The 72,089-nt window shown below is 35.7% G+C and overlaps 2 protein-coding genes and 1 long non-coding RNA gene across 6 annotated transcripts; 1 reads left to right on the top strand and 2 right to left on the bottom strand.

Annotated features, from left to right (window-relative positions):
- Positions 1-40,222: 40,222 nt before the first annotated feature.
- Positions 40,223-49,980, bottom strand: LOC145167346 (protein CHROMATIN REMODELING 4-like). Of its 2 annotated transcripts, none has more exons than XM_079086524.1 (11): positions 49,220-49,980; positions 48,383-48,662; positions 47,915-48,016; positions 47,371-47,799; positions 44,670-47,162; positions 43,094-43,251; positions 42,895-43,003; positions 42,585-42,667; positions 42,248-42,431; positions 42,009-42,182; positions 40,223-41,870 (listed from the first exon to the last, which is right to left on the bottom strand). In XM_079086524.1, exons 2-11 carry the CDS (start codon positions 48,605-48,607, stop codon positions 40,518-40,520), a joined length of 5,310 nt encoding a protein of 1,769 aa, XP_078942650.1. In that variant the 5' UTR covers positions 48,608-48,662; positions 49,220-49,980; the 3' UTR covers positions 40,223-40,517. The 2 variants fall into 2 exon arrangements, with proteins under 2 accessions (XP_078942650.1, XP_078942651.1); XM_079086525.1 differs by lacking the exon at positions 49,220-49,980 and adding an exon at positions 48,940-49,107.
- Positions 49,981-51,354: 1,374 nt separating this feature from the next.
- LOC145167345 (potassium transporter 10-like) lies at positions 51,355-57,086 on the bottom strand. Of its 2 annotated transcripts, none has more exons than XM_079086522.1 (8): positions 56,355-57,086; positions 55,787-56,012; positions 54,491-54,736; positions 53,860-53,910; positions 53,495-53,755; positions 53,229-53,396; positions 52,802-53,056; positions 51,355-52,384 (listed from the first exon to the last, which is right to left on the bottom strand). In XM_079086522.1, exons 1-8 carry the CDS (start codon positions 56,466-56,468, stop codon positions 51,390-51,392), a joined length of 2,316 nt encoding a protein of 771 aa, XP_078942648.1. In that variant the 5' UTR covers positions 56,469-57,086; the 3' UTR covers positions 51,355-51,389. The 2 variants fall into 2 exon arrangements, with proteins under 2 accessions (XP_078942648.1, XP_078942649.1); XM_079086523.1 differs by lacking the exon at positions 56,355-57,086 and adding an exon at positions 55,081-55,155 and having other exon boundaries at positions 55,787-55,918.
- A 12,373-nt stretch (positions 57,087-69,459) lies between these two features.
- Positions 69,460-71,086, top strand: LOC145163038 (uncharacterized). Of its 2 annotated transcripts, XR_013739527.1 has the most exons (3): positions 69,460-69,935; positions 70,440-70,546; positions 70,853-71,086. It is a non-coding gene; the product is annotated as an uncharacterized LOC145163038 (long non-coding RNA). The 2 variants fall into 2 exon arrangements; XR_013739526.1 differs by lacking the exon at positions 70,853-71,086 and having other exon boundaries at positions 70,440-70,612.
- Positions 71,087-72,089: the final 1,003 nt, after the last annotated feature.

The raw sequence follows: 72,089 nt of genomic DNA, 5'->3' as shown, positions 1-72,089 counted from the left end.
AGAGAAACCTTATGACACTTAGATTTTATGGTGTATGTGTTCCTATCCATGTGAATTTGTCATAACCACAAGAGGAGGTTAGTGACAAATCCAAACTCATATGGACTGAACTTGTTCAATCCTAACTTCTTGCCACCTGGCAGCATAAGAGCCTACCATTGCTTCCAGGTTGTTATGCAAACAATTGAGAACTCATAGAACTCACAAGCATATTCAACTTTAACTGGAATGGGCATAGAAATAAGAAAATGTCAATACGATAGGTTACAAACCTCAAGTCGTGTGCTAGTGAAAAACAATAGGTTTTATTCTTGATTAGTTATTGAGACCCTTTTCAAGATCATTAAGACTCCCACTGACCTCTTGACATATAAGATTCTCTTGTCAATAACCATTCCTTGACAAAACAAATATTCAAGAGTTAGTGCGGATACTTATCAAGATGAACACTTCACACAATTGGTCTTAGTTGGTCTTTGTTTTATCCAAAACATCACAACTTACCAATTTCAAATGCACAAGAGTAAGAAAACATTTTACTCTACATTTGACAAGTGTTATAAACCTTCTTATCATTATGTCTCTCAAGGCTCGATCTTGGAGTGTTACTCTAAGACTCAATTTTGGAACGAAGTATGATTCATCTTTTGATTTAACCATTTCAACAATTCACGATTCCTCTTCTTAGTCAAACAAATGCACTAAGATGTCCGTAGAGGATCAATTGTGAAATGGTTTTTCCTAATCTTTAAGATGATCATAAACATGATACTGAAGTACTCTCCCATCTTTTCATATTGGAGAAACTTTTATCTTGCTGCCTAATTTGATTCTTCTCATTCGTCCTACCATACATTGAAACTTTTCCAATGTTTCAGAATTGTACTTAAACTTGTAAGCATAACCATATTTACTAAACTTTAGTAAATCATGACGAATAGCCTTATCGTTCTTTGTGGTGGACCTTATCAGCGCAAAACCAAGTGTACCCGATCTCCTAGTCCTTCACTTGACTCACATATACATGTGAACAAGGAATTAGTCTTAATTTCCCAAAGATGAAAATTCTCATTCATCATACAATACAAGTTGCATGATTCCAAGTTTCTATCCAACTGAAACATGGGTGATGAGAATCTTTCCCTATTTGGTGAATTACGACACTACCACAAATGCAAGAATCAAATCTATTTTCCAATATTGCCATCAATGGAATCATATAAACAACAATTTTTCACAAATGCCATTGTAAGGATACTTAAAATAAATAAAATCAAAAATTTTCTTTTATTTTAAAACTTGCGGAAAAAACTTATCCTTACAATGCAAATGCATATGAAAACTATGTTGTTATCTACTCCTAAGCAACCTATAATAACTCTTAAGCAACAGCTCAAAATTCTGATCATCGAACCATGTGATCGAAATCCATCTTCGCGATCAGAATCAACATATTCTTCCTTTAAGCTTCCTCTCTTTTCTTTGATTCTTAAAACATCAAAATGCGACCTAGTCACATCATGTAATAAGAATCTCCAAATAGGAACTTAATAGAGTTAGATAGTGGACTTTACCCGAGGTAGAGTCAAACCTTTTTGACTTTACCATCCTTATGATCTTTCAGGTAAATAGGGCAGCTTCGCAACCAATGCCCCTTCCTTTGGCAATAGAAACATATGGACTCTTTGGGAATGGTACACATGACTATCTCAGAATTATCCTTTCTCTTTACCATTTGGTCAACCGAGTTGACTATGGCTGATCCCTTTCCATTGGGAAGAGAAAGCTTTACTGGATTTCCAATGTTACCATTGTCAATGTCCATGGAAGTTTGGGAAGTCGATCTTCCAATCAAATTTGCTTTACCAGTGATCCAAATCATTGCCGATTCAGCAGCATCAAGCAAATAGGTAAGATCATTAAGGGTCATGTCATGATCTGTCATATAATAGTCCTAAAGGAACTCACTATGTGACTTAGAAAGTGATTTAAGAACCTAGTCAACAACCAACTTCCTAAAGACTTTGACACCCAACTCTCCTGGCTTGTCAATATGTGACTTCATCCCCAAGATGTGAGCACACATAGACTTTGTTGGCCAATAGGGCTTGAGTGACCTTGAACTATTCAAGAACTTGTGGGTTAAGGAGAATAACTGGAGGATGTGGAGGAATTGAAGTATGATTTCCATGATCCAACCACGGGACATCATCTTCATTAGGAAAGCTTGTTCCAAGGGATTTAGGATGATCATAGTTGTTTGAACCATACATCTAAAATGGGAGATATTCAAGTTAGTTGATTTAAGTCCTTAATATAACACCCAATATGAAATATTAAGGCTAGGACCCAACACAACATTTTATAACTTGGAAGAGGGATTCCGTAATCCAAGCTATAAAATATTTAAAGGTAGGCAAATCACGATTCACCAATTTTCACCATGAAAAACGAAATATTAGGTTTTAATTGGTTTGAAACTCCTAGATATTTTGAGATTCAATGAACTTTTCAATGACATGTTTAAATCTCAATTGTGCCCTCTCAAGTTTGTGACTGGGATGCCGAGGATCACAAACAAGATGTGAATAACCATGCAAATTAACTTGGCACCCTTAATATTTATCACCTAATCGATATGTCGGTTACCCACACGCGCTCCACCTATCTATGATAAACATTAAGTTACCCCTTGCCACTCTTACTAGTCCATGTTAGTGTGCCAGTTACCCACACATGCTCCACCAACGACTTGGTAAGGTACAAAGTGTAATTTCATGGGTTAGCACCAAATTCATATAAGTGTTTAGTTACTTAGTATTTATCATTATACTTTTAATGAAGGGAAAATTAATGTCCTGTCAAACCCGTTTGGCTAACGACCCTCCACCAGTCAAGGAAGCGGTGGATGAGAGTGGACACCCATTAAACTGTCATTTTATAGGCAGTAACCTTATACCCCCCTTATAGACCGGCTTCGTGAATGAGGCCTACTAACGGTAAGACTGGCTTTGTTCTTATACATATATATAACTATTAACTATTAATATTATAATAGTATATGGTTGAATTTTAACTTTTAATATTCTAAGGATTTACTTGGAATTAAAGTATTAATGGGGGAAACCTTACAAATTCCAAAACTTGAGGACAAGTTTTGAACAATTCAAAAACTTTTGGTTTCCATAACTTATGAGTTTAAAGTAGTTTTAATGAAAAAACTCTTCAAGTTCCATAACTTGAGGACAAGTTATGGAAGACTTTAAAACATTTAAAAAAATGAGACTCTTCATTTTCATAACTTATGGAAATCTTATGAGTTTTTAAAAATCATAAATGAGACTTTTCATATAACTTGAGGACAAGTTACAAAAACACGTTTTATAAACAACTTTTAGATCAGTTTGGATTGAAAACACATTATCACATACTTTTTCTATTAACCTAAATCAACTCACAAGAACAAGATAATTCAAATCATCAATCTTCAAGAAATTAGCATGAACATATAAACTAATACAAACCTTGAAATTATGACAATTATCTTTGAAATTGGATTAGCATGAACATTACCACTTCAAAAACAAGTTTATAAATTCAGAAACATCTTAGGGTAATGTTCCTAGTCCAATTACAGCCAAAAACTCGAAAAATGATGTCAGGGGGTCCAACTCGCCGAGTGTATGAACAAACTCGACGAGTTGGATGAGTTTGTACATGGAATCGTCGAGCCCTGTCCAGACAGCAAAAAACTTTGATTTTCAGCCTTTTACATCAAGTATAATTGAAAACAAGCCTTGGCTCTGATACCACTGATGGGTTGTAGTATACTACAACATCCTATGGTGCACATACAACCCTAAATACCTTGGATCTATGTTTTCGCTAATTATACATGCAAAGGAGTTTCCAAGGCATTAAACCTATAACTAGCATGCAATTTGACAAAAACAATACAAGATACTAGTTAGAGTAACATACCTTATATGTAGCTTGAAGTCTTGATGTATTTTGGCCTTAAGAGCTTAGCCACAATAGCGTGAAAGCCTCAAATGAAGTCACAACACATCATGGACAAAGGATGAAACTTGAGAGAGAACTCTTACACACCAAAACCGTCCATATCCTCCAAGAATACATTAGTGGTGATTTTGGTTATGAAGTAACATATTTATATGTGGAATTCCAAAGGTCATGGGTTAACCCAAACCCATACCCATGGGTTTATAATCCATGGTTCATGTGTCCCAACTCTTTATGTATCCATACATAAACTTGGTCCAACATGGATCATAAGCCCAACACATATAAATATAACTAATTACCATAATTAGTCCCCATAGATTTAATTAGTCTCTTTTGATCACAAAGATAATTCCAAATTAATTCTTGATCAATACTAATTAAAACATATGATTTCATATTAATATATTACAACTTATAATATATTAATAAATCATACATAACCTTCTCTCAAGAGTCTATCCTAACAAATTGTCCTGATGATATGCAACCCAAATGGACCATGCTACTCTCGGGTCGAGTACATACCAATAATAGTTATGGGCTTAGACATCTAATCCAACAGTGTCCCACTTGGACAAATCTAAAAATATTGTTGCGTATGACTCCAAGATCCCGACTAGCAATCGTAGCTCTTAAAAGCCGTTGTCGAACTCTGACCAAGTCAATGACATGTCCATTAGATAAGGGATCATATATTCCTCCATTCTAGATATCATATGGACTGGGACATGGATTATAATCATTCTATCTGTCCATTTGTTGTTTCCCGATTTCCGATTTATGCTGCTGAAGAACTCCTTATGATGTCAGCCATCTACCTCCTGAATATCATCATATTCACTTAGTAGTTGACTCCCATCATGAAGAGTTCCAAAAAGCACAAATCAAGCAACATCCGGGCATCGAATAATCTCCACCTGGTGGGTTTTAGTATACTACAACATCCTATGGTGCACATACAACCCTAAATACCTTGGATCTATGTTTTTGCTAATTATACATGCAAAGGAGTTTCCAAGGCATTAAACCTATAACTAGCATGCAATTTGACAAAAACAATACAAGATACTAATTAAAGTAACATACCTTTTATGTAGCTTGAAGTCTTGATGTATTTTGGCCTTAAGAGCTTAGCCCCAATAGTGTGGAAGCCTCAAATGAAGTCACGACACATCATGGACAAAGGATGAAACTTGAGATAGAACTCATACACACCAAAACCGTCCATATCCTCCAAGAATACATTAGTGGTGATTTTGGCTATGAAGTAACATATTTATATGTGGAATTCCAAAGGTCATGGGTTAACCCAAACCCATACCCATGGGTTTATGATCCATGGTTCATGTGTCCCAACTCTTTATGTATCCATACATAAACTTGGTCCAACATGGATTATAAGCCCAACACATATAAATATAACTAATTACCATAATTAGTCCCCGTAGATTTAATTAGTCTCTTTTCATCACAAAATTAATTCCAAATTAATTCTTGATCAATACTAATTAAAACATATGATTTCATATTAATATATTAGAAGTAATAATATATTAATAAATCATACATAACCATCTCTCAAGAGTCTATCCTAACAAGTTGTCCTGATCATATGCAACCCAAATGGACCATGCTACTCTCGAGTCGAGTACATACCATAATAGTTATGGGCTTAGACATCTAATCCAACACCACCAACACGTAAACCACTCTAGGTTACAAATCTATTTTCTCTACTTGCTCTCAAAAGGCATCACTAAACTCAGGCTACCTCACCTCCCATGGTATCTAATTAATCTTCTCAGCAGACTCCTCAATGCTCATCTAGGTATCTCTCCTAGATTATCTCTCGACTCAGAACTCCCTCTCTAAGTGATTCCTGCTAGATACTCTTACTCAGCACATACTCAAGGCACATAATAGATAACGAAAATCCCTAGGCTAAGGCATCACAAATCAGGCAACTCTAGCCCTAATATATGAAATACCTAGCCTATCTTCTAGTATGCATCACTATTGTCTCAATAATAACTCATAACACAAATAAATAAGTAAGGGTATTTTGGGAAATCACCGTTCAGGCTCTGGCTGATTGCACACACTGCTTCTTCTCGTTTTTCTCTTAGAACTCTTACTCGTTTAAGAAAATATTTTCTTTTGAAAACTTTTCTCAAATCCTTAGTTTGAGTTCAGACATACCCGAAGGTGCATCTAAATCCCACAAACCAAGGCTCTGATACTAACTTGTAACACCATAAAATTTAAAACCAATTTTTCATTTCAAAACACGAATAAACATATGTCACATTTCCTCAAAATCACTAGTAACAAATTGTCAACAAATTTTTATTTAAAATTGTTTATCACAAATCCAGGATCTTCCAAACATAACTCTTTCTCTCTTGTGTACAATCGAGTCGGCGCCTTTCCAATATCATGAAAGGTACCTGAAACACATATCACATAACACGGTAAGCACGAAGCTTAGTGAGTTCCCCAAAATACCACACACATCTCAGTAGCCTCTCATGGCTACACTCAGATAAGACCCTCCGGTCAATGTGTCTCAGTGGGACCCTCCGGTCCCATAACTCGGGTGGACCCTCCGGTCCTAACTCAGGAAGCTCATAATAATAATACCTAGCATAAATCACAAAGACATAATGCAGAATATCACAATACACAGATAAGCACATAAGACATCTCAGTTGCACAAAGATACCACACATGGTAAGTATAGTGCGAAGACTCACCTCGAATAACAAGTAATAATCTCGCACACGGAAATCTCGAACTGGCCTCCGCCTATCACATAGGGTAAATATCTCTAATTAATACTCTATTCATACACAATACCAAAAGGTTGCCCTCTCTTTCTCTTTCTAACTCTTGGATTTGGTAAAATACCATTTTACCCCTCCATGGTCTCCATTATTCATGCATGACCAAACCCTAAATTCAACAGAAGTCAAACTCGAGTCAACAGTCCATGTTTGACCTGACTCGCCGAGTGCATCTATATGACTAGTCGAGTCCCCTTGTTTCTTCTGTCATATCGCAAAAGTTCACCTTGACTCGTCGAGTTGTCTCGCCAACTCGCCGAGTCACCCTTGTCCAGACTCATCGGGGAAAGACCCCAGCCGACTCGTTGAGTCATCTCATAGACTCGGCGAGTCCCTTCAATCTGATTTCTCATTCAGACGATTCAAAGCAGCTCTACTGCTCCAAACACTAGATCTAGCATCCCAAGACTTCATTGTCACGTAAAGCTTCAATCTTTACGTTCATGCATGGTAGTTTTGCTCTAACATACCAAAACATGCTCTCACAATGTGTTAAGCACAAAATCCTTCATATGGGTGAATAAAGTTGGGACCTTTGGACTCTTGGGACCTCACAAGGTCCAAATCTTAGGGCTAAACCTCAAGACAACTCTATAAGCTCAAAATCCCAAATAAAGGTGGCATAAACCCTAAGCTTCCAAAATCAAGAGATCTAACCATAAGAATGATAAAGGTATGAACTTTTCACCTTTTACAGAAGCTCTTGGATGACAAGCAACAGATCTAACAGCCTCTTCTTGTTCCTTGCTTGAATTCCTTCTCTTCCCCTCCAAATATGCACCAAAATACTCAATATGAGCTCAACATTCCCTATTTTAACTCAAAAGGCGACTAGGGTTTCTCTAAGTGAAGTTGGGCAACTCATGAGCTGCAAATGAAGCTATAAGTTCCCTTATATAGGCCCCAAACCCGGGGATTTAGGGTTTCATTATACAGCACCTACTCGCCGAGTCGGCTATCCGACTGGTCGAGTCCGCTCATTAAACCCATGCAGTCAACTCGACTCTACTCGACGAGTTGGACTCACAACTCGTCGAGTCACTCATTAAACCCCAAAAATAAACACACCATTAATATACCTAGGAATCCGGATGTTACATCAGTATCCTCTGTCTGACCTGCTGAATCTGCTCAGTCATCTTGAGAACTATCTCAGTGCTACCCATCACTCTCTGCCATACCTCTCCCCAACATATGGGAGTCCGACACCTCCTCCCATAAAAGAGCTCAAAGGGAGGCATACCAATACTGGAATGATGGTTGTTGTTATAAGAAAACTCAGCCAAGGGCAAATAGGTGTCCCAACTTCCTCCGAAGTCCATAACACATGCACGCAGCATGTCCTCAACCGTCTGAATCGTCCGCTCACTCTGCCCGTCTGTCTGTGGGTGGTATGTGGTATTGAAGTGCAAACAGGTACCCAATTCCTCATGAATCTTCCAGAACCTGGAAGTAAAACGCACATCCCGATCTGACACTATCGATGTCGGCACTCCATGCCGAGCCACCACCTCTCTCACATAAATCTCAACCAATTTCTCTGCGGAAGAGCTCTCACTGATAGCAAGGAAATGAGCACTCTTCGTCAACCGATCCACAATCACCCATATCGCGTCGACACCTCGTGTGGTTCTCGGTAATTTAGTGATAAAATCCATGGAAATTTGTTCCCACTTCCACTGGGGAACCTCTAGAGGTTGTAACGGGCCATGTAGACGCTGGTGCTCCGCCTTAACCCGACGACAGATCAAGCACCTCTCAACTACCCATGTCACATCCCTCTTCATAAAGGGCCACCAGTAATTTCTCTTCAGATCCAGATACATCTTAGTGGCTCCTGTATGGATCGAGAATCTCAATCTATGTGCCTCCTCCATCAGTATACGCCGAGCTCCACCTGTATAGGGCACCCAAATCCGCCCACGGAAAGTCATAAGCCCTCGACTATCCGTCTTAAACTCAGAAACGTGTCCGATAACCCTCTCCCTCTTGAGGTTCTCTGGCCTCACAACCTCCACCTGAGCCTCTCGGATGGTATCTAGGACTGGACTCATCACCGTCATCCTCATACACACGTCTCGGATCGGTGAACTCTCTGCTCTACGGCTCAAGGCATTGGCTATCACATTATCCTTGTCTGGATGATATAAGATCTCGCAGTCATAGTCTTTCACTACATCCAACCACCTCCTCTGTCTCATATTCAGGTTGGGCTGAATTATCTTGTTCTTATGAGTTTAGTTAGTTCATGAATAAATTATTTGATAATTTTTGTTAGTTAAAAATATGATCTAATTGCCTTAATTAAATCCATAACTTGTTCTCAAGTTATGAAAAATGAAAAGGTTTTCTTTTAAAAGGTTATTAAAACTCATAGGTTATGGAAAATGAAAGGTCTCATTTTTAAGAGTCATTTTAAATGGTTTTAAAGTCTTCCATAACTTGTTCTCAAGTTATGGAACATGAAAAGTTTTTCATAAAAACCACATTAAACTCATAAGTTATGAAAACCAAAAGTTTTGACAAGTTTCAAAACTTTCCCTCAAGTTTTGGAATCTGTAAAGTCTCACTTTTGAATACTTTAATTCCAAACCCTAGAGTTTTAAAAGCTAAAATTCAACCCTTATACTATTATAATATTAAAAGTTTAATAATTATATATATATATATATATATATATATATATATATATATATATATATATATATATATATATATATAAGTAAAAGGTCAGTCTTACCGTTAGTAGGCCTCATTCACGAAGCCGGTCTATAAGGGGGGTATAAGGTTACTGCCTATAAATTGGCAGTTTAATGGGTGTCCACTCTCACCCACCGCTTCCTCAACTGATGGAATGTTGTTAGCCAAACGGGTAGGATAGGACATTAATTCTCATTAAAAGTATAATGAAAATACCAAGTAACTAAACACTTATAAATTCCCAGTCTTAGTTACTTAGGAAAAATGTGAATTTGGTGTTAATCCATGAAATTGCACTTTGCACCTTGTCAAGTCGTTAGTGGAGCGTGTGTGGTTAACTGACACACTAACTTGGACTAACACGGGTGGCAAAGGGTAGCTCGATGTTTTTCATAGATCAATGGAGCGTATGTGGTTAACCGACACATTGATTGGGTGATAAATGACATCGAGAGTACCAAGCTAATTTGCATGGTTATTCACACCTTGTTTGTGATCCTCGGTATCCCAGTCACAAAATTGAAGGGCATAATCGAGATTAAACATGCCATTGAAAAGTTCAATGAATCTCAAAAGAATCTAGGAATTTCAATTCATTTAAAACTTAATAATCAATTTCGTTTTTCATTGTGGAAATTGGTAAATCGTCATTTACCTACCTTCAAAAATTTTGCAATTGGATTACGGCATCCCTCTTCCGAATTGTAAAATATTGTGTTGGATGCTAGCCTTAATATTTCATTTGGGTGTTATATTATGGACTTAAATCAACTAAACTTGAATTTTTCCCTTGTAGATGTCTAGTTCAAACTACTATGGTCTTCCCGAATCCTTTCTTTATAAAGATGATATTCCACAAGACGATCGAGGTGAAAGATTAATCCCTTCTTCGTGTTATAGTGGAACTTCACTTCCTCCACCTCCTCCAATAATTCTCCCTGAACCACAAGTTCAAAGACTTGAAAAGTTTAAGGTCACTCAAGCCCTATTGGCAAGCAAACACAAAGATGGAAGTCTGTATGTGCCAACATCTTGGAGATGAAGTTACATATTGACAGGCTGGGAGAGTTGGGTGTCGAAGTCTCAAGGAAGTTGGTTGTTGACTGGGTTCTCCAATCACTTCCTGAGTCATATAGCGGGTTCATTAAGGACTACTATATGACAGACAACGACATTACCCTTATAGATCTTACCTATTTGCTTGTTGCTGCGGAATCAGCAAACTTCCATGGACATTTACAATGGTAATATTGGAAGTCCATCAAATCTTTCTCTTCCCATTGGAAAGGGATCGGCCATGGTCAAGTCATTTGACCAAATGGTAATGAGAAAGGCTAAGTCTGAGATAGTCTCGTGTACCATTCCCAAAGAGTCCATATGTTTCTATTACCAAGAGAAGGGGCATTAGTTGCGAAGCTGCCATTTCTACATGAAAGATTGCAAGGATGGTAAAGTCAAAAGGGTTTGACTCTTCTTCAGGTAAGTCCATTATCTAACTATATTAAGTTCCTATTTGGAGATTCTTAATACATGATGTAATGTAATTACATTTTGATGTTCTGTAGAATCAAAGAAAAGAAAGGAAGAGTAAGTTGATTCTGACTGTGAAGAGATGGATTACGATCTCATGGTTCGATGATCAGAATTTTGAGTTGCTGCTTAAGAGTTAGGATAGATTGATTAGGAATAGATAGCAACATAGTTTTCATATGTATTTGCATTGTAAGGACAAGTTTTCCGCACTTTTATAAATAAAGAAAAGTTTTTTTTATTTTATCTTATTTTAAGTTTCCTTACAATGGCATTGGTGAAAATTGTTGTTTATATGTTTCCACGGATAGCAATATTGGAAAATGGATTTGATTCTTTCGTTTGTGGTAGTGTCAAGATTTACCAAATAAGGAAAGATTCTCATCACCCAAGGTTTAGCTGGATAGAAACTTGGAATCATGCAACTTGTATTGTGTGATGAATGAGAAACTTCATCTTTGGGAAGTTAAGACTAATTCCATGTTCACATGTATATGTGAGTCAAATGAAGGACTAGGGGCTCAGGTACACTTGGTTGTGTGATGATCAAGTCCACCACAAAGAACAATAAGACTATTCGTTATGATTTACTAAAGTTTAGTAAATATGGTTATGCTTACAAGATTAAGTGTAATTCTGCATCATTGGAAAAGTTTCAATGTATGGAAGAACGAATAAGAAGAATCAAATTAGGCAGAAAGATAAGAGTTTCTCCAATCTGAGAAGAAGGGAGAGTACTTGAGTATCGTGTCTTATGATTATCTTAGTGATTATGAAACCATATCACAACTGATCCTCTAAGGACATCTTAGTGCATTTGGATGGCTAAGAAGAGGAATCGTGAATTGTTGAAATGGTTAAATCAAGAAGATGAATCATACTTCGTTCCAAAATCAGTTCTTAGAGTCATACTCCAAGATTGTAACTTGAGTGACATGGTCTTAAGAAATGTTTATAACACTCATCAAATGTAGAGTAAACTGTTTCTTACTCTTGTACATTTGAAAGTGGTAAGTTGTGATGTTTTGTATCAAACAAAGACCAACTAAGACCAATTGTGTGAAGTGTTTGTCTTGATAAGAAACCGCACTAACTCTTGAATATTTGTTGTCAAGTAATGTTCCTTGGAAAAGTGAATCTTATATGTCAAGAGGTCAGTGGGAGTCTTAAAGATCTTGAATAGCTTCAAGAACTAATCAAGAGTAAACCTATTGTTAATCACTAGCACACGACTTGAGGTTTGTAACCTATCGTGTTGACATGTTCTTGTTTCTGTGTCCATTCCAGTTAAACTTGACTATGAATGTGAGTTCTATGAATGCTCAATTGTTGTCATAACAACTTGGAAGAAATGGTAGGCCCTTGAGCTTCCAGGTGGAAAGAAATTAAGATTGAACAAGTTCAGTCCATATGAGTTTGGATTTATCACTAACCATGTCTTGTGATTATGGTCATGAAAAAATCACGTGGATAGGAGCACATACACCATAAAATCTAAGTGTCATAAGGTTTCTCTCCAATTAATGAAAACGATTGTGAGGAAACGCTTTCACTAAGTAGATTTTAAATAGTTAGCAATCGTGAAATTTGCATTCTCAAATTCGATTATGATTATGGCATCCCTCTTCATAGTTCGAATTGTGAGAAATGGAAAAAGGTCTAAACATTTGAAACTTATTGTTATAAGTTCTAAAATTGTTAAGACACACATGTGAGCTATCTAAGGAAAGGTGTATGATTTTGAGAAGCCTACATAAAGTCTTATCGAAGCATCTCGTATCAGAAATCTGAACTTTAGTAATGAAAGTCAATGAGTATTGATTTCTAGAAGTCCAGTTGATTTCTGGGTACATGTCACAGCTAGTGGGAACATAAGCGTTATGCTAATAAGAATGTAATTATTATGCTAGTGGTAGCACAATTATTATGCTAAGTGTTGCAAGTTAGCAATGTTAATTATAGAAAACAAAAGTTTCAATTGCAAAGTTGTTTTGCTATAATTAAGGGAGAGGAATTTAGACTTCATTTCAAATCTAAAAGATTAGATTGAGATTTTAATCAAATTTAGTCAAGGATATATATGAATGCTATGTTGGAATGGTTCAACATAAGGAAATTCTATATATATGGAAATGTTAATTGCTTTCTCAAATCCGATTATGATTAGGACATCCCTCTTCATAGTTCGAATTGTGAGAACATGGAAAATAGAAATATTATAGCAAAAGACTGATCAAGGATCATGTCTTTATGTAAGACATTATGATTCGTTTCCCATATGCTTCGGGTATAGGATCGATTGCATATGTTATAATATTCTCGTGTTCTAATTTTTCCAAATGCCTAGGGCATTAAGAGGGAAAAGGGAATAGAGCCAGATATGACTAAATTAGTTAAACAACTGTTAAGGACAATCCAAGGTTCGCCAAAGATTGATTATTTATGGACAGTTGGAGTATATTTTGAATTTTGGAAGGACCATGGAAATGTTTCCATAATCGGAAGTTATTCTTAAATCTGTGTAAGATTAGATTTGTGTGAGATTATGGAAATGTTTCCATAAGTGGAAGTTATTCTTAAATCTGTGTAAGATTAGAAAACTTAATGAAAAAGGATGTTCAAAGGAATGTACTTTGAATGTGAGACTTCATTTCCATGGAATTGCTCTCCATGGGAGTACTTTTTAATGTCTGTTGCCAAGTCTCTATGACTTTTGTGCATAGTCATTACAAGAGGATCATTGCATATAAGTTTAAAATCTAACAGATTATAACAAATGGCAAGAATTTGGTACTTTTACATTTACGATAAGGATTTGGAATTGTGAAATGAGTGTCATTGAAATGCTTTCAATAGATCATTTTCAGAAATAAAGGACCATAGACAAACATAGTGTGCATGCTTGGAGCATGTCATAACTATTGTTTTAATTCAAGTATTAAGTTGATTAATCGAAACATTATACAATGAATAATGTTTAATCAATATGGTGATTAAATAAAAGGTGTTTTATTTATATTCATAAGTTATGAGACCATATTAGATTCGATTATTCTTGTGTTTCACTATGCATGTTTTGACTTCCAGAATAACTAGGTTATTCAAACCATCTATAGTTGATCACACTTTGGAAGTAGGTATTGAGGCAAGACTATCATGAATCTGACTGTAGATTGTATAGGTGTTTTAGACATAGAACAAGTTTGTTGCAGTGTTCATGAGTAATCCTGGAATAAGATTTGAGTATTGGATTAAACCCACGCTCATCTGAATCACTTCATGTATTTTATCACGAGTGACTGTGAGACGATAATATCTTATATTCTTGAAACCATGACATGTGAGTTGTAGTTTACAAGTCGGTTGCACATGGACATATGTAAACGTACCAGTAACTTGGTGTTATAAAACATATTGTTGTGTGCGATTTGATGAGTAAGTACAAGAAAGCATTTGAGTCAAATTTTATCCATTCCTTTTACCCAATTTGAGATAAAAGCGATATTTGTGGGTCCCTCGACGATTTAGTGATGACAACCCTAAGCGCTTGGCCAAGCCTGGACTGATTTGATTTGTTCAATTAGTCGGTCGTCATAAATCGGAAATTGGGAAACAACAGATAGATAGAGAGAATGATTATAATCCATGTCTCAGTCCATATGATATCTTGTAGAATGGAGGAATATATGATCACTTATCTAATGGACGCGTCATTGACTAGGTCAGAGTTCGACAGCGGCTTTTAAGAGCTACGATTGCTAGTCGGGTTGTAGAGTCATATTTACAATAATACTTATTAGACTTATCCAAGTGGGAGACTGTTGGATTAGGTGTCTAAGCCCATAACTATAATTGGTATGTACTTGACCCGAGAGTAGCATGGTCCATTTGGGTTGCATATCACCAAGACAATTTGATAGGATGGAATTTTGAGAAGAGGTTATTTATGATTTATGAATATATTATAAGTTCTAATATATTAATATGAAATCATATGGTTTAATTAGTATTGATCAAGAATTAATTTGGAATTAATTTAGTGATCAAAAGAGACTAATTAAATTAATGGGGACTGATTGTGTAAATTTGTTATATATATGTTTTGGGCTTATGATACATGATGGACTAAGTTTATGGAAGAATCCATAAAGAGTTAGCCCACTTGAATCATGGATCATGGATAATAAGCCCAAGAGTATGGATTAGGGTTTACCCATGACTCTTGGATTCCTAACATATATAGAGAGAGCGCCCCATAGCTAAAATTGGGTACCTAATGTTCTAAGAGTTCATGGAGACGATTTCTAGTGCAAGAATACTCTCTCAAAAGTCATCCTTTGTCCAAGGTGTGTTGTGAACCATTTGAGGTGCAACATTTGGGTCACTAAGTTCTTAAAGGCCAAAACTACAAAGATCCAAAGCATTTAGGGTTGTATGTGCACCATAGGATGTTGTAGTATACTAAAACTCAACATATACAACACAGTATAAGCAAAACAAATCTCAAAATAACAGGAATAAGGAAATATGTAGCAGCCACGACATCAGGTGTTGCGTGGACCTCCTCCGCTGTTAGCTGAAAAGCTCTCCCACGAGCCTTCGGTTCCTCGACCTTCGCTATTCAACTATCAGTAGCTGTCCTTGAATGAGCTGAGGGCACTCGCCCTTCCAATGGCCGGTCTGGATGCAGTGAACGCAAACTGCAAACCCCTTGGGGAAATCCCTCGCCAGGTGCCCCTATTTTCCATATTTGTAGTAAATCCCTGCCCGACACGATCCGTCGTGATTCTTTCCACACTTGCCATAAGTGCGTCCCTTCTGGCCCCCAACCCTCATATCAGCGGGCTTTTCCTACTTCGTCGCTGGCTGCGACTGTACTGTTCTCCGGTCTCTCCCCTGGGACTCCCATTCCTCCTTAGCCTGTAACTCTAGCTCAATCTCCCTGTGCCTGGCATTGGTCTGAAGCTCAGCCAATTAACTGTACGACGAGTTCGCCACGAACTCTCGTATATCCCTCCTCAGTATGTTCAGATATCGGCTCACACATGCCTGGTCGGTAGACACGTACTCAGGGCAAAGCAGCGCCCTCTCATGGAACATCCTTGTGATCTCGGTCACAGTTTCCGTCTTCTGCTTGACAAACAGAAACTCCTGGGCCAACCGTTCCCTCTCCACCTGGGTAACATACTCATCTTGGAACAATTGTGTAAACCTCTTTCATGTCACTACAGCATGATCTGCAGGAGTAAAGTTGGCATTCACAAACTTCTACCAGTCCTTCACTCCCAAGCGAAGCTGGTTCAGTGAAAACAGAACTCTTAGGTGCTCAGGGCATGAACACGTGTAAAAACATCCCTCAATGTCGTAGATCCATCTCATAGCAGCAATCGGATCCTGTGTCCCATCAAACTCTGGTGGCTTCGTGTTGCTGAACACCCGAAACAACAACGAGTCACCCCCTGTGGTCTCGAAGCAGCTAGGGTTGCGGTTGCTACGGCAACAGCAGCCTCAGTAACAGCAACATACCGCTTATCGAAGGCCTCAATCAATGTGGTCTTAATAGACCCAAACATCTCTGGTATCGCCTCTCGGATAGCTGCGCCCACCTCGGCATGGATGATCCTACGGATCTCCTCATCACTGGTACCACTGGTGCCCTCGGGGTTGTGGCGTGTACCCAGCATAATGTCTCTGAAACACAACACGAAAATAATCAGAGACTCATTCGAGCATACTCGCACTCGATTTCCCTCCCCTACATGCTCCTTAGTATCCTAAGGATTCTTACTTGGGTTGCATACAGATCCGGTGATTTTAGTATTACGGGCCCAATACTACCTTCCACAACAACCTGCAGTCACCCCAAGTCCTCCTCCTAGGATCCCAATACACACATACTCTATCTCTCACAAATAACAAGATACTCTCTCAGTAGACCCCTCATATGCTCATCTAGGTATCTCTCCTATATTATTACTCGACTCAGAACTCTTTCTAAGTGATTCCTGCTAGATACTCCTACTCAACACATACTCAAAACAACAACAGATAGCAGCAACTCCTAGGCTAAGGCATCACAAACCAGCGAACACTAGCCCTAAATATGGAATACCTAGACTATCCTCTAGCATGCATCCCTAACATCTCATAAATATCTCATAACGCAAATAAGTAAGGGTATTTTGGGAAATCACCGTTTGGGCTCTGGCTGATTGTACACACTGCTCCAACTCGTTTTCTCTTAAAACTCTTGCTCGTTTTTAGAAAAATCGCTTCTTTTCAAAAAATTTCTCAAATCCTCAGTTTGAGTCGAGACACGCCCAAAGGTATATCTGAATCCCTCAAACCAAGGCTCTGATACCAACTTGTAACACCGTAAATTTTCAAACAAATTTTTCAGTTTTAAAACACATAATTCTCATTATCACATTCCAAAAACCACAAGTGTCAATTTTTCAAAACACAAATATCATAAATCGTTTGATAAAATCCAAGATCCACAAAACATAAACTCCATCTCAAGTGTGTGTACAATCAAGCCGGCGCCTTCCCGCGATCCTGAGAAGTACTTGAAATACATATCACATAACACGGTAAGCACGAAGCTTAGTGAGTTCCCCAAAATACCACACATATCTCATTAGCCTCTCATGTCTATATCTCAATTAAGACCCTCCGGTAAATGTGTCTCAGTAGGACCCTCCGGTCCCACAACTCGGGTGGACCCTCCGGTCCTAACTTAGTAAAGCTCAAAACAATACACAGCATAAATCACAAAGACATAATGCAGGATATCACAATACTCAATAATAACATACAAGGCCCTCCGGTCACAGAAATTACCACTCAAGGTAAGTATAGTGAGAAGACTCACCTCGTAAGTAAGGAAATGAATCTCGTACATGAATCACCGATCTAGCCTCCGCCTAACACATATGATAATTATCTCTAATTAACACTCCAATCATAACTCTAAATAAACTAAAGGCTATTCTCTCTCTCTCTCTCTCTAACTCTTGGAATGGTTAAAAGACCATTCTACCCCTCCATGGTCTCAATAGTCCCTGTCTTGACCAAACCCTAAAGTCAACGGAAGTCAACACTTGAGTCAACAGTCCATGTTGACCCGACTCGTCGAGTGCACCTATGTGACTCACCGAGTCCCTTGCTCCTTCATAAAAGTCGTGAAAACCAAACCTAACTCGTCGATTTGTCTCATCAACTCGCTGAGTTACTCATGTCCAGACTCATCGGGGAAAACCCTAGCCGACTCGTCGAGTCGGCTCATTGGCTCGGCGAGTCCATTCAGTCTATATTCTCATTCAGACATTTAAAGGCATATCTACAACTCCAAACTCTAGATCTAGCATCCCAAGGCTCGAATGTCACGTAAAGTTGCAAGCTTTACGTTCATGCATGGCATATTAGGCTCATAATGCCAATACAAGCTCCAATAATGGTTAGATGCACAAGAGCTTGCCTCTAGCTCAATAAAGCTCGGGTCTTTGGACTCACAAGGCCTCCTACAGTCCAGATCTGAGGTTCCAACCTCAAGCCATGCTAAAATGACTCAATGACACAAGATGGATGGGAGAAAACCCTAGAAACTCCCTAAACCAAGATTTCATAAGGAAATGATCAAGTTAGCATCTTTTTACCACCAACTGAAGCAAATCTCTGAAGAATCTTTGGATCTAAAAGCCTCCTCTTGATCCAAACTTTGATGCTCCTCACTTCTCCTCCAAAAGTGCACTAAAACCACAATATTAGCCTCTCTCTCTTTCTCTCTTAGCTCACTAACATGATTAGGGTTTCACACATGGGAGTAGGGTGGCTGGTGAGGCAGAAATGAGGGCTTAAGGCCCTTTAAATAGGACACAAACCCATAGATTTAGGGTTTCCTCACACAGCGCCAACTCGGCGAGTCGGCTCTCTGACTCGTCGAGTTGGTCATTAAACCCACGTGGCCAACCCGTCTCTACTCGACGAGTTGGGCATCCAACTCGGCAAGTCACTCAGTCAACCCTAAAATAATATAAATACATAAATGTTATATCTGGGAGTTGGGATGTTACAGGCGCATTCATGGGGCTTTCTACCCATACAATCCTTGACAGGCTAACTTTCATCACTGTAGAAGCCATCACAACCCTCCTAAAATTCGGAAATCCAATACCTCAATTGACTCTTAAGCAAGCAAAACTATCTCGGGACGCAGCTATTACGATGTCTCTTTACAATCTGAACCATGCGAAACCCTTACGACCCTGACTTACCTGTCTGATTCCAGGGGGGGATCAGGATTCCTGACCATTCTATGTTGTTGAACCCTTCATTCGAAAACAAGGCGGCTCCAAACATGAGCCCCAGCTAGATAACCACTGCAGAGAGGCACAAACAACGCCAACATATTCCACAATTTCCTGGCTAAGACCGAATGTTTAGAGAGATCCACAAAGTTGGGGACTCTCAAGGCTACAAACACCGAATCAACTCTATCAATATGCTTCCCGAGACCGGGAACCCATCAAATCAAAATTTCAGAACCCATATTCTAGTACTAACATTCATCCATTCGTTGAATCCACCCCTTGACTTTGAGTATGATCACTACTAACACGGGAAAAAGAACTCAACCACCTCAATCGCAAATTTTCACCAATTCTAAATCCATAATATGTACCAAAAGCCTTAAATAAACTCTTGACTCCCTGACACGCCATTACCAACGACTGCTCCTACGAGTACGGATGAGAAATCCAAGAATTTTAACATTTGCATTCCTCCTTTATCAGCTCAGGTGTATCCCCTCCTGTAAAATCACTCGAGACATTCACAATGAACTTCATGACTTGAGACTCCATGACTGATACCCAGCCTTGGCAACCAAACCCCTAATAACAGCTTGCGAACAAACAGGATATATAATGCAAACACTCCGCAGAGACTTCCCGATGCACGACTGATACACCAACAACCCTTAACTACTCACTTTATCCAAACCAACTGATTCGTGAGTCTCCCGACTTCCATCAACGTGCCAACACCGAAAATACCACAAGCAGAAGAATGAACAATCATGATCATTGGGCCCATAGCCTATGCATGGAATGCTCCCGATATTACACCGATCTTGTCGACATTACATCATTCGCCCAACACCTCGGGGGCCTAAAGATACTTACCTTATTCCATCGCCTTGCAAGGACCTAATCAATGTCCCTCTTAATGCTAACCGAGCGCAACAATGCCACATTCTCTTACCACACACAATTCCTTTCACAAAACAGGTTGCTACCAATGCAAAACCCGACGAAATCATGGTCGTGCACGATGATACGCGTGGAATATACTACTTTTAATCCTAACTAAATTAAACACAAAAGAAAACACACGGAATGCAGTCTACCTATCGATTAGCAATTTAGTATAGGCAAGTAAGGTATCGAACTCAGGGAACGGTAAACAATTAAAAATATTACTAATATTATCTAAATAAAACAATTATTAAAAAGGGTTTTTTCTCTAGTTTTGCAAGACTAAAAACTTAAGCAAATACTAAGCACTTAGAAAAGAACAATTAACAACTAAAAGATAAACAAAAGACAACTAGATTCAATAAGATTAAAGAGACTTTCGTTTAGATTCGATTCACTTATTCCTATGGTTGATTTTGTGGCAAGTGCAATGGATTAATACATCATTAATTACTGATTTCTAATGTGATTAGGTTCATGTTCACTATTACTAATCCTTTAGCAAACAATTCAATTCAAGCAGTGATCAAGTGATTAAATTAAAGAGTTTACTAGTGTTCAATTCGAATGAAGCAAGACTTGTAATAATAGTTAATCAAATTGGTTGGTTCAATTAACTCATATATGGTTGGTCATCATACATGCTCACACATTAACTTATTTATTTTCTAATTAAACCTAGGCTATGTTCACAACACTATGCTTACAATCTTGTTTTCACAAAACCATAAGATTCAAGTAATCAAGCAGATGTTCATACAACTCAATATACTTAGTCATCAACAGAAATAATTGTCATTAACATATAAGGATCTTTTAACAAGCTTAACAAGATAAATAACCAAATCAATATAATCCAAAGCCACTAATCAAGCCATATTCATAAGATTATCTACTCTAAACGAAAGTATGGTGTTTAGACCATAACTTTAGCAAGAACAATCATAAAAAGGAAATTCACTAATGTAAACATGATGTAAACAAGAGAATTAAGTAATTTACTAATGATTTTTCCTTAGATCTCTTCAAATTAAAGCTTCCAATCGAATTCTGAATTCCACGGCTCCTAGGGATATCTCTGGCCTCCAAAAGTCGCTAAAAGCTCTCAGCCAACATTATGGTTTCGAACAGAAACGGTCCTTAAATAGATTCTGAAAATAGGCGCAACACGTCGAGTTGGATGACCCAAACTTGCCTTGTTCTTCATTAAAATCGTGTGTACGGCAAGACACTATTCTGTTGGGATTCTTCATATCAACTCAACGTATTTTAGGATAAACACGCCGAGTTCTTTTGCATTTATCTTCTTTCTTCAAAATCCAAATTTCAAGCTTCCAATCACTACATTCGCTTCCTTTTTCTTCCGAGCATGTCTTTGTTGCTGAAAATGAAATTTTAAAATAATTAAGTACCTTTTGTTCATTATTTGAGACAAAAACAGCATAAAGTATTAAGATAATGCATGAATTTTATAACTATATATGCCCGTATCAAAATACCCCACACTTGACTTTTGCTTGCCCCCAAGCAAAACTGAATTTTAGCCCACTAATACTGCATAAGACCATCCCAATTGAACCCATCCATTATGCCAAGACTGCAATGCATGCATTTATGTCTAATTTTTCCTAAGGATCCCCCTAACACTAAATACTCATAATCTTCATAAACACTCGCCCACTTTTTCCGAACAACGCTCATTTTATGCATCCCTCCGAATCCATCAGCATAAAACTTTCTTAACCTCAAGGAATATTTGCTTAAACCTCCAAGAATACATATGGAAAAATAACCTAGAAAAGAAAAATACAGTAAAAATAAAAATACACCTTTTGCTTTGAATCTTTGATACTCTGTATCTCTTCTTCATATCTTCATACTTGTAGATTCTTTCAAACTTTTCAGCACTTTTTTTTCAAACACACTTTTTTCACTCAAATCTAAAAACCTAGAAAAACATATGCTTACGCAAGGAGTTTTAACTTCATCCTTTATTGATTAAAGGCAGTAGTCTTATGTGCAATGACTACTTAAGCTTTCCTGGATACATTTCAAGTACACAATGCTAAACATGTTGCATCCCTCAAACTAAGCAAGGTTGTGTTTTTGTTCCATGATTTCACTAGAATAAAGGAGGCCACAAATGCACTATAACGTATATTGGCTCAACTAAACATTTAGGTCCTCAAAGAATCATCAAAAACAATACTAGTATGGAATCCTAATTGCCTTTACCAAAATTTTCTAAATTAATCCTAGCAATTTTTTATGCAAAAATTATTTTAATTTTATGCCTAGGATTCTAATGTAACTAATGTAATCAACCCCTACCACACACTTATTTCATACAATTTCCCCATTGCATGTTATTCATAATTAAAGAACAAGTAAAAAGGGAGAAAAGGAACGGACTCCTATGGGATAGTAGTGGCGAGGTTGATATCTCTTCTCGTTAGCTCCTTCTTCAGTTGATTTTGGCATGGGAACAGCTCATCCGTGCATTGGGTGTCATACATCTTGTGTGGTTGAAAGCTCCTAATGTACTGGAAAAATCTTCTTGAAATGCCTTGGAATGAACTTCAGAAATATGGACAATGCCTGTCTTGATTAGGATCAAATCGATGACTCGAAGAAAAAAATTGAGCAACAACACGCCGAGATGTAGTGGGAAAACTCGTCGTGTTGAATTTGAACTCGGTCAGAAATCGTGTTTTTCTTCTGGAACTCGCCATGTTTGGTTTTTGACCTTGTCGAGTTTATGGTTCAACTCATGATTTTTTTCTTCTTTCTGCTTTAGTTCCAATTTCTTGGTCAAAGAAGGTATTAATACAATACACCTCTTTATATCTTCAGTAACGTGACTTCTTTTAACAATTATAATCATCGAACTCAAAAACGTCGCTTAAAGTATTCTAATCTTCTCGTGAACGATTTGACCCCTCACTTTATCCTCTCACGCTTTAACTATTCGATTTATTCTCAACCTAACTTCTACAAAGATCAAAAACAAGAACTACATAATAAAAGGAAACAAACATTAAATGTAAATTTTACATTACCCTACTTACTAGAAATTAAAAACAAACCAAAACAAACAAAACACACAAAACAAATAAAAAATGTCTTAAACACTCAAACACAAATAAAAATGAAAAGGATAATTAGTCGTCTTCTTCTCCCCCGACTCCACTTCCACTAGCTCCTCCTTGCCTTTCTCTCCAAAGATCCTCCCAACTCGGAATGTACGGATATGGAGGATGAGAATCGGGACGTTGCATGTTGAGTTGTCTCATCATAAATTCCAAGGTCATATTTGTGTGATTTACACCACAGGCCAAATTGTCGTGAAATTGCCTCATAGACAAGTTGTATGGGTCAATAGGCATTTCATCCTCAACGGGTATCACTGGCGGCTCCTCATGTTTGGGTGCAGTTCGAGGCCTAACTCTTCTTCCCGGTTGCTCCGATACCATAACATCATCATCATCGGGGATCGAAAAATTGCCCCCCACCCATTGTCCTCAACAATCCTAGCCCTTTTGTAGAGAATGGTGCTAAACGGGCGTGTGTGCATCATTGTGAGAAAATTTTCGGCCCCATTCTCAAAGATTCCATATGACCTTGCCAACTTTTTCACTAACATGCCCCAACAAATAGATGATACCTTCCTATCCTTTGCCCCTCTTTCCGCTAAATATTTTGTCAAGCAATATGGTATATTACAAAAGGTGTTAGGCGTGATGATGCTCCACAAGAAAATTAAATCAAGGTTTGGAACCTTATCATCGTCTTTCTTCATATTGATGGAGTATGCAATGAATCTGTGAATGAGCTGGTGGATTGGTGATCAGATGTCTCCTTCTTGTGCCGCCGATGGAATATGCACCCCGTTAGTGATGGTGGTCCACCAATTTGTTCCATTAACCCCATCCGGAAACTCCCTATGACAATAATCTAAAAATGTATCAAAAGCTCACTCATAGCCTCCTACCTATTATAAAGATCCATCCTCCATGCCAACTCAGTTATGCTATATTCCCTATGTACTCCCCCCAGAAAGAAAGTAAAGTTGTGTGTATTAAAGGGATGAATTGAACAGTGGCATAAAACTCCAGGCATAGCTCCTTGTAAACCGGCTCCTGTATTTGAAATAACCACCCCTAATGATTTTGCCTTAAATCTCTTCAAAGTAAAGCTTCCAATCGAATTCTGAATTCCACAGCTCTTAGGGATGTCTCTGGCCTCCAAAAGTCGCTAAAAACTCCCAGACAACGTTAGCATTTCGAACAGAAACAATACTTAAATAGATTCTGAAAATAGGCGCATCACGTCGAGTTGGATGACCCACTCTCCGTGTTCTTCATTAAAATCGTGTGTATGACAAGGCACTATTTTTTCGGGATTCTTCATATCAACTCGTCGTGTTTTAGGATAAACACGCCAAGTTCATCTGCATTTTTATCTTCTTTCTTCAAATCAAAATTCCAAGCTTCCAATCGCTAAATCCGCTTCCTTTTTCTTCTGAGCATGTCTTTGTTGCTGAAAATGAAATTTTAAACTAATTAAGTACCTTTTGTTCATTATTTGAGACAAAAACAACATAAAGTATTAAGATAATGCATGAATTTTATAACTAAATGTGCCCATATCACACGGCCCGAGAATATTATAAACGGTCGTTTTCTTGTTCCAATTCAAAGGCTATAATCCAAAATAACCATGCATATAATCGAACCAAGCACTCCATTGATATCTTGACCATCCCACATACACCCATATCGGAAATATATATTGAATTTACCACAATGCACACCCTTAGGTAACCCATAACCTCATCTAAAAAGGGGAGAAATACCAGAGTTCTATCGAAACGACAAACCTCAATCATTAACAGAAGACATCCTCAAGATCGTTCGAAACAAGATCCCATACTTGATTGAGACTGAACAAACCCCATCAATATGCAACTATCTCGCTAAAACTTTGAAGGTCATCCAAAAATGATGTTATGGCTCTAGTCAGGTCCATCCAAATACCAACCCCAAATTCTGGACTCCCAATAACCAATAACATCGTCCAAACTCGAGTCGAACTTGACGATAAGTCGAAGAATCTGATGAACTTCAACTGATACAGTCCAAACTTCCGAAGAATCTCTGTTTGGATGATGCATGAAATGACCAATGGTTGAGAACACATTGACACTTCATCCAGGGAACCAAACCCACGCAGATCTGAACGTACCCGTCTATGAAACTGATTTACCGATCGACATCTGCCCACTCTATACTGAAAATAGAAATTCAAACAACGAGCTGTCAATTCCTCAACAACTGATACTCAACCTGAGTGATCCTAGTGGCTCCTCATCTATTCATTGGAATTCCAAAAGGAAACAATGACTACAACGAGCTCCTTGACCAACTACTTCCTGCTGAGAGACAAATCGTGTACAACCTAAACACCTACACCCGATAGCTGCTTTGGAATGTCCCAAAAATAATGTCATAAAATTTTCATTTGTAGATTTATAAATCGTTAATAAATAACATTTCCATAAAACCAAGGTAATAAAAATTTATCAAAACATCATCAAATCAGAGTAAATCACAAAATGCGGAAACATGTGGTGTGTGCTCTGCAATCATCCTGAGCTCTTCCATTTAAAAACTGAAGCACCTAAAACATAAACTGAAAACCGTAAGCACAAAGCTTAGTTATTTCCCCAAGATACCACATACCACACATACATGAATCAAATACTGGGTCCCCGCCCTCCATCGGGCCTCTCCCGGTCTCGAGTCCCACTCGGCCTCGGGCCCCGCCCGGCATCGAGCACTGCTCGGATTACTATTATGTCAATCACCAGGCCCCGCCTAACACTGGGCCCCGCCCTATACACACATCATCATATATCCATATAATCATATAAACATATAACCTTACTAGCACATGCGATAATCACAAAGACTATAGAATAACATACAGTCATCGAGCCCCGCCTGGCATCGGGCCTTGCCCGGTAAGCATAAAAACAGATACTAATAACTAGCATATAATATACTCATCAGGCCCCGCCTGGCATCAGGCCTTGCCCAGTAAACATACCATCATATATCACATGCAAGATTCAAACAGACATCTAGCATCCTAACAAATAAACCATAGGTCGGCATTGGTGCCTTCAACCCACTAAACCCAGTGAGGAGACTCACCTTGCACTGCCGAAACATATAGAAAATCCTTGGTTGTTGGCTGACAGATCCCCAAACTATTAATATCAAAACAACACCCAATTAAGAATTGGGTCCTAATCCATAACCAAACTCCATACTTGGGGTAAAAAGACCATTTTACCCCTAAAAGCCAATTATCTAACCAAGGCCCAAATATGGCCTAATTTTCCAAATTAGGCCCCAGCCCTTACATGGGCCTTGACCTAAAGCCCAACCATCTGTCCTAGTCCAAAACACTTGTACTCAAATGTCCCATTAAGAACTCAAACACCCAAGCTCAAAAGAAAGCCCAAACTGGAAGCCCAATAAACAAAATCCCTTCTGACTAAGTATGCGGGTCATACTCAACTGTACGCTAAGTGTACACGCTATTTGGATTGTACGCTAAGCGCACCGACTTGTACGCCTAGCGTACTCATCCATTAAGCCAACATCTTCCTTAAGCTCTTAATGCTTAATCCCAGAAGTCCAAACCACAGATCTGAGTACTAAAAAGTGTCTAGAACCATAAAGTCACTGACTTGGTGAATTTGCATGCCCTAAAAGAACCCAACTTCAATATAAAGCATTATACTTTCACCAAATGGACACAATCTCATGCATGGGGGATTCCAAAACCTAAAGGAGACAACTTTATGAATCTAGAACCTCAGAAACACCAAGAATGGAAACTCATAGCTCCTCGAGTGGTACCAAACCACTAGATCTCATTATTGGGCCAAAAAGGAACCAAAACTCATACATAATAGATCTAAGCCATTGATGAACAAGATCATAGCTTTTTACCTCAAACAAGCTGGAAATGAAGTAGAGAATCAGGATCCATAAGCTCTTCCTTGATCCACAACCTTGCACCAAACTCCATCTTCGTGAATATGACCCAAAAACACCAAGATGCACACAATGAGCTCAAAAACACCACCATGGAGCCTAAGGAATGATTTCTAGTGTTTTGGGGACTTGGAGGCTGGTAAAGAGGCCAACCCTAAAGACTTAATGTGATTATATATGGTACAACATCAAAAATTAGGGTTTTCGTTTACCCCTCGTACGCCCCGCGTACTCCTCGTATGCCCAGCGTACAAGGTCTTACACCCCCGATCCAACCCTTGCAGTATTCTAAGCATACACTCTATTATGTCTGGCGTACCACCCTTCACATCAATACGCCTTGCGTACTCCCTAGGTACGCCCTGCGTACTAGGGTTTCCTCTTAAACCCTTAAGCACTTCAAAGACCATAACTTCTTTGTTATAACTCCGATTCTGACGATCCTTATATTATTGAAAAGGTAAGAAGAAGCTCTACGATTTAATTAAATCATACCTGCCTTACAATACCCCGAACAAACATCTAATTTCCATAAAAGTCAGAGCTGACATATTACCAAAATACCCTTTGGCTCCAAATCACAAACTGAATACCTGGATCATCCTAATTGCATAATCCACCCCCAAATGAGTCCAAATCTCAATTCTTCAAGGTTCCTAAGTCTGCTAATACCCAATCCTTGATCACCACCCCGAAATGGGAAAAGATTCGAAATAGGGCGCTACATGCTTGCTCTACAGCCCTAACTTAACCAAATCTTGAACCAAGATCCCACATACTCGCACCACAGATCCCTATGAACCATTCTTCCAATATCATGAACTCGAACAGATCGATGATCCCTCCAGCAGAATACCTAGTTCTCCCCCTACTTAGGGTTCGAACTACCACCTACTGGTGTTGTAACCAAACTATATCTCAAACCGGCTCAAACCGTTACAAGCCGTCCCTGACTCTTGGAATGCATAACACACTCAGGATGATCTTCCAGATAAGGACCAAGCAAATCCTAAGAGAATTCTAAATGTCAGATGAAGATCTCTGCAATTTTCCAATCATAACAACTTAACATTAAGGAATTCATGCAACTGCATAAGCAAAACACCAACTTACTATCCAAAACATACATTCTACAGCTGCAATCCCGACCATCAATCCGGTACATGACCTGCCTATCTCCAAAGAAAGCAGACCCTTGATCGCATCGCTAAGCATCCATACCACATCAATCCTCTTGCGCACTCCTACACGGACATACTGCCGCCAAACCCCGCAGCCAACTGGCCTCATGCTGGGTTTACATCCTAACTCTGAAAATCACATGCCTGCTCACTCCTTCTCCAAAATTAGAAAACTGAAAGAACATAGTCCTCATAATAAATAGCGACATTCCAATCCATCAGTCAACCCCTCAGCTTCCAGCTGAAATCCTCAAGCCGATCATAAAGATCGTTTCCTTCTTGAGTCCCGCGACTCAATTCACGTCCTCGAGCAAAACCCTCGAGACCTCAAAACCAACATACTCATCTAGGTCTGCACCATTCCACCCAAACTGACATCGCCACTAAGGCCCTAAACAATTGCCAGACCCATTCTCATGCCTGAACAACCATAACCAAAAGATCAACAGATACGGAACCACTGCCACGAATTAGGGTTCCAAACCATGCTATTTTCCCCGACCAATCCTTAGAATCCCCAAAACTTTATTCGATTCGAGTATGGACCCTATGCTTTCAGTAGTACAGGCCCAATACTACCTTCCACACTATCCATACTTTCCTCAAGAATCATCTCGGTCCTCTAAGACACCTACTCGTAATAATACCCCCAATACCTTCTTAACAGTGAAACAATCGCACTAAAATACTTCCTAGGGTCTCCTAGGATTCCCTACCTCCCCTGCCATCAGCTGATGAATGACTCCAATCAATGTCAGCTAACCACTTCATGAATACAATTACATACAATAAAACTTAAATAATCTTTTGACTAAAGGACCCAACCCTACAACGGTTAGACTCTAACAAGAGCTGCGCAATAGGGCCAAATCCATCACTCTAAGATTATTTAACCTCCATAACATGTATCTTAGTGTATTCATTTGATAGTTAGCTCACATAAATGTGAATCCCACAAAGTACAAAGCAAGCAGCATTCGAGCAGTGGAGTCGATTGGCACTAAGACACATTAAAATTAGGCAGATCCTCATACTCAATTCCTGATCTCTAAACCTCAGCGTCTCGGATACACCTTCATCCTACCCTCACTCTATCAAGAGTGGCTAATAATTCCTCACGCTGACCCGCTATGAACTGCACCCACTCATGAAACTTCCACCAACCCTGCAGCCACTCGTGCATGCTAATCATACATAACACTGGATCCCATAGACAGTCGAATACTTGACTCTACTCTAAGCCCTTAATCGTACAAGAACAGGAAGTAAAGCTAAATCAAACATTATCAGGCTATAGAATCTTTGTTACGTACAAGTATGATGCTGACACTAAGTGACCACAGTAATGATGTCAATTTCATATAAGAAAGAACCCTAGGCTATCAGGCATCATATAATTAGGCAATTTTATCAGGAAATTCTTGAAGATCCTTATTCTCTTACTAGCATGCAGTTCTAACATATCATAATATCAAATAACAGTATGGTAATTTGGGGTCTACTTACTGGCTCCGGTTGATCATACACATCGCATCCTTTCTTGATTATTTTTGGAAAAAAAATTGAAAAATCATTTTTAAAACCTTTGCAGTTCCTTAGTTTGAGACTGGATTCACACGGGTGTTCCTCCAATTCACTCAAACCAAGGCTCTGATACCAACTTGTAACATCCCAAAAATCACAACAAATTTAAACTTTTCAAAACATTCCATTTACTAAAGAAGTGTTTACAAAACCATCATTTCCAAAAAAAAAAACATTATTTAAAATTAGAGTCTCCCAAGATCCAATCCGTCAGAAAACCAAGGATGTGTATGGTCACGCCTTCGCCTTGCCACAATCATCTAAAGTACCTGAAACAATAAAATGAAACTGTAAGCACGAAGCTTAGTGATTTTCCCCCAAAGTACCACCACGCATGCACATATAATAAACGAGCAGGCATGTTGGGTCCAATCAGTCATCGGACTAGAATACCCCCGGGCCCACAGCCATCGGGCTGGATTACCCCTACGTGGCCTAATCAGTAATCGAACTGGAATGCCAATATACAACATGTCCACTCAGTCTTCGGATTGGAATACCAATATATACAGCGAGCCCACTAAGTCATCGGACAGGAATACCCTCGGGTCCACATCCATCGAGTTGGATTACCCCTACCTGACCCAATCAGTCATCAGACTGGAATTTCAATATACAACAGGTCCAGTCATCCTCGGGATGGAATACCCTCAGGCCCAATCAACCATCGGGTTGGAATTCCCCCGATCTGTTAGCTCACGCACATAGCAGTAAAGCCTCAACCACTAACCAAAATATGTGCACATTTAATAGATAAATATATAACCGGCCAATAACTATCAGGCAGATCTACAGATCACTACTGCATACTCATATCCTACATAACAGGACTCAGATCTAACAGATTACTACAACATAATGACATTCTATCACAGGGCAGGATATCAAATCCAATGGGTCGGCCTTGGTTCCTTTGACCCATAAGTATAGTGAGGAAACTCATCTCTCAATCTGATCAATAGTTGATGAGGTCCTGACTCCGAATCTCAGCTCTAACCGCCACATATCCAACCAAATGACCAAGTCTCAACCACAATCCAAAATACCCAAAATACCCCTTGGTCAAACATTTCAAAGTCAACTGAGTCAATCCAGCCGAGTCAACACAGAATGTGTACATGGGGCATACTCCAAAGGTACGTGGGCGTACTCGAGCAACCACCATCAGGGAGGTTGACCACGTACGCGCTGCGTACTCAGATTATGTAGGGTGTACGCCCAGTCTCCTCAAAACACATTAAGAGCTTAATGCCTTAAGCACTTACATCCAACTTCCAGATCCAAGGCCAAATCATCCTCAAGAGTCATAAATTTTCCAACTTTATGACTTTGCATATCCATTAAGTGCTTAACTCGACATCTTAATACATTAAGACCTTCTAAAGAATGCATGGAGAAAAACCAACCATTAAGACCCCATTTTTATTACTCAAGACCCTTCCTAAGGTCTGAAAGGGCGGACTAATGGGTCAAGAAAATGTCATGCTCAAGAATCACCATTTTGGGACACAAAGTGACTTAAAAGAGTGAAATTTCTAGATCTACAAGATGGAGTGGTAAAGTTGCAAGCTTTATACCTTCTGGAGGTTGCAAACAAGGAGAAAACTTCATATCCAAAGTGCTTCCCAAACTCGAAGCTCTCCACACCACTCTCCTCTTCTTCAAGTACACCTCTAATCACTCAAAAGGCTCCAAAATGCTCTCTTTCTTTTAAGGTTTGCTTGGGGATCGATTTCACATGAAAGAAGTTGAATAAGAATGAGATGTGAGGCTATAATGATTCTTAAATATGAGCCAAACCCTAAAAATTAGGGTTTGCTTGAACCTCACACATGCCCTACGTACGAGGGGTACGCCCAGCGTACCAAGTCGCGCCTTAGTACGCTTAGCAGACATACGTACGCTCAGCGTACTTCCAAAGTCTTAATTTTACCAAAATACCACAATAGCCCTTTTTTCACTCTTTCTTTTACTTAGGGTCAACAATGAAAGTGACTCAAAACAAGATGTTACATACTATGCGGAACATAACCATTAAGTCAAGCATTATACATGGTTTCACATCCACTAGAGCCTTCTGATTTGTACATATGCCAATATGACAAAACAATATGTATTAGATACGTTACTTGTAAATTAACCATCACGTAATTATTACTGAGAACGTGGCCAATCACAACATATTCATAATTTGAGATGACTTGAGGGCCATAGAAAGTGGGAAACATGTTGCAGAACCTTCTTTGCTAAGATAATGAACGAAAACACCATATATGTTAGCAATGAGAAAAGCAGTGTCTGGCATAATCACCAATATTCAGATGTCGTAGACCCCGTCCAACAAAATTTAATGAGTGACTCATTGCGTTAAAATATCCATCATAAGTCATTACATACCCTCCAGTGCGTGTTCAGAGATCCCTATATAAATCTAACCGAATCTGATACCAATAATCTTCAATATAACCAAGCAAAAGAGTAATAGCCTGGAATTTGAAATTTCAATATCTAGTTTCATCTTTAATGGCTAGTTGCATGGATTAAATTTATTTGGAATTTTATTCATAAGTGGATTTGAATTATATATTGTTTGTTCTTGGTTGAAGTATGATTTCAACATTGAAGGTTCTCGAAATGAATGCACGTTATGCCTATCAGGTTCCTAATTTAAGTCAAACAAATTAGTCTTCATATAATCTAATGTATACATAGAATAACTATGTCTACGAGGATCTTGAGTTGTTGGTGTAGGGTTTGGGTAGAGTGCGGTAGGGTAGGGGTGCAGTGGGGTAGGGTACATTTTTTACCAGTTGTTTGCTCCGTAGTGGACGTCTACGTGTATATTTCCAAACAACTGGATCAATAACCATAATTGTTGATGGTGAAAAAACCACCCACTATTTTCTCACATAAGTATGTTTCCCTTCCTTTGATTGTTTACCATAGTTTTTTTAAAACAATTAAACGTCATCTTCACAATCAAATGTGTTGTCTATTGGAAATAGTTCTCGTAGTCATAATAGTTGGTAATATTATTTTAATGTCACGGTCTTTTGGGTTACATGCAAGGAAAAATAAGAAATATTGGTTAGAGAAAAATTATAGGGATCTTCTTTATTAATTAATTAAGTCTTTAATTAATTAAATAAAACTTGTAAATCTAAAAGGGCCTAAGTGTAAGAATATGAAAGTCAGATAATTACCAAAGATAAGTATAATTACTTAGTGACCAAGTAATTATCCCTTAGGGTTTAAATCATTCCCATCTAAATAGAGGCCTCCACAATCGGATTTGAGAGCTCATACAAATTGTGAAAACACTCAGAAATTTGATGGTCATCTCTCCTCTCTAAAGCAGGTTTCTCGGTATCACTTCTTCAGAAAGTAAGGCAGCTCAGAAGAGTAGTTACTTCAGAAAGCCTCTTTACTCTAATCAAAACTTTTCTCGGATAACCTAATGATCACTTTTCTTGAACTATCAAAACATACATATGCATATGAATATTACATATTTTATTGTTACTATAGGTGTCTTTATAATAAAATTAAAATATGATTATATTTACGATCAAATCAAAAAAATATAACTATATTTATATATATGATCCTTTTAAATTACACAACATTTTATTATAAATAGCATAAACTTCATTTCTTTTATTGAGTGTGGTCTAAATAAATCTCACTACGATCAAATCAAAATAATATAGTTATATTTACATTTATGGTCTTTTTAGTTATCCAACATTTTATTATAAATAGCCTAAACTTTATTTTACTATCAAATCAAAATAATATAAATATATTTACATTTATGGTCCTTTACGTTAACCCATCTTTTACTATAAATTACATAAATTTCATTTCTTTTATTGAGTGATGTAAATGAATCTCACTACCATCAAATAAAAATAATATAACTATATTTACATTATGGTCCTTTAGGTTACCATATATTTTACTATAAATTGTCTAAATTTCATTTCTTTTATTGAAAGCCATGTAAATGAATCTCACTACTTTTAAATCAAAATAATATAAATATATTTACATTAATGACCCTTTAAGTTACCCCACATTTAATATAAATGGCCCGACTTTATTTCTTTTATTGAGTGTCGTGTAAATTAATCTCACTACGATCAAATCAAAATAATATAATTATATTGATATTTATGGTCCTTTAAGTTGTATATAGTATTTCTTTTCATACCCAACGTTTTACTATAAATGAACGCCTCATAAACTTCATTCTCATTGGACGATATTTTGAAAAAAGATATGCTTAAGTAAAAAAAATGAGTTGGCCATAATATTTGTCATCGTTTGATGAGTTAAATGATAAGGTATGTTCGTTTACTATTAAAATATTAATGTTTTTTATAAATCGTATATTTATATTTGTATATATTGATTAGGCTAATGATATTTACACAAACAATACACCTCAAGATTATTATATTGAAAATATGTACTTCATCAGTGGCACGTAAGAATTTGAAACGAGTATGGTATAAAGTTATAGATTTATTAATATGGTTATTAATCAATAAGTTTACTAGCATCTGATAAAAAAAATATTTTTAGGTATTCAATTATCGTCAACAACTAACATGGTTATTAATCAATAAGTTTACTATCATCTCCTAAAAAAATACGTATAGAGTAATAGTTAAAAACTGAAATTAGATAACTATAAACATTAATATAAAAATTAATTATTTTAAACAAAAAGTGAAAATTATTTTAAAAAAGCCGACGCACTCATAATTCATTAAACATGATTATTACATTTTTAATATTTTTTTATGTTACTTTATCATTAGTGGTTTTGACTTAATTACTAGTAGTTTTAACTATAGTGTATTGAAATCCTTTGTTAATTAGAGGTTGAATGTATAATTACTAACGGGTACATACAATAGCACTGTAACACTCATTGTTCAGGTAATTTCATTTTTGGCCCAAAAGTTAAAATATTTGCAAATCTGATTCTTACGTCGGACGTACTGTAGACCTGTGCTTGGCGTAACTCATTTAATCAGTCGCGAAGGTTCGAGGTGGTACGATGGGCGTACTGCCATTGTGCTTAACCCTAACTTTTTAGGGTTTGTGACCTATATAATGTCCTTAACTCCTTGAGACCTTTTTCCCCATCAACCTCCAACCCCTAAAAACGTCCTATTGAAAACCCTACACCCTTGGTGTGCATTTTTTAGCTTGAAAGTGCGTATTCTTGTGCTTGTGAAGGAGAAATAAGGTGATGGACTAGCTTGGAAGTTCAAGGCAGCTTAGATCCAGAAGTATCTCACCCTCAAGCCTCTTCAGAAGGTATAAAGCTTCGAACATGATGATTTAATTGCTAATATCTTTCTAGTCTAGAGTTTGTTATATTTTTGGTCCCGATAGTCTTGGTTAATGGAGTATGAGGTACTCTAGGTCCTCGAGGTGTAGTCTTTTATAGTTTTGAGCTCATTGAGTTATAAAAATGAGAGCTTTGTCACTCTAATTAAGTTATGCATGAGTTTTGGAGCCTTGGATGACTTTTGGACCTAGGGTTTGAATGTACACCCTTTTGTATGCATGCAAATGGATAAATTCAGATACTTTATCCATTAAGACGTCCCATTTTACCTAGATCTGAAGTTTGGTGCGTTGGCTTGATGTATTAAGAACTTAATAAGAAACTTTGGATCCAACACTACTACGTCGGGCGTACTCAATGGTACGCTGAGCGTACTAATGAGGAACCACGTATCCAGGAATGGTCTCACTACGTTGCGCATAGTGACTGACTACGCAAGGCGTACTCAGTCTATATGCACTCATTGACTTTTTGACTTTTGACTTTGACCATGATTTTGACCAAATTTAACTTAGGAGCATTTTGGGTAATTTGAGCAGTAGTGTGTGTAACGCCCGCGTTTCTCACTAAGCATTATTATGATTATATAATACTTAGGGTCAACAATTGTAACCTATCTGATGTAATGAAGAAAAATTATTTAAGTATTATGTGATTTATGTGTAAATTATGTGCAATATACGTGCTTATAACGATATAATAAAATAAGAATAAAATACGCGACTAAAATAAAACAATAATTAGACCCAATATCTTTGAATAAAGTTGAAGTAGTCGTAACAAGGATTCTACAGATATAAGGAACGCTGAAATCCGACTTATAACGAAGAAGTTATGACCGTCAAAGTTTCGCGATTAAACCGGCACGGCTCCGCGTATCATAAAAAGTAAATTTTTTACTAAATACTATTTAGCCTTAGAGATCTAAACAAAAGTCATAGTAGACGTTAGACCGAGAGTGTGCATATAGACAACGTCCAAATCTGACTTCATTTGAGGAAGTTATGATTTTTCTAAGATTCAGCATAGTAGTGTATAACTCGGAAATCGAAGTTTAGATCGATCGATTATTAGCCGAAACAATCTAAACGAGAATTGAAGATCTTGTTAATAAGATCCCAACGATATAAAGACAGTAAAAAATGGACGTCGGATAACAAAGTTATGAATTTTTAACGGACTTTAACTGTTTAAGACTGTTAAAATATAACTTTAAATATAAATTCAAAATTTGCCAATGGAGTCTAAACGAAAGTTGTTGATCTCGTCGATAGCTACGCGTGGATATAAAGAACTTCAAAAACGAAGCTCGTATGCGAAAGTTAGGAATTTTACAAGATAACTAATTTTCGGATTAACCTCGGTGTGACACGTGTCGCGATCTGGCACACCCCTTCCTCCCCATGGCTTGCCACCAGATGCTGACACGTGGCCCTTAGTACGCCCAGCATAACTCGTGTACGCCCAATGTAAGTTTTGAATATGCCCCGCGTACTGGGCACTGGCCAGCCTATAAATAGAACTCGATTTTCACTCTTTTCCTCACCCCTTTCCATCACTTCTCTTCCAAAACCCTCCCAAGATCCCAAGACCTTTCTCTAGCACTTCCTAGGTGTTAGTAGCGAGGAACCGGAGCGCCAGAAATCCCCGAGAAATAGAGCTTTCGGTTTAGAAGTTATGTCCGCGTAGAGTCCGGTTTCTCGCTAAACCACCTGTAAGTTGAGTTATGCTTACCGTACTTTAAGTATAACTTATGTTTAAGTTCATTTTCGTTATTATGAACATATAAACAAGATTTATCAGTGATTCCAAGTCGTTATACTGATTGATCTACTTACGGGAGAGGTGCCTAGAATAGTCACGTTGGCTTGGTTGTTGGATTTCAGAAAAGCTATACGTCGAAATGATCCTGCCTCCTAACTGTCCTGCCTGGCTGATCCTTACTTGATAGATCTTGAAGGAGAATTTGAATTAATGATGAATCTAGACTATTAATTAGTCTCAATAAATATTAGACTAAGACTTAGTGATAATGATACTAGGTTACGTCAAAGCAAAAGACAGTTGCTAGAAGTGAAGCGTTGTCCGAATTTCAAATCGTCACTTTAACAAGTGAGTGCATAGTTACTTTCATCTTACATATAGATACGAAGTATTTAATATAAATTACATGCTATATGTGCTTATTATATGTGTTCCTGATGTATATGTTGGATGAACGATTTATACATGTTTTACTTGATTTAAACTGTATATGTATTTTATACCTATAAATATGTTGGGTAAAGATTGGTAGATGAAAGATGATATAGATAATGAAAGATGAAAGATGAGATAAATGATGAGAAGCCTTGACTTTAAAGAGGATCTAGTCGTCTAGCGGAGTATAGATAACGACCACGAACTATTCTAGACAGTCTAATGGAACACTAGCAGGCTCGCAATATGTAGGTGTTTTTGACCTAAGTGTTCACCAGGTGTAGTCCATCCCCTTCATGGTTGCCTTACTGACATATATTGTTGAGGAATCCCCTAAGCATTATTGTCTATCCCGAAGATAATCTTTAGGATAGGTCCCTTAAATTAGATATTTTAGGGATAGAAAGTGAGGATAACGGGAATGGGTAATCGGGTTGAATGATTTGATGAAAATAAAGAATTTAATTATTGTGGGTTGAAAATCCTATGTGCTCACCAGGCTCCCATGCCTGACCCACTCAATTTCTTGTATTACAGGTAGTAGCACAAGAGCACAAGTGTGATGATCAGATGAGAGATTTATGGATTATAGGTCAGTAGAATAATAGATGTTTGTAAGGTCTATGTTATTTCTGTTTATGCTTATGTACTGTATTGACGATGACATCCCAACGTTTTTAATATAATTAAAATACATTTCTTCGGAAATGATTTGATAATATCCGTATCATATTTTGGGAACAAATTCCACAATATTATTCTTCAAATGATACTCTGATTTTTAAATAAATCATAACCAAATCGGTCTTTTCTAGTCGTGAAATTGGGGATGTCACAATTTGAGATTATGTCATTGTTTGTTGTATAGGTGACCTGTAGAGTTGGTGTTTGGAGCAACATTCTGTTCAGCTACATTTCAGACTGTGAGGTGAGTTTTCCTCACTGTACTTGTGGGTCGAAGGCACCGATACCGGCCCACTGGTTTATGTATCCTGGTATATTGGATTGAGGTTATGCTGGTTATATGATAGACTGGTAGATCTATATGATTACTTGTACTTGTTGGTTATTGATTGTTATTGTATATGTCGACATGTTATGGTTGTTGGGTTGAGGCGGTCCTGCTCTGTGTTGAAGGCCAAGATACATGGGGCAGCTCGGATAGACTGAAGGCCCGAGAGGTGGTTCAGTCAGGCCGAAGGCCCGGAGAGCGGTCCAGATAGGCTGTAGGCCCTGCGAGGCGCTCTAGTCAGGCTGAAGGCTCATATATGCACGTTGTTATATGTATGGTTGTGTGTGGTACTTTGGGGGAACTCACTAAGATTTGGTTTACAATTTAATTGTTATGGTTTCAAGTACTTCAGAGGATAGGGGCAAGATGAAGGCTTAATCGTGCACATCCTTCAGATTTTATGAGATTTGATTTTGGGAAACTCTAATTTATGATTTTGACATTCGGGAACTATGTTTTGTAAACATTTATGGTTTTTGAATTGGTTTTGAAATTGAAATTTTTACATTGATTTTTATGATATTACAAGGACCCTAAGTAATAAGTGGATACAATATATAAAATTATTAAATAATAATAATAATAATAATAATAATAATAATAAAATAAATAAATAAATAAATAAATTTGATTTGATAGAAGCCTAATTGATTTGACTAGTGTAAAGAGATGTACAATTAAAAATGATGGTTACAAATAATTGCACATTTTCACTGCTTATATATAAACCAAATACTCTGCAGTCTATAGATCATTTCCACTAAAAACTGATATTCAAAAAAATTCCTTACAAACTTTTTTTTTTACTATCTAATAAACACAATACAAACCAAAGACCTACAAATAACCCAATTTTACCTCTACAAAATGAAACTCCATAATAACTGCATATTTCGAAATATAGTGCGGAATATATTTTTTCAGTCTGAAACGTCGAATTCTACACTCGAATCCTAACAACCCCACTAACTCCGAAATGGTCATAACTACTCCGAAATACCACATTCCGGAGTAAGTGGTTATTTTATAAATTTTATAAAATATTGATTATTTTTTTACAAAGACTTTATTTATATGGGTTGGATTATTTAATTTTAAAATCATTTTGTTATGACCTAGTGCAAATTTGTTGTGGCTTATATTTTCTTTAATAAAACCTGGCAGGGATGAAAATATAACACCAAATTACTAACCTTAACAAAAAGATTATTACTTATTATTCTAGCAACTTGTGAGTTCAGCCATCACTAACAACACAAAAATGTTAGAAACTCAAAAAGTAGAAATTGTATTTCGTTCGTTCAAGATTGAAGATACCTCCTAAACAAAGACTAAATTTGGAAGGTACTGCTAAATTTTGGAAAGTTAAAATTGACAATAAAATGACTGAAATTAAACTTGGAAAAAACATAAATTAAAGAAATCATATATTCTGCCATTAAAAAAAAAAACCAAAGCTAAAATTAAGAAAGGTGGATTAAGGAAATAACTGGTGTTATGCCTAGAGGCATATAACATATTGAGTTAATAAGTCTGCAAAAGGGTTTTAATATCTGTCTCAACTTGTTCATGATAAATATCATTTACATGATGATTTTTTTTTTCTTCTGATCTAAATAGACGACAACTTTACATTATATGGAAGGTCCTCCTATAGGCTATAATTAAAAAACCTTTGTATTTTGTTTTGCTACTCTGAATCGCAACAAGTTGCCTACAAAAACCCTAATAAACTCTTCAACATTCATCTTCACTAGTCACTACCATGTCCATGATGATCTGACACCGTCCCTTCTGATGAAACCACCTCCTCCTCCTCCTCAATTGCCCTTGTCTCCTTGGTTTTACTTTCTGGTGGTGAAGAAGGCGGATCTTGGTCGGCAGGTGGTGGTGGTGGTGGTGGTGGTAATGGTGCTGGTACATTGAGGTCCGGTTGGATACCTGAAGTAGAAGCAGCAGCATTGGGTTGATGGGTGGTATCTGGCGGCAATTGGCGGCGCTTCTTCTTCTTCTTCTTCTTGAACATCTGGCGGGGATCTTTAGGGCAGGAAGGCGGCAAACCGGGCGGAATAAATGGAGGAATGGTTGGCGGTTCATCTCCATATATCAAACGCACCGACTCTGCTATTGCAGAAACCGTTGGCGGCAGTTCAGGCTCTGGCGCCCGGGAACCACCACCAACTGCATTACGAAGCCAATGAGGTAACTTGTTTTCCGGCAAAGCACTGCCACTGCCACTGCCACTGCTGCCAGCCCCATGGAGATTTTCACCTTTCTGATTTGGCATTTTCAGATTCTGTTGCTGTAAAAAGTTGAGCGGAAACCTGTCAAGATTCCATGCCGGAATTTGCATGAAATGGTGGTTTTCCGGCAATCCCAGCTTCATTTGGGTGAGGTGGGGATGTAAACCGGGCGGAGGAGGAGGAGGAGGAGCAAACTGGATTTTATGCAAAGCCCTTTTCATCATTTCATCAGAGATCACAGGAAAAGCAGAAGATTTTGAAGGTTTTGGTGGTGGTATATCCAAGATCTTGAGCTGCTCCTCTTCCCATCTTGCCGCCAAGTCTTCCCCCGTCCTAAATCTTGAAAATTTAAGGCGTGGGTCCCGAATCATGGCCTCCCAACCACCTCGCCCATGTCTACGAACCCCAATCCACAAGAAATCAAGTTCATCTTCTGACCAAAAATCTTTAACAAGCTTCCTTTTAACTGGATTACTTGATCCTGATCCTGATCCGGTTCGCATCATTATGTTCTCCAGAACCCTGCGGTGGTTTTCCGGCAACATTTGGTGGTTTTCCGGGAACATGGGTGGAGGGGCATCCGTTTCTTGAGGGTTGTCTTTATGGAATCTGAAATTTGGAAACATTGGAATTGTGGGGAAAGAGGCACTTGATCTCCCCATAGATAAACTGGCAAGAAAGTCGGGTTGGGGATGTGAAGAGATGTTGTTCAGAGGGGATTGGGATTGGGATTGGGATTGGGAGGGCATATTGAAGGGTAATTTGGGCAATGCTGCCATCATCATCTCATGATGAAGATATAAAGCATCCGCAGAGTTCTCTGAAGCCTGCACTCTTTTCCCTAGTGGTGGAACAAAGGCGTGCTACATTTTACCAGAATCCATCAATCATTAAACCAACCACCAAAAAAAAGTGTAAAAGTAAAACCCCACTCAAAACGACGTAGTTTTGAGTGGAAAGTAAATGAAGTGGTTGTGGTTGTTTTGTAGAGTTATACATACCGAAGTAAAGGGAGGTGTGTTTTGAGAGCAAGGAGCTAAGCGAAATGGGAAGTAGTCAAGGCCGGGGGGCCCTGATGGTCTACTTGAACAAGACTCCATCAGCTTAGTGGGGGCATTTGGAGCACATAGCCCCAGAACCACAACACTTTGTTTTTCTTTTACCATCTCTTTTTCCTATAAAATAAAAAACATTAAATAACAAAATATATATATACCCATACAACAATCGAATGCTGTACCTTTCCCGGATTTATATTTGGATCGGTGGGATCCAATGTCTTGTCTTGTTGGTGTTCTTCATTTTGAGCATCAATGGCTGGGGCTGGTCCCACACCATTCTTTTCTTGTGCAGGAGGAGGAATTGATTCTCTGAATATTTTCATCTGAGCCAATCTTTGTTTTTGTCTGGCTCGAAGCTTACAACTGTAAAAAAACCAAACAATTCATTATACCATAATCCCAAGATAAATATTTCAGATGTTTTTAATAATAATAATAATAATAATAATAATAATAATAATAAAATGATATGTATTATGTATAGTATTATTCAGTTTTAAAAGATATAGAACTCACTACTTAAGCTTTAGAGCTTTTCCTGCGGGTGTATACTCACGCTCTCGCTCTGGCTCTGGTTCGGGTTCCTCTTCCGCACCATTCTGCAGATATAATAATATAGCAAGGTGAAGGTGTGTTCAAATCACTTTTGAGATAATTAATTTGGACATGAATGTCAACATGGTTATATATTAAATAGAGATATTATATGCCCAAAGATGGAATAATATTTATCTTTTTGTTCAATATTTGTATAATGTCAGTCGTAGATACGATACAAACATAAATAATGAAAAAATAATTAATAAAGAGAAAGTTAGGTAGGTACCTGATCTGTTGGGTGAAGTGGGGGATATGCTTCCCTATAGGAAACAGCTTTTCTTACCCTTTTCCCTCGACCAAGAGCTGCTTCCTCTTCACTCTGGTACTTCTCCCATCTAAACATCCACAATAACCAGTAACCACTAGATGCAAACAATACCAATACCAATACCAATGACAGACAATGTAATAAACAAATGACATACCTGACTCTCAGAAGCCTGTCCCATTCATTTTCATCAGTGGTAATATTATTATCCTCTTTCTTTTCTGAATTCTGGGGGGCAGTGCTACCATCAATAATTGCTGAAGGTGATTCAGTTCCTCCTTGTTCTTCTGTTGGTTCATCATTCCAATCCAGAGACTAATTGGAAATACAATCAAAACATAAGAAGAATTAACAAAATAATTTCATTACACATAACGATAATGCATTTTAAGTTTGTAGTAAGCATGTGGCCACAATAAAACCATGAGCCATCATCTTTACCAAACTTGGATATGATTCTTTTTTGTTTCTTTAACTAGATCCATTTAGTACCAAGGATCAGCTTCAAAATTTGCTAACAAGTTTGTCATTTGCTACTCTTTTTCTTTATAAAGAAGAGTGTGTGTGTGTGTGTGTGTATATATATATATATATATATATATTAAGTTTGCATTATTCTCTAACAAATTACAATTTTATCTTGTAAAATTTCAATCCCATTTATTTCTATTAATTCTTAACTAAAATTAATTATTTTGAGTATGTGCCATTATTATTTTTTTCTTATTTTTTTCATAATACTTGATACACATTTATCACAACTTAAACATATATATGATTTACCAAATAACTGCAACTATAATATTTGTTCATGAAAGATGATTAGAGCATCTATACTAAAAAGCAACAATGGAACAAAATTTCATACCAATGGAACAATTGTGAAACTTGGTTACTAGTTACTGACTGCTATGCATCCAGTTCAGTCACATATTTTAGATAAGGGGTATTATGGGAATTCAGCAGAAATACTAAGCATCTTGTAAGTGGGGTGGGGGTAGTTTGGGTATTTATGCTATTTAGTTTGTTACAACAATCGCTTATAAAAGGGTAGATGGAATGAATGAGTGTAGGCCCTGAAATCTGGTCCAGTACCTTGGGAGAGAACTAGACCCTCAAAATTCTAGTAAAATCATTAGGGTTTGATTGTGTTGTTCTTTTGAGTATTTCAATACAGTAAACTTTTGTACTTTGTTCTTGTTTTGATTTCATTCAGTGAAATGTTTCAACATATTCACAACATTGGAACAAAACTAAAACTTGGTTACCATTAAAGAACCTGTTTCAATAAAACTGTCATATCATGTCCATTTAATCCTATAAACTCCCAATGCACAATAAGTTCAGAAGGTAAACCTTAAGCATATGTTGACAATAAATGTGAATAAGATGTAACTACCCATTATAGCATTGTACTTTGAATTTGTTTCTTATTAGGACATTATATATACTTTTATTTATTTGTCTATTATAACATCTTACTTTTCTTCCTATTACAGTGTTTTGCTTTCAGCTTTTTTCTTATTATAGCAGTCAAAAATTGCTTTGTATTTAGATGACACTGCTATAACTGGGTAGATTTTTCAAATTACAGCAATGTAACTAGAAGAGATGAAAGTAGGATCCTATGATAAACAAATCAAGTGAAGTACATTGCTATTTCTCGCATTTATCAACCATTTTCTACTTATTCAAATCACAAGTAAGCATAATATTTCAAATTTTGTACATACCTTCACCGAGCCAAGCATATCATTCTCCATATCTCCTTCCCCATTATCAGTCAAACTTGAGTCAACATTGGATCGATCAAGCAGCTTCAAAATAGCAGTTTCATCCCACACAATCTTATTACTCCCATCCCTGCACTTATCCTGGTACACATCACCCAAACCACCACTCCGCTTCTTATTCTTCTGCTCCAAATCCACACCATTGTTTTCACCATCAAAAAGCTCTTCAGTTCCCCATTTTATAATATCTTCAACCTCCTTTTGAGACCCCGACTTATTCACAAAAAGATGATCAAGCATCAGTTTCTTTTTAGCAAGCTGCAAGATTCTCTCCTCAACACTAGCCCGAACAAAAAGTCGATATACAAGAAGCCGATTTGATTGCCCGATTCTATGCGCCCGATTCATGGCTTGGATATCAGCATGCGGATTGAAATCAGAATCATAGATTATAACTGTGTCAGCAGTTGCCAAATTGATTCCCAGCCCACAAGAACGGGTTGATAACAAAAACACAAACCTACTTTTATCTTGATTAAATCTTGCAATCGCCATCTGTCGATCCGAAATGGATACCGACCCGTCGACCCGTTCGAATGTTTTCGGCCCGAATTCGATGTTCAGGTAATCTTCAAGAATATCCAAAAGTTTTGTCATTTGTGAAAATATAAGAACCCGATGACCTTCTTTGTGCAAAATCTTGAGCATGGAATGAAGCAAACTTAGCTTTGCAGAAGCTTTGATCCGCATTTCGTGAAGAAACTCGATTGGCCCGGAATTCAATTCCGGTTCCGTCCCCGGAATCAGATACGGATGGTTACAAACTTTTCTCAATTGCATTACGATGTTCAACATTGATTGCTGTGGGCCCCGCGGAGCCCCGTTTCCGATGTTCCTCAAAACGTGATAATTTTTGGTTAAAATGGCGCGATAATATTCCGATTGAATAGACGATAATTCGACCGGAACCACTTGTTCGGATTTCGGGGGAATATTTTGCATCACATCCTTTTTAAGCCTTCGAAGCATATGAGGTGCAACAAGTTTCTTCAATTCGTTTACTTTTTCAGCCATTGTCAGATCACTAAACTTATCTTCAAATGAAGTTAAACACGGGAATGAATCCGGTTGCAGGAAATTTAACAAATTATACATCTCCCCAAGGTTGTTTTGAAGAGGGGTCCCGGTTAAAAGCACCCGATGTTGAAAAGAAAACGTATTTAGCAAACTAAAAAGCTTACTCTCCGAGTTTTTTAACCTATGCCCCTCATCCACCACAAGAGCTTCCCATGGGATCCCACGTAAATGAGTCGCATCTGCTAAAACCATTTCATAAGTTGTTAAAAGAACATTGAATTTATAACTATTTGTGTTCTTTTTCTTCCCATTTGGATCATTTCCATGCCATTCATACTCACGAATTAGGGTTCTTGCCCGGGCACACCCGTGATACTCTATAACATTAAGATACGGGGCCCACAACGAGAATTCAGCCATCCAATTGGGCATTGTGGAAAGCGGGACCAAAACTAGGGATGGTAAACGGGCTTTAAATTCAAAGTATAAAGATGACAGAAAAGCAGACGCCGATATCGTTTTCCCAAGCCCCATCTCATCCGCAAGAATTACGTTTTTGCCCTTTGACCAACATTTTCTCAACCAGTTTAATGCTTCGAGTTGATGAGGGAACAATGTCCCACCGAGCTCTTTCGGCTGCTCAATGAGACTCGCCACGTCACCATGGGTCGGTCCACGTGGACCACCATCTTTTTCAGCCGCTTGTTGCTCGAATTGGTTGAATAAATCGATAAGATGACGGGATTCTGTCATTATGGGCGAATCGGTCTTTTCCCATGTGCATTCATCGTAAGGAAGACCAGTCCATTTTATGAAAGCTTCGGGAGATTGATCTTTAAATGAACGAAGGGCAATCACTCGGTGGGGTGTTTTCCATTTTTCTTCACAAATGTTTATCAATGTTCTTCCATATTTTGCAGTGTAGTTGTCTAGTTTCCTTTTTGCCATAGCTTTTAACTCGGATTCAGGTACCCATGTATTATGTATATGAGACTTTCCAGCCCATTTGACTAATAACTCATAAGAAATTGAGGGTAAAGATTCTTTTTTCTCATGGCTTTCAAAAGCTTCAATCTTTACATCAACCTTTCCATCTACATCTTCAGTTGGTTTTGGAATCTTTCCATCCACATCTTCAGTTAATTTTGCTAAATCACTTGAAATGTTTACATCAATCTTTCCATCTACATCTTCGCTTGGTTTTGCTAAATCATTTGAAATCTTTCCATCTACATCTTCTGTTGGTTTTGCTAAATCATTTGAAGCATCTTTATTGGAATCATCCATGACTTGATTCATTGAATCTGTGACATTCTCTTCACTATTCTCAGTTATTTCAGTGCCCCCATTAGGTATGTCATTAGTTGAAGGATTTGTCTCATTGGCTTGAATTCGACAACCTAATACCCGTTCAACCTGCAAAATATATGAAAATATGTAGGCATATAGTAGTTACAACTCATGGTACAAGAACATCTAAAAAGATATAAACTTAAAAAGGTAAAATATAAACTTAAAAAGGAAAACTATTTGCCTATTCGAACATATTACTGCTTCAAGAACATCTAAAAAGATCCAATAAATTCCAACAGGAAAAAGCAACTAGGTTTTAAGGAATTAATACCTCATCTTTAAATTTGATATCAAGATTTTCACTTCTTATGTTTTTTGACAAAGATTTGGCCTTTGCATGCTTAATCGCCTTGCGTTTGACTTGTTTGACTTGAGAACTGCTCGATTCCAAATGTTCTTTAGCTTCATGTTTTTGAGGCTTCTTTTTGACATCATCAGAAGGAACTTTCCACTTTCTTTTCAGGGATTTAGCGACACTTTCTACAGCAAGAACAACTTCCTTCTTTTGAGGGTCATGTTTTTCATCATCTATCTGAGATACTTCATCGGTTTTTACAGATTTAATTTTACTTTTTGATTTTTTACTTGTACTACCCTTTGTTTTTGCTCGCTTTGAGGTAGGATTGAGATTGTCTATGGCCTCGAGTGAGTTGTCTTTTTGACAACAGGTTGGGCATTTCCACTTCCCTTCCGGTATTTGCTTAACCACAAATAGTTGCAAGAAAAAAGATATAAAGTAATTAATATCCACCCAACAACCGACATTATTAAATAAAAAACATTACAAGAAATGCATGAATAAAGTAAATAGAAACCTTAAGAGGCGGATCCAAGCACTCAATATGATAGGTCCTGGGACAGCTGTCACAACAGAGCAAGTCGCCCCCAAGATCACATACAACACATTCATAATAGTACTGGTGGAAAAATGAAAATTCACGAATATTAATATAAATACAGACACACACACATGCATATATAGGGCTAAATGAAGAACCAGGTACGTATGTTCATTTATTTGTGTATTATATAATCCTACTTTCATTTCATTCGATTACAATACAACATTGTATAAGTCAACTTTTTTCTTATTAAACTTTGAAAAGTCTACCCAATTAAAGAATTGAAAATGACATTGTTATAACTAGGTATATTTTGCAGAGTACAATGTTGCAATAGAAAGAAATGAAAGTAGAATGCTATAATAAAAAAATAAAAAAAAATCAATGAAAGTGTGTTGATATTTTTTGCATTTAGCCTAATGTATATGAAGGAGAACTGACCCCATCGTTTCCTTTTTCCTTGACAGGTGTTCGATCAGAAGAGGTTTCTGGTTTTAACTTCCCTTTGGATGAAGTACTTGATGCTAAAGAATCGGTTGTGTTGCCATTCGACTTCACTGACCCCAAAGGAGTCTTTTTCCTTTTTCGCTTCAAAACCCAGTTTCCATTGATGATGTCATCAGTTGGCAAATCGTTATTTTCCATTTTAGGATCCAGATCTTCCATTTTGTGTTGAGAGTGACACAAGGCATCAGCAAATCACTACTACACCTCTCATTTACTACAAAATACATGAATAATATTGAATGAAAAAAAAGATCACATAAATGCAGTGAGAGCAATGCAATTGGATACAAGCTTTGAATGAAAAGTAATTTGATTAGGAGACCAAGGAACATCGAAACAGAACAACACCAAATATTGGATTTAGTTATTCATCAAGCGCCCATGGCAGCAAGCAAACATTTCAACCAATTTCCTTATATATAAGTGGTAAATCAAAGTATCGGATATGATTTCAAAATGGAAACGTTTTCATATCAGAGTTGAAAACTCACAAGGAAATCTGAAAACAAGTATCCTAATAAACTTGCCAGCAGCTCTCACGAATGGTCAAAGCCAATTCAAGCAGATCCTGTTTCTATATCAAGCACATACATTCAATAGTTTCATTACTAAACCCAAAACCCCAAATCAGTAAAAGCCTAATTAGGAAAACCCCAGATGATTAAATTTAGGGACAAAAAACAGCATAATTCACTTCAATCAAGCAATAAACAGCTCAGCTTGAACATATCACCAACCAAATAACAAAAAACCAAGTAAAGAACAACTTACGGTCTTTGAATTGATCGGAGAACAACAGGAAGTTGATGGATTCAAGAGAGAGAGGTTTGCGGGTGCGTATCGGTATGCTAGGGCACGAGACGAAAAGGGGGAAGAAGAGAATAAATAGAAAGAGAAAGAGCGTATGATACGGATTCGGCGGGGGTTGAGGTGGTCTTTATATCGCTCATCTCATACTCATTAATAGAGAAATGTGAATGAAAGTTTCGAATTAACACAACACCCAACACACACTCTCTCTGACATGGGTTTTTGTGTGTGTGTGTATTGTTGTGAAGAGAGGGACTCCGGGGAAAGAGAAAAGGACTCCTCCTTTAACCAATCCCCTCCTGCCACGTGGGTCCGCCAGGACGATGTATCACTCCCCACCCCACCAGACTCATCTCTCTCTCTCTTCACGCGAGCCCACACACCCACTTCCCATTTTTCACGTTCATCGTCTTCTACTTCTTCCATGACTAGAGAGAGAAAGTGCGCCTGAATGCTTCTTCCTGTCATCATCACCACCAAGTCCATGTGTTGTGTTTGTGTTTTTGTATTCTGAAATTTGTTTTTCTTTTTAGGGATTGGATTAGGATTTGAAGTATATAGAATAGCCATAGGAGTGGGGTTAGCTTCTTCTATCACCCTCGAATAGCTATTTCTGGTGTGATTTGGGACATGGATGATGGATTGGAATTGGATGGTAACCCATAGTTATCGAACTTGGTGTTTGAGATTTAGCTTACAACTAACTTCCTGTTTTGTCGATTTTGTCTCTAGGGTTTTCGTTTTTCTATTACGGAATTTGATTTTTATATTGATATGATCAATATTTATATCTTCTTTTTCAAAAAATTTACAATAGAAAACAAAAAGAGAAAAAAAAAACACATAAGAAAAAGAGATTTTAGTCTTTTAAAGAAGATAAAGTGTTGTGATAATCTATGCTATTAATAGCGCTATAACGGTGTTATAACAGCGCTATAGTGTTTTGCGATATTACTGAACTGGTATTTTGAAATAGCGTTTACGAATAGCTGGGACACTATTATCGACGCTATTGACCGCTATTTACCGCGAATCCCATCAACGCTATAGCGACGCTAACCCGTTTTTACAATTTCATACACATTGGACTACTTTTACAAAGAAAAAACCGATTGTGAACTATTTCAGTATTAAATCTGTATTTTTTTAATTTGTCCACTATACTTTTGTTTTAATAAGTCCAAATAATAAATCTAATTATTTACAAACTACAAAGCAACAAATGACAACTTATTTTTCTCGTCTCTTTTTGTATTTAGAAACCACGAACAACTTGAGCTGCAATGACACTTTGATATTTTTTAGTTTCCATATTAATATATTAGAATATTATATATATGGTTTATGTGATCTTCTTATATGAATTTTTATAATATGAATTCTATATAGTATTAATACTCTAATATATATAAACTGTGTATAAATATATAATATAAATTACACATAATATTAAAAAACTGCTATATCACCACTATACTACTGTGATAACCGGGATTTCAAATAGCGGCATGTGACTGTTATTGAAATTTCAACCATGATAACCGCTTAGGTCATAATACACAAAATTTGAACAACGATATAATAATATTTACATAAGAATTACACCTTCTAAAATTATAACATTGGTAAAATCCAAAAATTAATAATTAATTTTCGTATTATAATATTACTTTATAACGTTATAGATGAAATTAATTGGACATTGAATTTTGATAAGTCTATTTATTATAAAAATGATCCAAGAAACTTACATTACACTAATTTGATTTTCGCCCATCGATTCTTTATATATACGAGAGATTTTCTACAATGCTCATTTGAAAAAATTCATGAGATTGTTCTTTTGAAAAAAGTTCTTTTTCAAAACTGCTTCTAAAATCAAGATTATAAAAGACAAATTCCGTGACTTCACAATATTACAAAGATAAAAATGTGAACTACGAAAATACGATATTCATTTTTATTTAGGATGCTAATATTTTTTAACTAAACAAACTAAAATTATTTACGCTTTGTACATAAAAAGTAAAAGGATGAGTTAAAACCAAAATTTTAACCTACCTTGTAGAAATCGAAAACATTTGAAAGGTAAAAAATAGAACTAAATTTAAATTTATTAATGAAATAAGTGTTACACATAAAACACTTGCCCAACATTCAAAAGGGTCTCATGAGGAACATTAAAGATCACACTATGCTCCCTGCAAATCTTTCTCAAAAAAGCATAAATATAATCAATCGAAATCCTCTTATAAAACCTCGAACCCCGCCTAGCTGTCACCACCGTGTTCCCCATTATATGCACCACTCCGGCCGCCCTACAACTCAACAAAAACTCCATCTCATCCACCTCCGTATGACTGCTCGCCCTCCCAGACGACATCCCTGCCGCCATGTTTTTCGGCAAGATACAGTCACCAACCGATGAACACGTTTCATTTTCCGGCGAACACACGGTTTTCTGGCCACCGGAAAACACACTATACTCATCGGAATCCGAGCAACCTTCCATCATCGATTCAAGTCTTATAAACAAGAAAAGATTATCGAAAAGTTTCTTCTCAAATTCATCGTCTTTTTTATGCAAATCTTTGTATCCATACCTCGCTACGCATCTAAAAATATGGAAATTTTTCGGCCCGATTCGTTTCACGAGGAACCGTTCGTCTTCGGGGACCGTGTAAACCGGGAGATATTTCACGCATACGAAAACAACTACCGAATGGATCGCGGGTAAGTTTGTTACCAAATGTGAGAAAATATGTGGGACCCCACTTGCAAGCTCAGTGTACACGAGCCCGACACCGGGGACACGGACTAAACCGAGACTTGGACCGAGACCGAGAATCCATGCCATTGAGATTTTACTATGCATTTCGAATTCGTATCTTTTAAGGGTTCCGTAATGCCAGATGTACATGATGAGAAGGAATACACCGGCAATCACGAGTGGGACCCACCCGCCTTGGTTGATCTTGAAAAGGACGGATGAAAAGTAGGTGCATTCAACTATGAGAGAGAGTGCGGTGAATATGAATACGAGAATCCAATGACATCGCCACACAAGCAGCATGATTAAGATCATTAGGAATGTTGTTACGAGCATGACCACGACAACTGCGGTGCCTATAATCACATGGAACATGTGAGCGGACAATCGAAACAAGTTTAGTTTTCTAGGGCTATTTCTTTATGATGAAGATGACGAGGGCATTTATGTCTTTTGTACACACGGAAGAGCTCGTGTCCCACCTTTTTGGGTGGGACAAAAACTTGCAATTTTTACCCCATTGATATCAGTTTTGGTTCCAGTCTAATACACGCCAAACACAGTACAACTTGTTTTGTCATGTCCTACCATGTGTAGGACAAAACAGTCTTGTAGTGCGGTTAGAACTGATATCAATGGGACAAAAATTGCAACCCAACAAGGTGGGACAAGAACTCGCTCTTGTTCTCTCGTCTGTGCAAAAGACGTCTGAATATCCAAAATAACCCTAGAAAGCTTTCCAAGTAGTTTCTCCATTTGTTACGCATACTCACCATAAGCATTGCCGATCTGGCTTTGATTTTTGAATCCAACGGTTACAACGATACAGAGAACCATAAGAATCCAATTGATATCAGGAACATAAATCTGCCCCAAAAATTTCTTTGATGTATGAACAACTTTGATTCGAGGAAAGCAGCCGAGTGCATTAGCCTGCTTAATTATAGAAAAAGTAGCAGATATAGTAGCTTGACTCGCAACTATAGCAGCCAGAGTTGCGATAACAAACATCGGCCAATATATTCCATCTGCACTATTACCAAAAGCTTCTATTACAATTTCAGTAAAAGACAAAAATCAGCAACCCCTGAGCTGACCCACACTATTTCGCCGGTATTCACATTGGAACTAAAACTCCCACAATGTGGTAAATTTAAGATTATTTATAGTAGCAAAGTGGTAAAAAAATATGTATATAACCTGGTATAGAGCGATAAAAGGCATCGTACACATGTTCTTTGTTCTTCATAAGGTAGGCTGCTTGTCCACAATAAGCAAGAAGAAGGCAAGGAAACACAACCACCGTAAATGCCAGCTGGATTGCTGAAACTGGAAAATGAGCAAGGTCTGCAAAAAGTGCCTCCGTCCCTGCAATTTTAATTTTTGGTTCGTAAGATTCCATGGGAATTGGCTGAAACTGGAATGGAATACGATTCCATTCCGATCCCGGGTGAATAACTGAATACCTGTGATGCTGAGCATGATTCCACCAAGGGAAATCCAACCATTTTTACCACGTCTTTTAAAGTAGTGGAATATGTATACGGGTGAAAAAGCACGCAAAATTCCTTTATCATATTTGCAGATGTTGAAGATTCCAATTCCTCCAATTAAGAGAAACCAAAGCAACACGATTGGAGCAAAAAGCCATCCTACTTTGTCTGGACCATAATGTTGTAGGCTAAACAAGAATAGTAGTATGATAACAGAAACTAGTACTACAACATCTACAACAGAGAACAACATGAAAACATAGAGATTTTTAGAAAGAAGAAATAAAAAAAGGTAACTAGAAATTCTTTCTATAAAAAGAAGCAAAATATTGACTTACCATTACTCATCCTAGGGTGGTCTATCTTGATACCACCAGAAGCTGATAAAACTGGTGAAAATACATATTATGGTTAAAAACATTTCACAACTAATGAAAAAATAAGATACATAAGATCAAGAACTCCTATATCTATAGATCATCATTAAAAACAAATCAGAATTAAGAAAATTATACCAGAAATAAAGATTCTTTTTAACCTACGCAAATATTTTATCTAGAAAAAAGGTGATATCATATATATGGAATAAAAAAAAACTACAAATGGAAAATATTTGTGGAAAATTAATGCATATTTTAAGGATAAACCTATTAAATTCATAATAATGGTCTTCATTTTTCATCTTCCAGATGACTCGGTTCTCTTAAAGCAATTAAAATTGCAATTATTTTGTCAACTTTCAGCCAAAAATGAAAGTGAACCCTAGAAAAATAATGTTGCATTAACTCTAATTAAGGTCAACTGCATCAAAAAGAAGCCGGATTTTAAAAAGTGATACAAATATTACGTATAATGTAAAATAAATAGAAGTACTAGAAGAGAAGCAAAAATGTTTTACATGAAGATAAAAGGTGGCAAGTAAAAAAAATATACTTTCCTTTTTGAAAATAATTAGTATGATAATGTTACCTGAAATAGCAGGAGTAAGAATTCCATCTCCAATAACCATACAAGTGCCAACAAGGACAAGTAAAAGAAGGGCATTCTTTCTAAATGCATGTGCTTCCAACCATCTCTTTGTTTTTGCAGCAAATGATTGCTTATGAATTGTGTTTCGACTATAAGTTGTTAACTCTTCATCAGTTCGATGTTGATTAGGAATTGTATTCACTTTTGCATGTCGACACAATAATGAGTAAAGAGCAAAAGTCCCCCCTACAAAATAATTAACAAATTCAGTGGTTGACTTCTCAAGATAACATGATCATAAAGGATAGTGTTTGTATTTCTTTAATCCATTTGACTTTTTCATTTTGTGACCCACATGTCTATTTCCCATTATACAAAACTGAAAAGTCAACTATGAAGGAAAACAAGTAGAATCCAACATGGAGATAAGGAGTGATGTTGAACTCTTCAACTTTGAAGACTTTATAATTATAAAATCAATATAGTTGAAAGGGATGATTAAGATTAAGGAGGTGAGAATGGATCTTTACGGATTATTACCAAAGCATCTTCTTGAATACAAAAGTAGTGAGATACAGAATTACAGATACCTCTAGGAAGGAAGCATTATGACACCAAATCATTATAGTAAACAACTAGGCTATTTTTCACAGCTCAAATCTAGCCTGCAAAAAGCATCACAGAAAGAGCCAATGAGGATAGATGTTGGAATGGAATTGAAAGAAATCACTGGATTAGACAAAGACAAAGACAAAGAAGGAATCTGTTAAGTGTTAAGTAAAGAACGGATAGAAATAGATTTCAGACTCATGAAATGAAAGAAATCACTTGGATTAGACAAAGACAAAGAAGGAATCTGTTAGTGAATACCATTGATCCATCAAGATCAATGCAGATTGAAGATTTGAAGTCCAGAAAGTGGAAAGAAGCAGATTCAGTGAGAAATACACATACTTTCACACCCTCTTTTATGCAACAAACGAAAATATGATAAGGCATTTGTGGTTTTTGAGTCATAAAAACATCTCTACAAAACTGCTAAAAGGAAGATTGTGTGTAGGGTTACCCCCTTTTACCACTAGGGCAAGCATGTGGGGACCACAACAAGGGCATCTAACCAACAATATGATGTGGAACAATGTTCATTGTTACCATGCCTCATAGTAGTATATATATAGCATGTCATAATGGTGCAATTTAAAGTTACACAAACAATAGTGTTTAAATTATTACATAATAAACCGAAAGATGATAAAAGATACATAAATAAGTAAATAAAAGTAGAGAAATAGGTACCTTGACCATTGTCATTTGCACGACAGACGATGAAAACATATTTAATGAGTGGAACAAGAGTAAGAGAATATATGATCAAGGAAAGTGCCCCAATAACATCCTCTGTATCATCAATTCCTTTAGGAAATGTATTGTAGAATACGTATAGAGGAGAAGTTCCCAAATCTCCATACACAACTCCAAGACTTTGAAATGCAAGACGAAGAAGTAATATAACTGAGAATTTCTGCATTTGACACAATAGTTTATCATCAAAAAGCTATAACCTTTATAACTACATCATTCAATGTCATTAAAGTTTATTCTATAAAAATATCTTAATCATAATATAATGTCTTTAACCAAACTAAAAGGAATGTAGCATCCCTCCCAAAAAGCAAAAAAGAAAAGTTGAGTTGAATCCCTAATCAACCTGCTGCTGACTACAAGAACAAGGAATGACGAAAACAGAAACAAGATTGACCCATATGGAAAAGAAAATTAAAAGAATCTACGAAAGCTGTATTCATGAGAGAGATTAACCCCAAAAAGCAAAAGTATTGAGAAAAAGAAAGTGGCATAAAGTTACCTTTTCTCTGTACATATTCTTGAGCCTACCAGCCTCTTCGTCCATTGGCTGATCGATCTTCTGCTCCAAAGCCCATATACCACCTTCGTTTTCGATCTCTTCAGTCAGATCCATTTCAATTCTCTGACCCAAGATTGAAGCAACAACAACAAAGAAATCGATGGACTTGAACACACTTCGCCTAAATGGCTAAAATTGAGTTCAATTAAAACCACAAAATGAAATTCAGTCTTATCGCGTACTCTGTCTGTATATATACGTACTGAAGCAACTAAAAGGAGAAATACGAACTGAGAAATCGTTGGTTTAAATTGAAACCCAATTCAACTGAACTTTAATTTTCAATCTCTCAAATTAAATTAACCCTCAAAGTGACCCGCAATTTTATTGCCCACTTTCTCTCTAGCGAGTAACCTGAGCAGAAACATGGGTTCAGATTAACTTGATTCTCAATGGATCAGACTCTCGAATTGAATAACCGACATGGCAAAATTCAAGTTTATCACTTCCTCTCAAGTGGGGTAAGCAGCTCTGACAAGAATATTGAATTATATCCCTTCGAGAAAACTAACCAAAAGAACTTGATTCAAATTTAGCGTCGATTTTCTTCTAGTCTTTTTTAGGTTCCGAGTTGGGCGTCTAGCATGGAATATGGACGACGAAAATGGAAAAGAAAAAAGGAAAACGCCTATGCGGCAAAGGGAAAATAGTATCGAAAACGAAGGTTGTGTGGTCATCCTAGATCATTGAATATCTTTTATTTGTTTATATAATAAACAAAAAAAAACTACATATAAATAGTATAAAATCTTTGAGCTTTCTTAGATTTGCATGTTTTGTCATAATTTTTTCATTCTACACATTGTTCTTAATTGTGGCTTTAGTTTTTTGTGTGGTTGGTCCATAACCCACCTATATTTCTATTCAAAAAAATTTCTAGTGTTTCGATAATCCATAGCATCAAGGCAGGAATTTAGTTAATCTGAGTTAGAAGATAATATGAAAAATCAATTCCCCTTGTGATAGTTGTTATTCGAGTTTAATATTTCAGTTTAGATTTAGGTTTTTTTTTCTTTTATGTTAGTGAGATATATAAACATTTATTCTTCAAACTTGGCTTTAATTTTCCCTTGCCAGATAAAGATTCTTTTGTCTTTTCTAAGTGTTCCTTCAACAATGCTCTAATTTGCATATGTCGCCAATCTTTATTTATGTGTATTAGATATGTGTGTGTTTAATAGTGTGTGAAGTATTTGTACGTGTTTAGTTTCTTGATCTGAAAAGTTGAAAATTATGGAAGATATATGATTAAAATGGAAGGTGAACAAAGAAAATGGTAGTAGTGGAAGGCATAGGTAACGATGGAAAGGATCCAAGCAAAGAGAATAAGAGATGAGACTAATATAAATATATGGTGTTAGGGTATGTTGGGGGTTGGGATGTTTTTAATTTGTTTTCCTTCTCTTATTAAAATTAGTTGGAATAAAATATAATCCACGAAATTAAAACCATAAGAACCATCCATGTAATGAAAAAATTAGTTGGAATAAAATATAATCCACGAAATTAAAACCATAAGAACCATCCATGTAATGAAAAAAAGTTAGCACCGAAACTTACAAATTTGAAAAACCAATTTTGTCTATAATACATGTTAATCTAATACTAACTCACATCAAATATCTCCAATGAAACTTGAACCATCTTAATCTCTTGAGAAAATGACATATTTTCTTATTTTTTATATCACTGGACTATAGCCTTTTTTTTGTTAAGACAAACAAATAAAACCATGAAACTTATCACCCTCTTTTTGTTGAATTAAATGTCATATGTTACAAATTTGATGACAATTATAAATAAATAATGATTAATAAAATGTTGACTTTTATTTAGACATGTTTTTAATTATTTCGTCATCTGCTATAACTAGAACTTGCCTATCCTCGATTTGTAGGGACGTAATTAGCAACGGAAGCATTTTTATTTGAATAAACTAAAGCTATTTTAACCCACCAAGGATCTTTTACAAGACTTAGAAATATAAAAGCAATCATAGAAAGAAAAGTTTTACAACCTTTAAAGACTTTGATTCTCATGGGATATTGGAAGTATGGGATATTGGAAGTTGATGAAGTGTGGCATGAAACTTCAAGGTAGAAGTTCTCCAGAGATATCCACCAACAATAAATCAACTTGATAAGATGCTAGTCTTCTTATTGTAATAAAAGAATCTCTTAAGCTCTTAAGACAACGAAACTAGTTTGCCTTATAAGAGAGTATTCAAGTATCATTTTCATCTTTATGTTCCTAACAGTTTAAGAGACAAAAACTGGAGTGAATATGGAGATGGGAAGCACTAAATTTCATGCATTTTAGCTGGTAAAATAAGAGATACATGCAAGCTTTTTAATCATCTTAATCAAAGTCCTTACCCATTGAGTCTTGACGCTTTAATACACCATGCATCTAGCAACAAAAATAATACAAGTGTAAGAACATGACTTTATGATTAAATAAATGCAATCATGTCTTCTTTTCCCTTTTTGGTCTCCTTGAATATTTTATAAAAAAGAAAGAAGTTATTTTTCTATAAAAACTCTTCTAATTTTTATAACTTATAAAATATATAAATCCATATAAGACAAAAACCTCTTTTGGTTCAAAAAGATGTACATGACATAATAAATCATACCTTATGATATATTATGATGTATTTTGATACTTAGCATTGAAAATTAATATTCTCATGAGATAAATAATTTCCAGTTAATTACAAGATATATATATATATATATATATATATATATATATATATATATATCAAGAATCAAATTCTTATAAATAATATATTTGCATCAAGTTGTTGTTAGTGTGACACTTTACAATCATATATTATCTAGAAATATCATTATATAATGACTATTGGGCATATATATATATATATATATATATATATATATATATGAATTAGTGTCATTCTATCAACATCCAATTCCTAAAAGCTCAAAGCCTCAATTGATATATAAGTTAAGTTTATCAGTTATAATGTTGTCACAGACATCCTGTTGAACATGAGATTTGGATCGCACCAATCTAATTTGGAGTTCAACTTTGGGCAACGCGCGTTAGATGTCTAGCTCTCACCACATAAGAGGAACAATCTCATCTTTACTACATAAGCCTCTTGTATAGTTCACACCATACCTAAAAATGGCTTTTATAATTGCCCGATTAAGGATCATCATTTGACCATATCTGAGCACAACATCCCCTACACATAAGTCTCATTATGTATCTCAGGTGTTAAGGGTACAAAGATAGTACCTTTTAATCAAGTATCACTAATAATAGCGAACTATGAGGTGATTTTGATGTGGGTTTGTTCAGTACAAGTTATCTGACAAGTACCTATGAAAGTTGGTTACAACCACTTGCCTACTTTCATCTATTGAGTTTCAATCAATCCAATTCACATTAGTCTTACTTCATGATTGTTCCCACAATTATAATTGACTATGAACTTTTAGAATAATCAGATTATTCATGGATTAGACATGTTAATATAGAACACACAAATATTGATGTGATGATCATATCCCAATATATGTAAACAATATACTAGTTGTTGTCTTAATGTTCCAATATCCGAATACTAAATTCAAATCAAAATCCCATTTCTAGAATAATGAAGTTCTATAGTTGAAGTGTGACCATTCATACTTAGCTTAAAAGAAGGACTTTATTAATGGGTCTGACTAAATTTAATTTGTGTGAATTTTGTGAATACTATCATCTTCATATTTGATTTTACACTAAGTATAATTATACATTTTGGAAAATATGATTGGTGTTATGATGTGACATAGAATCACTTAGCTTGATTAAGTATACTCTATAATTTACCAAATATTTATAGCTCCATGAATGGAATGGTTCAACTTAGTTTTTCAATGATCTAGTTCATCCAATCATATTTGATTTCAACTTCTGAAAAGTAGTGTGTTCTTATTTAGTAGATTATGCAATTTTGTTTTGCTTGGACCTCATTCCAACAAACTTACACTTTATTCCATAATGAAGTCATAATCCAATTCTAATTCATAATTATATCTATATGTTTTAAAGTTAGCATCTTGTGTAGCTCTTTACATAGAGATCTTATTCTAAACTGATTATCTCACATACATTATCTTAGTTCTTCTTAAGTATTCTTAGAATGTCCTCATAGTCATTCAGTGACTTACCCATGTATCTAATTGGTATCTTATGATATATTCACAACATAATCATACACATAGTCTTGTGAATAATATGACATAAATGATAAATTTATTTGCTAAGCAAATATAAATCATTTTATCTAGCTTAAACCTGTGTGCTAGACCCTTTTGATGTTAGCTCAAACTTAATGCCATGTGGCAATGCCAAGTGACCTCCAAAAGAATCTTGTATCTTTATCTCTTTCAAGATATTGTCAATATATGTAAAATATATTTAAAAAGTTTAAACATTCATCTTTATCTATCTCTATAGATTTTACATTCCAAGAATGTATCGTGTCATTCCTAAGTCTTTCTTTTTAGAAACACTTTACAAGTCAAGGTGAAATGACCTTGCATAGTCGGAATGTAATTTCAAATGATTAAACACACATATTCTCTTCATTTTAATATAAAAGCATACCTTCTATTTTCATATTAAAATGACAATTCCAACCTTGAGATGTTTTCTTTATAACCACAAGTGGATCTTAAGCATCACACATTTTGTTAGGATAACAAGGATTAAAAAAACCTCCAGGTTAATCTTTATATATATATATATATATATATATATATATATATATATATATATATCTTAACTATGTTATAAAGCATTTTCAACAAATATTGAAAATTAAGAGGTACAAATTATAAGGCTTGATGTACATACCTTTAATGCAAATACTAGAAAGATTTGTTTAAAAACTTAACATAAATAACGTCTGTTAAGTATGTAAATTAAGGAGTAATCTTTAAAATTTAAAATGCAAACCTTTTGTTGCGGCCTTTTCCATATCATCCAATCTCGACACCTATCTTGCACAAGCACATGCCAAAATCCCTGAATTTCCGAGTAACGTTATCTATTAGACCAATAAACCCTCAAATTGAAATCTGAGTTCTTTGTCGTACGCTTCTCCGTTTCACTGCCGCTCCCGTGCTTCGCTTTCATTGCCACGGGCTGGTAGCTGTCGAGACGTCCACAACCATAACTGTTACTCTCGCCCCCTTCACCAAAAAGAGGTAATCAGGTAATACATCCATACTACCTCTGGTTCATCTTCCTCTTAATCCTCTTATCACGATTAAATTTCACATGTTTAGTCTTTTTTATTGACCCATTTTTTATTTGTTTACAAGAATTTGAAATAATAGACTGAAGTGATTTTTGTTGTATGGCACATATTGGCGAGAAACTCTGTGAATGTAGAGCCGCTCGCTTCTATTTTTTTTCATGTTGGGTATTCATGTGTCACACCCCGCTAAAGCGGAAACGCAAGATATGACAGCGATAACAGTTTCATTGCAAAAGATAAAGATACATCACCATAGCAATATTTAAAAGTTTACAACCCATAGCTTAAACAAAACAAAGTACAAGTTTTCCAAAATGACATTGTTCAAAATATATAACTTCATAAAATAACTTCTACACGATGCAGCATGCTCTATGATGATGAATCTTTATATCCACTTACTAATTATTTCCTGAAAAAGCATGTAAAACGAGCGTCAACTATGAAAATAGTTGGTGAGTTCACAAGTTTATAAAATCAAGATTTGGAATAAGGCTTTTCATAAATACAAGTACATTGCTCTAATGAGAAACAAAGTTGATTGCCATTATTGATAACAAGTTTATTGCTATAACGAGAAACGAGTTTGTATGTGTATGAGCAAACAATGAGTCTCAACCAAACCTATGACTGAAGCCCTATCAAGATCTATGCTTATCGTTCCATAGATGAATATGGTATCATGCACTCCAGCAATAGGGCGAGTGAGGAGTTGTCAATTCCTAATAGCGCTATCCATAATGACCATTGGCTCAAAGAGTTAATGGTTAGAGATAAGGGAAGGGCCTAAGTACGATAAGTTCTCATGTTCCGTGTTGCATAGACATACATAGAGAGACATAGCAATACAATAGCAATCATGTTTGATATAAATCAATTTAAATACAACATGCAAATAATAGTTTTTCGGGACATTCTTTTCCACCCCAAAACATAAAAACTGAAAATAGGGGAGTGCGTGAATACTCACAATGTTTCGAGTAGATACAAGTGGTGCCTTGGAATACACCAACATCTTAATGCCGGGATCCTACGACATCAAACACACACTAGTGAGTTTCCATGTCGAAATCTAATGCTAATATACTAAACTCTACATATAGTGAAATGCCAATTTATGTTCTAATATTGGATTTTATATTAATTGGTTACACTTTTTCTGAAATGATGAAATTCTACAAGTCATGCGATAAATACAACTTTGGGATATTAATTTTCCAGATTTAGTAATATAAATTTAAGGGTGTTTCAACACATTTAAAGGTGTTTTAAATTCCTAAAAATGTAAAATATTATCAAATAGTTTCCAAAAATTGTCAAACCTCGTATTTTTCATTCTATATACAATAGAGGTTTTCCAGAAAATTTTCCTTGAATTTTTGATATAGTTAACTATTTTCCAAATTTTTAAGCCTTCATAACAACATAAATTCACGAAAAATAGCATTCAAAGGATAAAAATTCTCAAACTTTTTATTTTACTGTTATTACACATTACTAAGCTGGGAAAAATATAAAAATGGATTTCCAAGCTGTTTAATTATATTTTACGATTTTTGAGCATTTATTCCAATAAAAATTGAAATAAATAGAAAACAATTTCCAAAATTACCCAAACTTTTTATTTAACTGTTATTATACATAACTAGGCTGGGAAAAATATAAAAGATATTTTTCAGTGGGTATTTCTATTTTTCCTTGTTTTATCCCCTTAAATAATCATTAATTGAAGAATAAATAATAAACAGTTAAAATAAATTACCAAAAACTTTTGTAACATCATTTACAGTGTAAGTAATTTGGGAAAAATACCAAAAGTGGTTTTCATGTTGTATAATCCGGTTTTGGGTATTTATGTGTATTTAAGTGTATTTAAGTGTATTTAACCTTAGCAAATAGGAGAAAAATAGTATACAGTAGAGAAAAATCATCAAAAGTTTTATGTAACCTCCTAATGTAAAACATGATGTTCTGGTAAATTTTCATGAATTTTGGATAATCAGAACTATTTTTCCTATTTTTAGGCCATTATAATTACCAAAAATTGGGAAAAATAGGAAGGCATGATGAAAAATTCTGGAATTATTTTTCTGAGTCTCCCACCTCAGGTAAGAGCTGCGAAAATTGTTAGATACAATTTTCACACTCTTTAAAGTGGTTTTGTGATTTATTGCACCCAAACAAAAAGAAAATCGAAAATCATACTAAACAGCAACATAAATCGATGAAATTTAATGAGAGGTCATTATTCACCATAGGGGTCATCCCTGAATTTATTCCGGATTTATAGACCTCTGGAAGTATTTTATGTGATTTATGCCCTTGTTTTCTTGTAACAATTTTAGTAAATCAAGGAAATGATAAAAACTCTTGAAATTTTCCAGATGTTCATATTAACTTAATGGGAATCTGGAAAAATTTTGATTTGAACAGAAAAGAACTTTTAGATATTTTTATAGACAAAATCATTTACATGCACTATTAACAATGTACTTTGATCACCAAGCTCTTTAGCTTGGTGTTCATCACATGCATCACGGTTTGAAGACCATGCATGGACATATGTTTGTCATAGTGATGTTTTTAAAGGAAATACTTGAATGCATAAGGTGTATGAACCTTTAAAACTTGTAAAAATCCGAACTTTAGTGTTTAACATAGGTTTTGGTCCTTGGATTTCACCATTAAACAACATGCATGTTGTTCTTGGGTGAAACCCTACCACCATCATCATCAAACTCGACATTCATGAACATGTTCATGAATGTTCATAAAGAATGGTGTAGAAGGAAGAGAAATACAAGAAAACTCTTTAAAAACAAGAAGGAAAAGTAAGGGAGGGTGAAAGATTTTCGTGTATACCTTGAAGAATAGCCTTGGAAGATGAAGATTTGAGTGTGGAGAGGTGTTCTTGACTGAAAATTTTCGTGAGTTTAGAGAGAGAGGAAGAGAGTTTGAGAGTTGAATGGGTGGAGTGTGAGAGAGAGTGGAGAGAGAAGTGGAAGAGTGGGGAATAAGTTTTAATGATTGAGTTTTGGGAAGAGAGAGAGCATGGGGAGAGGGGATGGCTGGATTTTTGAGAGCATTTAAGCCTCCTCTCTCCTAAATTCAAACTTTATAAAACTCCCTCCTTAATTTTTATAAAACCCTAATTTTTATAAAAGTGTTTATTAAAGCAATTCTTGATTTATTTAAAAATCTTGTTTTTAACTAATAAATTATGATTAATGTATGATAATTTAACTTTCTATTTCATTGATTATAATCCATAATTTTGATTAATAAAAATTTGATATTAGGAAGTTTATAGCCAATTTTATAAAGTTTTTAAGCTTTAAGGTTTATAAATTTGGATTTTTGGCTCTTTAGGGTTTTTGAAATATTGTTTGATATTCACTATCATATTGGAATGTAATTAGAATATTTTAATTTATTTTTTGGGTTTTATACCATTTTTCAATTGTAACAAAGTTTGAAGTTTCATTCTAATTATGGTATTGGCATTTCCTATTGTAGTTAAGCAACTTACTAGAATCGTAAGAGTCAAGTATATTAGTCCTAGATCTTAGTTGGATCCTAGTTTATGCAAGATTTTGACCTAATTTATACTACTAGGCCATGACATGTTGTGCATGAATGGTTTTTATAAAGATGCATGAGTCCGAGAATGACCTGAATTGACAGTTGTCACATCATGGTTGTTTGATTAAAATTGTGTGAACTTGAAATTCAACAGTTAGAATATCTTTGTCTAATATACGAAGAATACAATTTTTATCCTAAAGAACCAATCCCTCTTGTGGAGATGAACTTAAGTGAGCTGAAAGTGGACTTAGAACATAAAACTCAAGCTTTTGAAGATGTAATCAATTATCCATCTACATCAGTCTTTGTCACGAATGGTTTATTGTTTTAAGTTTTTTACTTTGCCCACATAGTATAGTTATTATTGACTAAATAAACTATGCACGTGTTTGGTTTTTTTAATCTCAAATAAGTTATGAAAGGAGTTGTTGAATCCTTGATGAGATCGGTAGAAATGTGTGCTATGATATCTTGGTAAAATAAAAAACCTGCAGTATGTATTTATGTACTTGGAGACTTGGAGTACAAACTTGATATGTGTGGGGTAGGTGTCAAGTCCAACGAAGAAATGCATGCACCATGAGTTTCATATTTCATGTACTAGAAAGTATACATATACTTCATATTACATGTTTAATTTTATTTCCTTGATATTTTGTGTGTTGTTCTGTAATATGTGGAATATTCATTTCGTTCATACCTTAAGGCTATAAAATTATGTGCAGACATACCGATTGACAAAATGGTATTTTTCTTTTTCTTTTTTCCAGTTTTAGCTCAACCTCAATCTTGGAATGCATTTGTATATGTATTGAAAGGCGAATGCATGCTTTCAAACTCAAAATTATATTCAACAACATCCCATCATCTTCTACCTTTGGGTCATGTAAATGAACTTGAGGTTTGAAAAAGTCATCCAAAAGGCTATGGTTAATTTTATTTAGAGGAGAACCGCTCGAATATTGAACTGTGAAAATTATCCTGATGTGGATATTGAACTGTGAAAATTATCATGTTCTGTATTTTAATAATGCTTATAAACATATAGCATGGACGAAAGAATTTGTAGTTAAAAAAGAGAGTTCACTACATTTGACAAACACATATAGAACTCTTAAAGGCGTTGACCAACTGCACCGATATATTTTTGCAATGGTCATGTTGGTATTTAAATTTATGATCTAAACTCGGTGGTAAAGAGGGAAGATAATTATGTTAGGCCGAAGGGAGTGGTGACGAGCACCACCTCAACGCCCAACCTTTACAGAGGAGAGCGACTCGCCAGTAAGCTACGGAGGAAGGCATTTTTCTGGTGTTTGCCGAACTCGAGGGATGGTGTATTTTTGTGAGATAAAAATACCAAAAGGTTTCGCCTTATTTTTAATTTTAATCATGCACGTATTAATTTTTTAAGATATACCAAAAATTTACAGCCATTTGTTTTGTTTCAATTGCAAAAGAGTTCAAAGTAACTGATTCAGGATCAAAAGACAAATTGAGATCGCCATACAAAGTGGAGTATTTTAGCTTGGAAGTGTTTTATTTGAAAATAACATCTAAATGATGTTGTTGATATAAGACAACGTACAAAAGAGATTTATTATATTTTTTACGCCGTATTGAACACAACATATAATACTTGGATCAAAATAGTAATAAGAAATCTAAAATAACTACTATTAACATTTAATTTTTGATTAATATATTAAATATGTAGCTTTTATATAAATAAACATGGGTAAATATCTTCTCTTATATCAAAAGTTTTATAGCCAATCATGAGTTAAAATTTTATAAAAAATAAACTAAAAGTAGTCGGTAAAAATTGAACTCATTAACTTTAGTTCAAATAAACATTTTGTAAAATACTTAGGTGCTGTTTGTTTTTTCGAAGCAAAAATTCATGAAGTCTGCGGACCACCTCTGCAATCCTCTGTAGCAGAAGAGGTGGAACAAACGGCTGCAGCCTATAATAAGAAGCATGTTTATTTTTTAACATCTGCAGACTGCTGCAATAAACTGAAATTTAAATAAACTAATTTTATAAACTGAAAATAGTTCTCAACACCGAAATTTAATAATTCTAGTCTTAAAACATTGAAATAATAATAAAAAGAACATGTAAAAAAACAAAAATATAAAACTTTTAAAAAAAAAAACTTAAAAAAATGTAAAAGAAGCTAATAGTTTTATTCTAGAAAAAAAAACTAATTTTAAAAAACATTAAAAAAGAAAATAATAAAAAAATTAAGAAAGTATTGCAAACGATGTCTACAAAGTTCGTAAAAAATTACACACGTTAAAAAAGATGCAACTGAAATTGAAAATATTATTAATAAAAGGGTAAAAAAAATCAAGTTAAAAAAAAATCGTGGAAACTATAAAAATAAATTGTATCACATCCGTAAATAAAAATTTAAGAAAATCAAAGTTTTAAAAAAAAAGTTATACAAAAATTCTTAAAAAAACACTTGGAAAAAATGAAAGCTAAAGAGGTTAGAAGAGACAAGTCAAGTGTTGCGCCACGCAGCACACGCGCAAAGGTTTTGTAGTCTGAAGCCATCCAAAAAACAAACTGCTGCGAGAGGGAAAGTGCTGCGTGTGTGCTGCGCCGCACAGCAATAAATGGTTTGAAGAGGTTTTTATAAAAAAACAAACATCACCTAGTCTATTACGCCATTATGTATAAATTGAATTACTATTATATAATTTAATGTATATGCAATTAAATTAGTACTCACAACTTACTCTTATATAATTTAATGTATATGCAATTAAAGTATTCATGGCTCTTTTGTAGTGCCACCTATAACCGCACCATTAACATATGCATCAAATTTATTTTAAACTCAAATGAAAATATAGTTATAATTTTAACCTAAAAAGATAACATACTTTAATTTAACCACAAAAAATATATTTATATTTTGAACCAAAACAGTAATGTACATACATTTTGAAAAAAAAAAACATAAAACTATGTTGCTATGACGGAAAAACAAACGATTGTATTAAACCATTACACTTTCGCTTTTTAATATGAAGATATAATACTTCGAAAAGTTATACAATTGTTGCACTCCTTGTCACCATAAAGGAAACTAATCACCACATTAAAACAATATTCCGAAACAAACTATTCGCCGCCCGCTGCTTTGCGCGGGTAAACGGCTAGTGTATATATATATATATATATATATATATATATATATATATATATATATATATATACTTATACTACTTTATAAAGTATACATAATAGGAAACTTAAAAGTTTTAAGACCAAAGTCTTAAAATTAAGGAGCTTGAGTCTTGATCCTTAATTTTACATAAAATACATCTAATGGTATAAAATGACGACCAATCAAAATAATGCATTTTTCTCAATCCTAAATATAAAAAGGCACTCCACATAGACCTGACAATGGGGCGGGTTTGGAGCGAATCGACCTTGATCCAAACCCTTTTAACAAATTTTAAAATCCGATCCAAACCCGCTCCGTAACCCGCAGGATTTTGAATAATCAAACCCATACCCTTATCCACTGAATCAGCAGATATCCAAACCCGCCCCGTAACCTGTAGGTTTTTTGAATAATCAAACACATTTTACTTAAATCATAAAATAACATTTATTAAATAAAACTAAGTGTTGATTTAGAAAACACATTATGTACTCGAAGACTTTCTATTGGAATTAAAATCATTATTTTAGTTACTTCCGATTGGTTTTTGACCTTCGATTGCATTGATAGAGAATAACAATTACAAACTTTCTTCCGGTTGATAAATGACCTTATTGATTTATAAATGAAATTGGTGATTACATGATGAAATATATGAAATGCACTATTGGGAGAAGACTGGAAGTCTAGAAGTTGAGTCCTCGAGTCTTATGTAAAAACAGTTTAGTCTTTGGCCTTTTCTCTTCGGACTTCCAATTGGAATTTAATGTAAACTTTAGGAAATATAAAATATAAATGTATAATTCTAAAATTTATATGGGACGGGTTATAAACGGAGCGGATCGGTGATGATCCATACCCGAACCTTTTAATAAAAGGATTAGCGGGTACAGGTCGTTAATGGGTAAACGGATCAAAAACTATGCCCCAAACCCGTATAATTGTTAAGGGTTTGGATTGTATCAGTGTCAAAACCCGCTCCTCTCCACACGACCCTCAGCTCAATTTCAATTATCATCGGCCGCCACTTCTTTCTGATGCTACCTTTTTCATCACACGATCCTCTCAACGATTCCTCCCACATTTGTTACGTACTTTTTCGACCACCAAGTGTCGGCTTTGAGAAACTTTGGTGATGTGTGGTCCTTCTTATTCGCTATCAAAGGAATCACCTCGATATATTGTTTGCTTCTCTGATAAGTGTCTTTTGGTTCTCCAGTCCAATGTGTCCCGACTCTTCATTTTCCTTAAGTTTAATAGAAACTATGTTGTCCTTCTATTCTTTTATCCCCTTCAATTTTGCCTCTCTCGATCTACATCCTACTTCGACCACCATTGCCACCACTATACCTCCAACAGAACATCATTGCTCTGTAGGACCACCATTGCACGACAGGGCCATTATTGTGTTACCATTATCTACCGACCTCCCTCTACATCACTTCTTTTGGGATTTGTTGTATTTCTCAAGTATGTTCATGGAGTTTTTTTTTTTTTTTTTTTTTTTTTTTTGCCTTTGGTTATTTTATTGGTGTGGGAACCTTAGATTTGGTATTTCTTTTTTCAGGTTTTATACTATCTATGAATTTTTTTTTTATGGGTCAGTGGAATACGCACCCCAAATGTTTGACGAAATGTCTCATATAAAGTTATATTTTAAGTTTTCAAACTCTTATCTATCAATCTTCGCTTTCCTTTTCTATACAACTGCCCAGTATTTGTGTTTTACTATTATTTGAAATCTTCTTCACTAGATACATTATTATTGAGGTGCAACGTTTCCGATTTTGTTTGTTATGATGACCTTGTTCCAAGAAAATGACAGTGATTTGCTGGAATGTTGGCCCTCAGGAAACTGTGTTTTCCGGATCTGTTCTTATTTCATAAATATGTCTATATAGTTGTGTTTAGTATTCAATTTTATTTGTGTTTTTGTCACCATTGAGATGCATATTAACATTTCTTTCTTGCCAGATACATCTAAAAGATGGCGTATGATGCAAATGAACAGAGAGTGATAACCTGTTCTGGTTGACTTGCTACATTGTTGGAAGAATTTCGTTTTTAAGAGAAAGCAATATGTACAAACTTTATTTGAGAATGCTAAGCAGGCCATAGTAATTTTATGATTCGTTTTTTAAGGAGTATTATACATTGGAAGTTCCATGTGCTAAGAGAAAATTATTTTTATCCTAATATTATATTTGAAAAGATTTTCATGAAGAACAAATTATTAAACAATATTATCAGTATTTTGGAAAGTTATAGAAAATCAAAGGAAATTGTTTCAAATATGTGATTTGGTTTGGAACTTCGCTTGAAGCTCCCTTCATCCATTTTGCATACTTCATTCTCACAATGCACATTTGTTTTTGATGTTTTTGCAGGCATAACCAGTAATTTTAATGTTTGGGAAAGATTTGTTGAATCAAAGCCAAGAAGCTCCAACTTGTAAAGAGACTCAAGAATTAGTGATTAAGTCTAACTAAAAATGCTATTGAGCGACTAGAACTTCAAAAAAGTGTCCATGGAGGAATTTTTAATAATTTTTTACCTTTTGCAATATTATATTCCGACTTTTCAATTTGCTATATGAAGATCTTAATCTGGCATTATGATTTTTATTGGACTAGAAATGGTGTAATCTATTATATTTAGCTACGTTGTAGTATAATTTGCATGACTCAAAAATGACAATTTTAATATCAATGTACTTTTGAACAATGATTTTGTAATTTTTATCATCTATTACTATAAATTAAGGTCTTCAGGTTTATATATATATATATATATATATATATATATATATATATATATATATATATCTAAAATAACAGTTTTAATAGCATTATACTTTCAAAAAAATGTTTTTCCAATATATTTTCAGATTTGCTGCCTGTTTTTCATTTTAACGTCAATTATTGCAATTTGCTCACTTTTTATAGTCATTTATTTCTTTTAGATCGGATTGAAGAAACAAAATCACCTCTATAACATTTAAAGTAATTTACTTCTTTTTAATATCATTTTTATGGAATTTGCTTTCATTTAAATGTCATTTATAGCATTTATTCAACTAAGCAACCATAAAACCTTTATTTTGTAGCATTCTACTTACATATATGAATGTTATGACAGACATTATTTAGCATCTACTTTCATTTGTAAATTGTTACGAAACTTTTAAACATTATTGAGTGATCAAGTGTATTAAATGAATTAAATGGCAATTTACTTTCATTTGTTTGCCCAATATAGCATCTTAAATTTATTTCTTTTTTGGAAACTTATTTTAATTATTTTTCGTATTAAGCCATTTTACTTTGAAAGTTATATCCAAAAAAGTCAAAAACTTCAAAAGTGCATGTTATTTATAAATTCAATCTGTTACTTAACCAGGGGTATTTTTGTAATAGTCAACCTAAAGAATAACAACCGCTATTAACGAAAATGACACCACACATACAATTATAACATTATACTTTTGAAATAAGATTATATATTAAAATTTTAATGAAAGTACATTGCCATTTTTGTATTCATTTTCATGTTTAATGACCAATTCCTTGGATTAATATGTTTTTTTGGCACTTTTTCGAGATCCCATGTTTGCATGATATTCAA

This window comes from Lactuca virosa, chromosome 3 (genome assembly GCF_052849685.1).
Source record: "Lactuca virosa cultivar CGN04683 chromosome 3, Lactuca_virosa_CGN04683_v6, whole genome shotgun sequence".
In the NCBI taxonomy this organism is placed as follows: domain Eukaryota; kingdom Viridiplantae; phylum Streptophyta; class Magnoliopsida; order Asterales; family Asteraceae; genus Lactuca; species Lactuca virosa.
This window is presented reverse-complemented; position numbering and strand designations above follow the sequence as displayed.

Excerpts from the sequence above, each read along its gene's own strand:
- LOC145167346 (XM_079086524.1), bottom strand. The coding sequence starts at position 48,607 with ATGGAAGATCTGGATCCTAAAATGGAAAATAACGATTTGCCAACTGAT. Across the intron at positions 42,432-42,584 it reads AAAGCTCTAAAGCTTAAGTA|TTGTAAGCTTCGAGCCAGAC; the intron begins GTGAGTTCTATA and ends GTTTTTTTACAG. Across the intron at positions 41,871-42,008 it reads ACACACCTCCCTTTACTTCG|CACGCCTTTGTTCCACCACT; the intron begins GTATGTATAACT and ends GGTAAAATGTAG.
- LOC145167345 (XM_079086522.1), bottom strand. The coding sequence starts at position 56,468 with ATGGATCTGACTGAAGAGATCGAAAACGAAGGTGGTATATGGGCTTTG. Across the intron at positions 53,911-54,490 it reads TCTTACTCCTGCTATTTCAG|TTTTATCAGCTTCTGGTGGT; the intron begins GTAACATTATCA and ends TATTTTCACCAG. Across the intron at positions 53,397-53,494 it reads AATCATGCTCAGCATCACAG|GGACGGAGGCACTTTTTGCA; the intron begins GTATTCAGTTAT and ends TTAAAATTGCAG.